This window comes from Pinus tabuliformis, chromosome 6, assembly GCF_031772625.1.
Source record: "Pinus tabuliformis cultivar Carrire ecotype Pingquan chromosome 6, CPIR1, whole genome shotgun sequence".
In the NCBI taxonomy this organism is placed as follows: domain Eukaryota; kingdom Viridiplantae; phylum Streptophyta; class Pinopsida; order Pinales; family Pinaceae; genus Pinus; species Pinus tabuliformis.
In genome coordinates this window covers 723,855,331-723,927,419 of record NC_142292.1, presented here as the reverse complement: position 1 = coordinate 723,927,419, position 72,089 = coordinate 723,855,331, and positions in this window count along the sequence as shown.

The window sequence follows — 72,089 nt, the reverse complement described above, 5'->3', positions numbered from 1 at the left end:
ACTTAACATGGGCTCTTACACAAGCTAGAACCATGCAAAAGAAGAAAGTTACACAAGTATGGAGAAGGAAGGAAATACAATCCGAAAGTCCCTTGAGCTCTCCAGCCAACAACATATGTCATTGGCCTAAATTTTGACAATCTAAGCATCTTATAAGAAGACTCTGCCAAAAAGAGATGATGCATACAGTTAGGGGGAGCCTGTGATTCTTGATCATTATTGCTGAAGCTATTAGTGAAAGGGTCCTGATGAAATCCTTGCTGAACTATATTAACAGTCATTCATTGATAAAGATCATTTCTCAGGGGTACTCCATTGAAGAATATGATCCTGTAACCATTCTTTGGACTGTTGTTAAAGAAATAGGGCAAACAACCATGGTGCTGTTATCATAGAAGTTTATGTCTTAACTCAGGAATTAAATGTGAGAACAGATAAATTCTGGACACTGATAGAGGCAGTCTTCAAACAAACAGATATATCTGGAATGGAGTTTGAAGTAAGAGCAGCTAGCAGCATATAACAAACTGAAGCATTGCAAAAAGATGCAGATCTGCAATTGTATTTAAAAGACAGTCACATATTGGATATCTAAATCTGCTAAGAGGAAATAACTAGCTGAGATATGTACAAAAACACAAGGAAAGGATAGCAGTGAGTTAAGAAGAAGCACAGAGACACAAATAAATTCAGATCTAAAGAAAGACAGGATGAAAGACAATCTCAGGGGCATTTTCTCTTGATTCGGACTATGAAAGGACAGCAATATTACCTGTGGAGACAGCAATATGGATTGAAGCATAAAAATCTTGGACTTGGACACTTGGTGTATGGCCGTTTGCAATCTAAATGAAAGCATTAAAGTAGAGCATCCTTAAACATTGTTGAAGCCATGATAAAGCAGTTCTGAGACATGAAAAGGGAATAATGTGCAAATTGATAATAAAATATCAATCCTTCTATCTTGAGTAAAAAGGAGAAGAGCACTATGACAGGGGGAGTCACAGACCCATGAAGATCTACCATTCATGAAGAACAGAAGCAATTTGATAGGGGGAGTCCCAGAGCACTCCTTTGCCATTGATGTCAAAGGGGGAGAGAAGAAGAATATTGCCATCAATAACAAAGGGGGAGATTGTTGAGCTAGGTTGTCATTGATGTCAATATGGCAATATTCTGGATACTAGAGGATGACATGAAGCCAAGGGGATGTAGAGCAGATTCATGAAGAGACAGGAGCAAGCCCATTAGGATAGCCAAGCCATAAGCAAAGAGGAGTTACCTAAGGAGGCATATTAAAGCATATTATAGGATATTAAAGCAAGAGAGGCATTCATATATGCAAGGAGGTCTTTGAAAGACACTGCCAAGCCAGAGGAGCCACATTGGACTAAGAGGAGCTGCAGGAAGAACCATAAAGCAAGGAGGCATATTAGAGTCATCAGGAGCCATCGGAGGAGCAATGGATGCGTTTAAAACAAAAAGGAGCAGACAGAGTCACCAGAGGAGCAGATGGAGACGAAGAGGAGCTAACAGAGCACGAAGCACCACCATCGGAGCCATAGAGGAAGCAGACAGAGCTAGAGGAGCCCAAGTGGAGCACACAGAGTGTTGTAACACTATCCACGGCATAAACATGCATATGGAAGCAAAGACCTGTATATGCATTTAACGCAAACAGAGCTATCGGAGGCGGACGATTTAGACTCATATGCAAATACACTAACGGAGTGAAAAAGGTAGAGTTTATATTGTATGAGCAGGCTACGTTATCGGGCTTGTAAAACCCATGTATGCATGCTTTAACAGCTATTGAACACTGTTGAAAAAGTTGGAGAAAAGTTGCTAAAACATCAATTTCTCTATTGCTGAAACACCAGTTTCGGTGTTGCTGAAACACCAGTTTCGGCGTTGCTGAAACACCAGTTTCGGCGTTGCTGAAACACCTCCGTGACGAAATTATATTTCGACGTTGCTGAAACACCTCCGTGACGAAATTATATTTCAGCATTGCTGAAACACCTTGGTGACGACATTATATTTTTGTGACAACACATCAATCGAAGGTAATCATGAGGAAGATAAAGCGAATGGAGGAGAGAAGCCGGAAGGTCAAGCGAGTGTAGAGGAAGCCGAAGCTCAAGCGAGCGAAGAGGAAGCCAAAGAGCCATTGAGTAAGCGAAAACGAATGGAAAAAGGTATGAGAATTTATAAAACAGTAAAAACAAAGAGCTGTTGTTGTTGGAGCTATTGTGGTTGTGGCAAAGAACCAGAATGTATGCCAACAGACGCAGTAGAGGTGGTTAAGCATTGTATGAAGTTGTTGGTGAATGCTGCTGCTGCTGTAGCTGCTGTTGGTGTTGCTGTAGCTGCTGTTGGTGTTGTTGTAGCTGCTATTGCTGTTGCTGTAGCTGCTATTGGTGTTGCTGTAGCTACTGTTGCTGTTGCTGTAGCTGCTGTTGGTGTTGCTGTAGCTGCTGTTGCTGTTGCTGTAGCTGCTGTTGGTGTTTCTGTAGTTGTTGTTGCTGTTGTTGTAGCTGCTGTTGCTATTGTTGTAGCTGCTGTTGGTGTTGTTGTAGCTGCTGTTGGTGTTGCTGTAGCTGCTGGTGTTGCTGTAGCTGCTGTTGGTGTTGCTGCAGCTGCTGTTGCTGTTGTTGTAGCTGTTGTTGCTGCTGTTGTTGCTATAGTTGTTGTTGCGATTGCTACTGTTACTGCAGCTGCTGAAAGTTACTGAAATACGCTGTGAAGGCCGTTACAGCTGCTGAAAGCTGTTGAAATACGCTGGAGGAAATAGAGGCCATGTGAGGGTCCAACAGAACAGAAATAGGGTGCAGCAGAACATAAAGAGGGATGAAGGACCAACAGAATAGTAGGCAGTCGAAGGGGAGAAACAGCCAGTAGAAAAACAGTCATGCTGAAGCATTCATTGTGACAATGAGAACATAAGCTTGAATAGAAAATTGTTCTTTATACAAAGTTTAGTGCAGCTAACAGAAGATTGACTAAAGTTGTGTGAAGACATTATCAGAGAGAAAAATGGCTATTGGAGACTATGTGTGGGCAGTGTGCAGAGTTGTAAAGACTCATTCTTAAGAAGACTGGTTGTCATTGATACTGTAGCCTGGAGACTACAGTGAAGCTGTAAATAGACAGAACTCAGCAGAGAAGAGTTCTGAGAGCAAAAGATTACCATCAAACAGTGCCTTGACAAGATAGGATTGGAGTCCTTGGGGCTGGTGCCTCAAGAGCAAGAAGGATTGGAGTCCTTGGGCTGGTGCCTCAGAAGTAAGTAGGATTGGAGTCCTTGGGGTTGAAGCCTCAGAAGTAGGAAGGATTGAAGTCCTTGAGAGTTTGTGCTCCTAAGTCCAAGATTGGTGTCTTGGCAAAATAGAGTTGGTGCTCTGGAGGTTGGAGCCTCACCAAAGTCCAAGTTGGAGCTTGGCAACTGATTGCAACCATCTATATATTGTATCTATTTTACTACACAGTTTATATTAATAAAAGCATTTATTCTTGCTGTTCATCTTGTGTTCTGAATATATATGTTTTAACTGGTAAAACAATAGTGGGAAAAAGAAATACTGATTCACCCCCCCCCTCTCAGTATTTCCAACAAAATGCTTTTTGTTGTTTGCCTCCCCACTTAAACACCTATTTCAATCTTGTTAAAGCATGTAATGGAGCTGAAATCAATGAAAAGTTAGCAATAAACTTTCTCCAGTATTGTGCTGCCCTTAGGAAACTTCTAATCCCTATAGTAGATTTGGGTTTAGGCCAATTCACAATGACTTCAACCTTAGAGGTATCTATTGTCAATTCACCACCCCCTACAATATAACCCAAATAATTTAAAGATGTTCTACCAAATTCACATTTTGATAGTTTTACATAGATATTTTATCTTTTTAAAACATCTAAAGTCTGCTTTACATGCTTTACATGGTCTTCCCATGTCTTCCTAAAAACAAGAATGTCATCTAAATAAACAATTATAAAGCCATCAATAAATGGTCTGAGTATGTTAGGGTCCCACCCTAACCCCGTTATTTATGTCTTGGGATTACGTCATAGTCAAGAGTCAATAAAGCCCATATTAATATTTGTAAGTGGTTAACTCGCAATTAATGACGGGACCACAGTTAGTTGCAAATGGGCGAAAGTATTAGATAGATGGTAAATAGGCGGTAGTATTAGTTAGATGGTATTAATAAAACCCACGATATTGGCTCGTGGTATTGCATGTATGAGTCATATATAAAGGATAGAGACTCCCTGCAAGGAGCATTGTGTCTTGTTTTGTAATCGAGCTCTGCTCTATTGGAGGTTGCCCCCTCGAAGAGGCCTGGAACATTTCTCTCTGAATAATAAAATCATTGCTATTCTGTGTTCTGGGTATATTTTCTTCGCATATTTTGTGTTCTCGGTATCTTTTCTTCGCTTGGGTATTGCTTTGCAGGTTAAGAGCATAACAAGTGGTATCAGAGCACTTTCCAGGGCTCAGTGGGATCTCCAAATTTTAGCAAAATTTTTTTTAGGCTAGAGACATGTTCCAGCGTCTTTAAACCACGGGATCTGTCGTTAAGCGCATAAACCTGCGGATTTGGGGAGGCATGCACGCAGGAAATACAAGAGGTGGTCACGTCTGTTGGACTCCCTTGTAACCCCTGTGGGTACCCCTTCGAGTAGTAGCGCATTAGACAGAACCGTGCACGGACTGTCTTCCACGTACCCTCTGGGTATATAGGAAGCCCCCTAGCTCCCTTGAAACCTCACCATAGATAAACCTTCGGCTGTCTTGTTGCTACAGTACACCGAGAACAGCACTCGGAGAGATTACTCGCCCGTACGATAGGGTAGTTGGGTTGTACGGCTAAGGGTACGGTCGATCCTCCTTAGTTAGAGCCCTGAAACATTGGGCCGAGTACTACTGTCAGACCCTTATGTATATTGCGATCTGTAGCACCTGACACTCCCCAAGACCATAGTTCCCTTTCTATCGGGGGATCACATATCATCTATTCTAGATCAGCAGCAGCAGTTGTTCCACCATTCAGATATCTCAGATCCACTAGATCGGAGTAGTTGTGAAGGGTTCCTGTACCTGGATATGATTTTTGCAGGACTTTTGGCGACATTGACAGTTTGAGGATTTGGCGACTGCAGTATTGATCAGGAAGGAGTAAAACTCCGTTAGGAGTTTTCCAAAAAAAAAAAAACGAGTCTGAGATCTTCCGAAGTGCTTATTTGTGACCTAGCCCATCAGCATCAGGACAACGAGCTGAGCACAGTGGTACCATTCAATTTCTTAGAAAAAAAAATTTTGGCGGTCCCAATTTTTCATCAAGTTGGTGTATGGTAGAAACTAGAGCTCAAGCAATGGCCAATGAAAGACTAGACAAACTTGAAACAGATATGAACGAGCTCAAAAATACGCTTGATGACCTAAAGAGCATGGTAGGGCAAGCACTCCTTAAGGGCAAGGAGCCAGCTCTGGAGGTACCCTATAATGACCATATACACCATGAGGGGGAGTCTAGCCACTCTCCTCACATCTGGCACACCCATCCACCACCTCCTAAGTTGGATTGTCAGCGACCTCCCAAGTTGGATATACAGAAATTTGATGGTTCTAACCCGTCCGCATGGCTAGCACAAATGGAACAGTATTTCAAATTGAATCATCTCCAAGATGATTGGACAAAGATTGGAGTGGGGACCATGTACTTGGACAATGAACGATGGCAATGGGCAGAATGGCATCAACGTCGCAATGCACCTTTTTCGAGTTGGGCCCAATTTGCCAAAGCTCTTCGAGATCGCTTTGAACAGGGAGACTCCTTTTTGGGCCGTCTCACTAAGCTCCGACAGACGGGTACAGTGGATGAATATATCACCGCTTTTGAAGCCTTGGCCTTCCGCACTGACCATCTCTCAGATGAGTTCTACATGGAATGTTTTATCAGTGGTCTTAAAGAAGCCATCAAAGCTCAAGTTCTACTCCACCACCCTCCCACATGGACGAAGGCTTGCCAGGTAGCCCGTAAGGTGGAGCGTGCCATAACAGCCCAATACAGCCGCCCCAATTTCCCCACTAAAGGTCGTCCCCCACAAGCTCATACCACGACTCAGACACTTAAGGTCCAAAAGGTGTCACCTTAGGAAATGACCGAGAGAAGGAAGCAAGGACTATGTTACTACTGTGATGAAAAATATTCCCCTGGGCATAAATGCAAGGAGCCCAAGTTTTTTCAAATAGATGCCACTGACTACAGCTCCACCGAGGAAGATCCACCTCTTGAGGAACCGGAGGCGATCGAAGAAGACAACCAAAAGGAGATTGTATCTGATGACCCAGTTATTTCGCTCAATGCGTTGGCAGGAATCTCTTCCCCTCAAACTCTCAAAATCAGGGGTTTTCTTAAACATCGCCCAGTAATAGTCTTGATTGATAGTGGAAGTACCCATAATTTCATCCATCAAAAAATCGCCGAAGCAACGCATTGTTATGTACGGGCAGTCTCTAACTTCTAGGTCCAAATTGCAGATGGGGGCACAATGAAATGTGAAGGCCGCTGTGAAAATGTCAAACTTCAAATGGGGGATTATCAGTTGAAAACCCACATGTTTGCCATACACATGGGGGGATGCGACATTGTCCTAGGTGCTGAATGGCTCCGCACCCTTGGGCCAATCACAATGGATTTCCAGGAGTTATACATGAGTTTTAAGCAGAAAAACTCCACACATACCCTCCGTGGACTTCAGGCAGGAGCCCCCTCTATCATCAGCTCGCATAGGATGGAAAAATTGTTAAAAAAGGGCCATCATGGAGTGGTAGCTCAATTTAATGCCATCCAGGTAGTAGACACCATGTCTACGCCAGTTCATCCTGAGATACAACAGATTTTAAATAAACATCGGACGGTCTTTGACAAGCCTCATGAGCTTCCACCCTCGCGAGGGGAACATGATCATAGCATCACATTGGTTCCAGGAACCCAACCCCCAAATGTGCGGCCATACAGATATCCGTTCACCCAAAAGAATGAAATAGAAAAAATCATCAAGGAATTGTTGGAAGCAGGTTTCATTCGTCCCAACATTAGTCCTTATTCATCCCCAGTGGTCATGGTCCTCAAGAAAGATGGGGAGTGGCAGATGTGTCCCGACTTCAGGGCCCTCAATAAGTTAACAGTCAAAGATAAATTTCCCATCCCAGTGGTTGACGATTTGCTGGACGAACTCAATGGGGCTCAATTCTTCACTAAGTTGGATCTTTGCTCAGGCTATCACCAAATTCGCATGAAGGAAGTCGACATTCCCAAGACAGCTTTCAGAACTCATGAAGGCCATTATGAGTTCCTCGTCATGCCATTTGGTCTCTGTAATGCCCCCTCTACTTTTCAGAGCCTTATGAATCACCTCCTCAAACCATATCTCAGAAAATTTGTCCTTGTCTTCTTCGATGACATCCTCATCTATAGTGGCACTTGGGCGGCACATCTTCAGCATGTAGATCTACTCTTGCAACTGCTCCGAACACATAAATTATTTGTCAAGATGTCTAAGTGTTCGTTTGGCATGGAAGAAGTTGAGTATTTGGGCCACATTGTGGGGCGCGAAGGTGTCAAGGTGGACCCCAAAAAGATCCAGGCAATGCAAGAATGGCCTCAACCTAAGACCTTGAAAAGCTTGAGAGGATTTTTGGGTCTCACAGGCTATTATCGTAAATTTTTCCGCAACTATGGCCACATAGCGAAGCCCCTAACGCAACTCCTAAAGAAAAATTCCTTCTTCTGGAATGAAGAAGCACAACAGGAATTTACCGCTCTAAAAACCGCCATGTGTTCCACTCATGTCTTAGCACTACCGGACTTCACTAAATCATTTGTCATTGAATGTGATGCTTCGGGAACAAGTATTGGAGTGGTCTTAATGTAGGAAGGGCGACCATTGGCCTTCACCAGCCAACAACTAAGTGGGAAGAATCTAGGCCAATCTACCTATGAGAAGGAAATGATGGCCATCTTACATGCAGTCGAGACCTGAAGACCTTACTTGTTGGGGCGACGTTTCCAAATCCACACAGATCATCACAGTCTTAAATATTTTTTGGAGCAACGCCTATCTTCCCCTCAACAAAATAAATGGTTAGCCAAAATGCTGGGATATGATTATGAGATCATTTACAAGAAAGGGAAAGACAACAGGGTAGCAGATTCATTGTCGCACCAATTTGAGGAGGAAAGTACTCTGCTCGCAATTTCCCTCCCCATTCCAGACTGGATTGAAGAGGCTCGCAGCGAATGGTTTTCACATCCAAGGCTCTCCCAACTCATTTCTCAATTGCAGGTAGATCCTTATTCCAACAAGGGCTACTCGTGGCAGAATGATATTCTTCGCTACAAGGACAGAGTCATAATATCGCCAACATCCACCCTCAAAAGTCGCATTTTGGCAGAATTGCACTCATCTCCCATTGCAGGACATTCGGGCTTTCAGAAGACGTATGCTCGCACCAGAAGATCATTTTTTTGGACAGGCATGAAACAGGACATCCTTACTTTCGTAGCAGAATGTGACGTCTGTCAACGCCACAAAGGGGAAACCGTCAACACACCAGGCACATTACAACCATTGCCCATTCCGGCGTCAATTTGGACAGAGGTTTCCATGGATTTCATTACAGGTCTTCCAAAGTCTGGGAACAAGTCAGTCATCATGGTGGTTGTGGACCGACTATCGAAGTATGCTCATTTCTGTGCCCTACCCCACCCATTTACACCAACCTTGGTTGCTCAAACTTTCATGGATCAGATCTTCAAATTGCATGGCATGCCCACTTCTATTGTATCCGACCGTGACCCAATCTTCACCAGTAATTTTTGGCAGGATCTCTTAAGAATACAAGGCACTCAACTCAAACTCAGTACTTCATATCATCCGCAAACAGATGGTCAAACCGAAGCTGTCAACAAATGTCTAGAAACCTACCTTAGGTGTTTCACTTCAGAAAAGCAACACCTTTGGGTACAGTGGTTACCTCTGGCGGAGTGGTGGTATAACACCAACTATCATGCCACCACCAAAATGACTCCCTATGAAGCAGTCTATGGACAACTTCCGCCTTCCCCTACTTCTTATCTCACTGGGTGCTCCAAAGTACAAGCCGTGGATCAACTCCTACAACACCGCGCAACCATGCTTGCCCATCTGCGCGAGAATCTTCATCAAGCTCAGAACCGTATGAAGCAACAGGCTGACCAACATCGCTCAGAGCGCCAATTTCAAGAAGGGGATCAGGTCTTCTTGAGGCTGCAACCATATAAGCAAACATCACTCAAAGACAAGGGTTGTCAAAAGCTCTCCCCAAAATTCTATGGACCATACTAAGTACTTCAGCGCATTGGAGAAGTGGCTTACAAGTTGGCTTTGCCACCTACAGCAAAAATCCACCCAGTTTTCCATGTATCGTGCCTCAAGAAAGTGATTGGGAACAACTGCCGAGTTCAAACTAGTCTACCCGAATTGGACGAAGAAGGGTCAATCTGGCTTCAACCTGAACAGGTTCTAGACACACGAGACAAGCACCTGCACGGCCGCATGATTAAGGAGGTCCTCATCAAATGGAAAGACACCTCTCCGGAAGATGCAACTTGGGAACCAGCCACTATTCTACAGCAGTTTCCGCAGCTTCAGCCTTGAGGACAAGGCTAGTCTTAAGGGGGAGGGCATGTTAGGCTCCCACCCTAACCCCCTTATTTATGTCTTGGGATCACGTCATAGTCAAGAGTCAATAAAGCCCATATTAATATTTGTAAGTGGTTAACCCGCAATTAATGACGGGACCACAGTTAGTTGCAAATGGGCGGAAGTATTAGATGGATGGTAAATAGGCGGTAGTATTAGTTAGATGGTATTAATAAAACCCACGATATTGGCTCGTGGTATTGCATGTATGAGTCATATATAAAGGATAGAGACTCCCTACGAGGAGCATTGTGTCTTGTTTTGTAATCGAGCTCTGATCTATTGGAGGTTGCCCCCTCGAAGAGGCCTGTGAACATTTCTCTCTGAATAATAAAATCATTGCTATTCTGTGTTCTGGGTATATTTTCTTCGCATATTTTGTGTTCTCGGTATCTTTTCTTCGCTTGGGTATTGCTTTGCAGGTTAAGAGCATAACAGAGTACATCATTCATAACTCTCATATATGTAGCAGGAGCATTAGTTAAGCCAAAAGGCATAACCAACCATTCATACAATCCTTGCTTTGTCTTGAAAGCAGTCTTCCATGCATCTTGTTCTGCAACTCTGACTTGATGATAACCACTTCGCAAGTCTAACTTAGAAAAGTAAACTGCTTATTTTAATTGATCTAATAAGTCATCAATACGAGGAAGAGGATAATGATTCTTGATCGTTATTTTATTTAGTGCTCTATAATCAATGCACATTCTCCATGAACCATCTTTCTTTCTCACCAACATGATTGGAGATCCACATGTTGATGTGCTTAGTCGTATAAACCCTTTATTGAGCAACTCTTGTACCTACTTCTTTATCTCTGCATTCTCTAAATCTAATAACCTATACACTCCAATGTTAGGTAATGGAGCATCTTGTTGCAAACAAATATCATGTACTATTTCTCACTTGGGTGGCAGACCTTTTGGTTCTTGAAATAGAACATGATACTCTGAAACAACTTTAACTAAATCAGCTTTCTGTTTAGAATCACAACCTTCAAATGCATTGGATTTTTCAGGATACTTTGCCTTTACAACCATTAGTAGAAATTGCTTACTTGAATTCACAATTCTTTTCATCTGCCCTTTGTTTATGATAGAATAGTTATCTTTGAGTTTATGAGCTCTTACAATGTATTCTATTCCATTTTTAGTGAGTTGATACTTATTCTCAGCTCTATAGCAAATAGCTTTCCTATCGTACAAGTATGGACTTCCCAAAACAATACCACATATATCCAATGGAACTATATCTAACTCAACTTGATCTACAAATGTTGATCCAATAACAAACCTAAGTTTACATTGTCTCGTTACTTGTAGATTTGTTTTATCACACACCCAACCTACTGGATATGACTTCTCCTGAGGTTTTGTTTCTAATCCCAACTTATTTACAATTGTTTCAGAAATCAAATTTACTTGCGATCCACTATCAAACAAAGTATCAATCTTATTGTGCTTGGAAATTACTGTAATATGAAAAATCTTATTCCTTTCCCTCTCATTCCTTTCATTATCAACAGATTGTGAAGAATTACTTGTGGATTCTTCAGAATATTTATCTTTAATACCTATGGCTGTAACTATTGTTTCATCGCCTGAATCTGATCCCAAGTCCTATTGAATAGAAACAACATTATTTTTCTCCTTTCCACCGAACTTCTTAGGTTTTAGTTCTGGATGCAAAAAGTAGCAATGTGCCTCATCGTGTCCTTCTCTCTTGCAGTGAGTGCATGAAGGTTTATCCTTCTTTATAGTGTTTTCTTTCTTCTCCTTCCATTTCAGTTTCTTCTTTTCCTTGCTCTTGCTTATAGAACATTTAGATGATCCCCCAACCTTTGGGTTTACATTCTTACCTCTAGCTTCTAGATGTGTGGCTTGAATTGATACATCATCTAAGCTCGTGGGATTAAACATGAGAATAGTATTCTTCAAATAGCTATGAAGACCACCTATATACTTCGAAAAAGTCTGAGGTGAGTCTAATGATATGCCTAGAGTTAAAGCTCTCTTTTTGAATTCCTGAGTATAACTTTGTACACTTTGACCCTTCAATTGATGAAGAGTTTGCCAACTCATCATTGCCTGTTGCATGTAAGCTAAAGTATAGAATAGCTTTATGATAGCAGAAAAAAATTCATTCTAGGTAGAAATGATTTTACCATGTTTTTGTAGATCAGCTTGTGTCTTGCCTTCCCACCATACTAGTGCAATTTCTCCAAGTCGAAGGCTAGCCAGCTGAATCTTCTTCCTTTCTGAATCAACGTTCTGTACCCTACAATATACATCAATTTGTCTTATCCAATTATCTAGCTTTTCTACATTGAGTTCTCCATCATAAATTGGCAAATAAAACTTCACATCTAATTTGATTAAGGAAGTTTTCTTCTTTTTCTTAGAAGAGCTAGTGTCATGTGAAGAAGATGATGAGGATGATGAAGGTGATGATGGAGGAGATGGTGGAGGAGGAATTTCCCATTTCCCTTTGACTTCTGGAGGGGCAGCTAGAAAAGGTTCCTCTACTCCTTTGTCTGGTTTGGGTGTTGAAGTGCTTTCACCTCGACCCTTCTTAAACTCTAGATACATATCTTCCACCATGGCTTGGAGTGCCTTAAAACTTTCTATAAATTGAGATTCTGATCCCAATGGAGCTTCTTTGGCCATTCTCCTCTGAGAATAGACTCTTCCAATCTCTGGATTAGCCTCAAAAAGTTCTCCTTCTCCTAGTATGAGCTTTAATCTAGTTAGCATTCAAAATCCAGCACAAGCTTTTCTAACATTAACAAAACCAAAACCAAATGCTCTGATACCACTTGATCTGAAAATGAGATCTTAAGTCAATATTAAGGTATTACATACTCATGTGCAGGAATGCCTATATTATTTAGTGCAATAGATCGAAAATATTATGAATAATATAGACAATGACAGTTATAAAACATAATAAACACACACATCAACACAACAAGATAATCAAGGAGTTCGCCAGACTTCCTGGCTACGTCTCCTGGTCCAGCTTTTAGTGTCGACCTCTATATTATGTCTTTAAGAGCAGAATATTACAAGTGTGAGCTCGAATAGAGTCTCAACACAACAGTGACAAAACAACAGGGATTTACTTGAAATCCTCGAGTCTAAAAGAGTGCACAGACTCTCCCTCTTGCTGCGTGTCTTCTGCTTTCTCTTACTCTCTTCTCTATGTCCTCTTTGTCTACCATAGAGTTGCTTTTAAGCCACGCAGCTCTATCCATTCATATACGTTCTTGGGTTTTTTGGCTCTCGGTTGCTATACTTTCAACTCCCTGTCGAGCATTAAACAATCATTGTAAAATGCTTAAGGTATGGTGGCCACCTGTTTTCAAACGGAAAGACTGGCGCGGTGAAAAATCCCAAAGAATTGCTTCTTTGTTTACATAGATAAATACACAGGAAAAACTCTAAAATAGAGGAATCAAATGGTTTTTATGCCTCATCCATTATCGGTCCTTTGGCATCCCACACCGTAGATCTATTCTCATTCGACAGTTCACATCCATCCCACTCATCCAACCTGCTCGTGCATTCTGTACCATTGATCTGCAACCATCTGATCTGACGGCTGATGTGCATTTATAATGACTTACTTGGGCAGAGATCACCCACCCGAAAAAATGGTTTTCTCTCTCCTTGCTACGTGCTATGTGTCAGTCAGTGTATGGGATCGGGCGAAGCCCATCTAATACCACTTACCGCCTAAAGCCCGCTTGAAATACCATTTACCACAAAACCCAAATAACATAAAGTTGCATTCATAAATCCTTTCGGGTCCATATTTTATCGTTGTAGCACCATATGCCATGTCTCCTTTGTATTTCGATTTTACAATGGAAATACACCAATACACAGAAAAAACCCGAAAAAACACTTTTATATTGGAACTCAAATTTTATGGAGATGCATTTATAAACCCTTTCAGGTCTGCCTTGATCGCTATTGCAAATCACACAAGCTATGGGTCTTCACCCCTTTGTATTTTTGTGATGTGATATATTGAAATCTCATATCTCATGGGCTTTGGGTCTTTGGTAAGTCCTTCCATTGGAAACCTATGATGCGATAGTGTAATCGTAGCCATTGATCTGCGCACTTGATCAACGGTTCATGCTGTGTCACCAATCGCAGTCGCATTTTCCCTCGGGATGTCCCCGCTACACTTTGCCGATGCGATATTGCTGAACCCTCCAACGTGATCCATCGATTTGATCTAGACCATTGATCAGTCCGATCCAACGGCTCTGATTCAATGATACTTCAATCTTCGCTTTACTCTGTTTTCTGCCATTCTTCATGGTTTTCCTTCTGTGATAGTTTTTTCTGATAGCATTGAAGACTTAGACTTAGAGGTTTTAGGATCAATTTTGGATCAATGTTTTTCAAGCAATGACACATGGAAAACATCATGGACTGTCACTTTCAGAGGCATTGCAAGTCAATAGGCTATTGGTCTAATCCTCTCAAGAATCTTGAAAGGTCCATAGAACTAAGGTGCCAAATTGGCACATGATCCAATCTTGAAGGAGCTCTTCTTCGGCTTGATGTGCAAGTACATCTGTTCCCCAATATGAAACTCCTTAAGCAACCTTTTCTAATCTGCATAACTCTTCCATCTATCTTGTGTCGCCTTTAGATTCTTCTTGATTACCTACATTTCCTATTCCATTTTTTCCAACATGTTCGGTCCAATTAATAACCTATTCACTTGATCACTCCAAATAATGGGATCGTTACAACTCTGCCCATAGAATTCCTCAAATAGAGTCGTCCTCAAATATTTTTGATACCCATTGTTGTGAATGAACTCAACCAGTGGTAGGTACTCCTCCCATCTCCTCTGCTGATGCATCACATACATCCTCAACATGTCCTTTAATATCTTGTTGACCCTCTCTGTTTGCCCATCTGCCTGCGAATGATAAGTTGTGCTAAAGGCCAACTTTGTACTCAAAACTACAAATAACTCTTTTCAGAACCTAGAAGTGAACTTGGCATCCCTATCGAATATGATATTCTTTGGTACACTATGCAACCTCACTATATCCCTGATGAATACATGTGCTACATCATTAGCTGAATAAGTAGACTTCGTTGGAATGAAATGTGCTACCTTAGTCAACCTGTCCACAACAAGCATGATAGAATTATGTTGTCTAAATGACCTTGGAAAACCTGTGATGAAGTCCATGGAATTTACCTCCCACTTCCACTCTGGAATCAGAATAGGCTCAAGTAATCCACTTGAATGCTTACACTCTACTTTTACTTACTGGCAATCTAAGCATCTGGCCACAAACTCTGTCACATACTTCTTCAAGTTCGGCCAAAAGTATAACTTCTTCACCGCTATCAATGTCTTCTGATATATTGGGTGACCTAAATATAGCTTAGCATGAAATTCCCTCAAGATAAGCTTCTTGATCTCATTGTTGTCTAGCATATATATCCTGTCCTTAAATATGACCAAGCCATCTGATGTAAGTTGATAGTCCACATCTTGTATGCTAGTACTTGTACTTGTACCTATACCTATACTATGATGTAACATGTGCATAAGCTCCTTGTACTTGTCATCCAGCTGACCTGCTTGCAATATCCAATCTTGTAAATCTGTCCCATAAGAACTCATAGTTGTGATGTGATTTACCTATACCTGCCTGCTAAGAGCATCTGTAACCCTATTCTCTTTACCTTTAATGTACTTGAAATCAAAATCAAACTCATTGATCGTGGCCAACCATATAGCTTGCCTCGCATTAAGATTCAGTTGGCCAAATAGATACCTCAATCCACTATGATCACTCATCAAGATGAATCACCTCCCAAGAAGATAGTGCCTCCACATCTTCAAAGCATGGATGATCGCTGCCAACTCAAGATCATGTGTTGGATAATTCTTCTCATGCTCATTCAGTTTCTATGACTCATAGCATACTACATGTCCTTCCTGCATAAGGACTCCACCAATTCCTCTCTTGCAAGTATTTGTACATACCACAAATTCTTTGTCTGGGTCTACAATATTTTTATTTTATAATAGAGCATTCGCCAACAATTGCTTTAACTACTCAAAAATTGCTACGCATTCCTCTATCCCTTCAAATTTCTTATCTTTCCTTTGCATTGATATAATAGGATAAGCAACGTGATAGAGGTTCCTAATGAACCTCTTGTAATAACCTACTAACCCCATGAATGATATTACCTCATACACATTCCTATGAGTTTCGCATTCCATGATGTCCCTTATCTTCTTTAGATATTGGATACACTGTTATGCCTTCCTTGGAGACCACATGCCCCAAGTAGTGTACTTTTTCCTGAAAAAACTACATTTACTGAGCTTAGCATATAATTAATGCTCTCTCAGCAATATCAATATGGTTGCTAAACGTTCGACATGTTCTTTCTCATTTTTAGAATATATCAATATGTCATCAATGAACATAATAACAAACTTGTCTAGATAATAATGGAACACATTATTCATCAAGAAGATAAAGTAACTGGAGAATTAGTCAAACTAAATGAAACTAAAAAAAACTCATATTTCCTATACATGGTCCTGAAAGCAGCCTTGTATATGTCCTCTTCTTTAATGCGTACCTAATGATATATTGATCTAAGATCAATCTTAGAGAATAATGCTGCTCCCTTTAGCTGATCAAACAAATTATCAATACTTGGCAACAGATACCTGTTCTTGATGGTCACTTTTTTCAACTTCCTATAATCAATGCATAACCTGAGAGTACCATCCTTCTTCTTTACAAACAAAAATGGTGTACCCTAAGGTGATACACTTGGCCTAATGTATCCCTTTTCAAGAATCTCCCTCAATTGCAACTTCAACTCCACCAACTCTACTGTGCTCATCATGTAAGGTGCCTTCGATGCTGGTGCTGCCCCTCGTACCAACTCAATAGAAAAGTATACTTCCCTGTGAAGCCATAACTACGAAAGATTTGTTGGAAACACATTGTGAAACTTTTGTATGACTGGGTGCCTTCTCAAGACATCTGCATCCTCAACTACCTTGCCTTTTTCAATGGAAATATGAACTGCAAATAACACACACCCTTTCCTATGACCACGCTTTGCCTACATAGTTGTAACCTTTCTTACTGATGTTACCTTCTTCTTACCCTATAAGATTCTATGTTCCCCTTTTTCATCCAAGCACTCAATGTATTCGTCATAAGAATCCACTTTAGTTCTATGAAGATACAACCAATCCATACCCACCAACATACTATATGATCCCAATGGAAGTACATTCAAATGTGTTGATGTAGGCATAACATTAAACTAGAATGCAAAAGCTCTTACCTACTAATGAACTCTCTTCTTTGTACCTATATCCAACTTCACTAACCAACATTCTACATGCACTTATTTATTCAAACCACAATTATCCACTAGGTGACAACTAACATAGTTATAATTAGATTCAAGGTCAATCAAAATAGAAACAGCTTGATCACAAATCTTGTTGTCCATCATGATAATAGCCTCTTGGTGATCTACTTTCCTCTTCTCCAATGCTACATAGATCCGTGGAATTCTTTACCCAACATCCACAACTGTTTGCATGTCCTATGCACTGTAAATATGATGCCTACCACCCTGATGCTATGGACAATATTTCTTGCGATGTTCTCCTCCATAAGTCCAACACTGCAAGGGCTTCCAACCATCACCCTTGTTATGTTCCTCAGAATGAAATCCATGTCCTCTGTCAGATCCATTGAACTTCTTATGTGGAGTTTCATTTTCTTTGTTACTTTTTTCCTGAGGTTTAGCTCACTTCTTGTCCCATTTTCCTTTATTCTTATCATTACCTTTCCATTCTTTCTTAGTCTCAGATCTACACTTGATTGTTGAAAACAATTCTTTAGCTTCCTGATGGCCTCCTTCAATGATCTAGGCTCATCAAACTCAATCCTGTCCTTAAATGCTACCAGAAACCCACTAATGAATCTCTGAATCTTGGCCTTCTCCTCGTTGAGGTAAGGCACATACCTAAGTAACTCCAAGAATCTTCTAGTGTACTCCTCATCTGTCATAGATCCCATCTTCAACTCATAGAATTATTTTTCTCTATCGTCATAGTATCTCTATGATAGATATTTTTTTCTGAATAGTATCTTGAACTCACTCCAAGTCAACTCCTCTTCATAAATACCTTTGAAATTCTTTATGTCTTCCCACAAGATATCTACTTTACCTTTAAGACTGAATGTCCCTCTTCTGGCCTTCATGTTTTTTTAGTAATCATGCAACCTAAATGGATTATTCATACCATGAAACCATGCTTCTGCATCATGTGACTTCTTAATTTCCTAATCAAATGTAGGTGGCTTTACTTTCTTGGACTCATCCAGAAAATATCCCCTGTCACTCCTCCTATAAGGATGATAACAATGATGACCATGATACTTGCCAGAACCAGAAATAAAATAGTACCTATGTCCATCACCTCTCCTATCCAGAGTATCCAAGAACCCGTCATCTCTAATCATGTCATCTCTATCTGACCTATGCCCACAATGAGATCTATTGCCATATGGACCATTAGTTCTATCCTCTTGCTCATGGTTGATCTGAAGTGGTCCCTATCTCTTTAGTTTTGACAAACTTTGAAGGATTACTGCATTGACTTCTGCTTGTTTCTCCTATTCCTGAATGATCATGTCATTATCTTCATTGCAGCTTCTTATTTCTGCCTTCAAGCTTCTTAATTCATCTACTAGGTAAGTAGAGTGCCCAAAACCATGTTGCTCATCTAATCCATAGGGAGATTCTTGGGAACTATATTCTACCATCTTCTTAGTCATCTTTGCTGGTTTCTTCTTGCAAGGTATTTCATGTCAGCTAAACCAAATCATAAAAAAACCAACTTACCTCATTGTAGTTCAGCGAAGGATATCTCATTTCAATGACAAACGAGATGAGTGCAATATATATATATATATAATCATAATCATATCAATATTTAATCATCATTTCAATAATTATCTAGTCATGAATGCACGACCATACCAACAAAATACCATGACCTCATGCATGACAACTACAACCATATAGATGTAAGCACAACAATATATAAGCACTAGCATTCATAACCAATGCATAACCGAAATACAGTCATGATGACCACATACAACGACACCCCATGCACTTCTACATGGTGACACCACTGCAACTATGACGAACGCCATGCATATGAAACAAACACATAGACCATAGGCATAAGGAACACATATATGAAACTAATCTGAATGCATGACCAACACACTACCCATCCAGTCCATGGAGTGAACCATGCTCTGATACAACTCTCCAACAGCCTCCTCCCACATTTACCCAAGTTAACGGGTGCATTGGGTTAAACATGTGACAATAGTCTACTAAGGTCTGATTCAAATCCCCATGTATAGTTAGGAAGTAGAAACAACATAACGCAACCAATTTGACCTTCTACACATGTCACAAACCTATAGGAGCTAGCTAACCCTTTCAGGTGATCAACCCCTGAAACAACTTGACACTTACATGCCCTAGAGCCTCAGTCTCTTCCATGACATGGGCATGCATATGATTGGAGCCCTCTAGCCGCTCTCACAACGAGGGTATGTGAGTGACTGGGGTATTTTTCAGTTAGTTCAAAGCCAACAACCTCGGATCCTGTGCCACATTTTCAAGGTCAGGTGTCAAACCACTGCCCAGAACTTCATGGAACTTTCATAAATGAAAAGTAACATCGAAACAATGATACAAATACAAGTACTTGAACAAGGACTTGACTGGACATGTACTAGCCATGATAGGCATTTTTTCATGCATTCTACATGTAATAACAATAGATCTGAGCATATGTGTCTCATACTTATCTGAGAATCACTAAGAAACATTAATTCATTAACACATTAGCTGAATTATCTTCTATTAGGTCATACATTCATTTTCCATTCATTTACAAATCAAAACATGATGAGAGCCATACATCATCATTGTCATAAAACATGCTCATAACCAACATATAACCAGTTTAAATAACAAGGACATAACAACCACAAATACCACACATAAAAAAGTATATTTACCCATCGAATACAAAAGGAACAAAGCTCTTATTAACATATGTAAAATGCAACTAGGTTTGGGACTTCCATGAACCACTCGACCAAGACTAGGCTAAACCAAATCTCTCTTCCATGCAGTCACCCGCCTGTGATATTCGAAGCATGAATGTGGAATCTCATAGAACACATCCAAGAAAACAAAACTAGGGTTTCTAGAGGCAAAACCAACTCAACCATCAACCAACGATTCCACCTCACGATCAGAGATTACTAACCATGACCAGATTGGTCCCTACCCAAGCTTTCTAGGGCTTTAGAGTGTTTGTTCCAAACAGGGCTTCTAGGACTAGTAACTCAACCTACAACTGTCGCCGAGCATCTAAAGAATTTTTCCAACTAGGACTTCCATGACTAGTAACTCAACCCACCAAGGGATTCCAGATGTTTGTCCAACCAAGACTTCCAACACTAGTAACTCAACCCAAGCTATTACAGGGCTTCTAGAGCATTTGTCCAACCAAGTCTTCCAGGAATTATTAACTCAACCCACATCTAGAGGAACATGAGACCAACCAGAAAACAAAAGTAAAGAAACCCACAACACCATGATTATCTAGGAAATGGTAAGGCTAAGAAAATCCACCTTCAATCTAGGCTTTCCTCCATGACAATGAAAAATCATAACCAAGAAACCACATTCATATGTTATTCATGTCAAAACAAGCAAGGAAATCATGTATCCAACTTGGTACTTGCAAGAAAAAATCATTGTAGATGTTGATCCCGATGTCCTCTTGCACTTTCGTGCTCTTACATTTCCTTCTTGCTCCAAAACTCCAAGTATGCCACACTCCTCCAAGAGTGCTCCAAGAAAACTCTAAGTTTCCAAGAGTATGAGAGAGAGATAATAGAGAGATAATTTTGAAATTGAACTGACAAAATTATGAAAACTAATCCTCAAAAGCCTTTTATTTTCTTTATTTTTTCATTATGTTTCCTTCATTTTCCTCCTCACATGAAACTTGTGGCCTTTCACCTTTATTCTCTCCTAATTTCCATTATTTTTGTAAATAAAATTCCAGTTAATGCTGCATGCCTTTCCAAATCCTTGCCATTTCCTTTGCCAATTTTCATAGCCATTAATTAATCACAAGTGATCCACATAACTATATTTTTTCCCAACATTAATCTTGGAATATGTGTCCCAAGGTGATTATTTTTTCTTTATTAACTTTATTACATGGAATTTTTACTAGGGTTGTTACATTTTCACTACAGGGTTTAATAGGGAAGGTTTATAATTGACAATTCATATAAAGGTAAAGGAATTAGAAGAATTGCGAAACAAGTGTGTAAAGAGATGATAACACTTACATAAAATATTGGTGCCTTTATTTGAGATACAAACGGAGTTGCAAGAAAAGGGGAAGATACTAAAACTTGATCACTTGGATATAGATTTCATTCTAGAATAGGGCATTAAATACCGCAATGCACCAATAAAATTGCCTAAGAAGAGAAGGGTAGAAGCTGAGATATGTAGAGTGGAAATGAAAATGCTTTTGCAATCAAATGAATAATTGAGAAACATCATAGTTAATACATTATCAACCTATCTAAATTTTCACACTAGATTAGAGGCCCTAGTCAAAGTACACAAAATACATTCCGTTGGAGTACCTGCAGAAGTGAAGTTGAGAGAACAAATCAAGTGGGAGATATCAGAAGGATTAGATATCATAAAGTGTGTTAATATTCAATAAGACATATAAGTGACAAAGGAATACATTCTTCAATATGTTGTAGAGACCACCAGGTTGCATACCTAATTGACAATGGTTTGGAAAAATTTGCAAGTGGATTCAAAAATAGTATTTCGAAATGCTTTAGAGTGCAGGAGAAGATAAGAACGAGAGTTAGTAAAAAAGGTGAGAGACATAGTTGCTAAGTATTAGGCATGGTATGAGTATGTTACTAAAGAGATCCATATTGAAGTGCCAGAGCTACTCATTACACAAATTTACACATGAATGCATTTTGTTTTTCATAATTTTGGTTATGATTTTGTAAATGATAACTTTTTGTAATTAGAAAAGTGAAAATAAAATTAAAAGATAGTAGAATTTAAAAGGACGCATAGAAGATGAAGAATAACGAGGGAAATCCAAAATTCATAAGGGAGGTGAAGGGTCACCTCACGTTTTATAAATACACCCTCATGGCTAAACAAAAATGTCTTTAGCTTTGATTCTCTTGCAAGCATATTGTAGAGAGTTTGTTATTATTTTGAGAAGAAAATAGTAGCTTTTACACTCCACTATTGGAGTGAGTGAGTGCTCTTGTAATTGTGCATTTCAACACTTCTACTTGATATTCAGAATCTCTTTGAAATAGGTAGTTATTTCACACAAATATCATAAGGCATTGTAAGACTCTACTTGTAATGGTTGATGGTATGTGTTTACATTCATGTGTTGAAGAAAATGAACTACTTTGTTATCTCTAGCATTTATCTTATTTCAAATTGATGGAATTTATGCTTTAATGATCATTGTTGGTTGTAAATTATTTTCCAATCAACTAATGAAACTGTCCTTTTACATGTATCTTTATTAGAGCAATTCTAACTATCTTTTGGTGAAGATTCATGGTATTCATCTTGTTTGTAGTAGTGTTTATGAAAATTATTTGTAATTATTTCACAAATATATCGTTACTTGTATTTATCAAAAGTAATATTGGTTTTCTCACATGTTTTTTATTTGTACCAAAACGTATTATAAAGTAAGCAAGATGGCAGCTAGACCAATATACCATATGGGAATCCTATTCCAAAAATTGTAGGATCTAGTTGGTAATTTACACCGGGGATATCCCTTATCATTGGTGAAACATTTAGTCCCATCAACAGGTCCTTTGATTTCTTCAACAAAGTTGATTGGTTATTTTATTTAGCTTTCTTAGTGTTTCATTCTCCTTCATATCCCAAACTAGACTCGATGAGAGGAGATCTTTGACTATTGAGAATACCATCTAAGATGTTGGTACTCTTATCAAAATTTAGATATTGATTTAGCTAATCATTGACCTTTTATAGATAATTTATCAATGAAATGATCTTGACTTGTAGTTTCTCACAATTTCCTTCTCATTCACTCAAATGGATAGTCAACACTTCATTCTGTATTTTGAATTCTTCTTGCTAAGTCTTCAGGATAATAATTATTTTCCTGAATTCATCAAAATCCTAATCCTTGTCCTCATGTTCCTACTACAATTCCTTCTATCTCTGATTTGTTGTTGTGATCCTCTTAACCTCCTCTAGAGAAGAGATAAGATTTCTTCTAAAATATATCTTCTCATTAATGTCTTCTTCTTTTGTGGAATGCATTTTTTTAGCTTCATCTAATTCAAGATCCTTCTGCCTTTTGTTCTTTCTTATGGATTTCTTCATTGCATCAAGGGAACTATTAAGGTCATATTCATGGTATATTTTCCTTTCTACTTGTTCTATCTTTGAATCCCATGTTTCCTCCATACTCATGAGTAGAATCCATTCTCATCACTACCAAAATTACATTTATTATCTCCTTTATATGGACAATATTTTTCTAAAGAATATATTTTTCTTATTTTTCTCATGAAGTGTTCTCTCAACTTTAAGTTGTACTTTATTATTACCATTTTTTGAACTTTCATTTGAACATTTAAAATAAATATGACCTATTATTCTACAATTACAATAGAATAGTAGCTTACCTATGGATTGTGTTGCATCGTGTTTAGCTCTAGTTTCATCCTCTGAAGAAAAATTATTTTTGATGATCAACAACATGGGAACTCATGACAAGTGAGTCTAATTTATCATTTGATTCATTATTTGAGAAGTGAAGGTATTAAATATTCATTGATTACTTTTTATTTCCGTCTTCATATATGTGTTGCAGCTTATCTAACATTTATTTTTTGCAATCTCATAATGTCTTACTTTATCAAATTCTAAAATTGATAGTGTAACGTAGATAACCTTCATGGATTTTGTATTATATTTATTACCCTTCCTTCCATTCACAAAATATAGCCATATATCCAAATGAAAATCCATTAGATAATACTTCATTCTTTCCTTCCATATTGTATAGTTTGATCCATTCAGTAATGGTGCTTCACTAGGGGAAAATCCATCCTGATTGGCCATGGTACCTTGTGATCTACCTTCTAGTGATTAACATATTCCTAAAGGAACCTGCTATTTTACCAACTATTAGAATTATGATTATACTAAAAGGGAGATTGAATTAGTAAAATGGAAAATTTTAAAAATTATTAACAATATACAAAATTAAAACCATTCAAAAAACAATCAAATAAGCAACAAAGAGGAACACTAGGTGTATGTGGAAACCCATGGAGGAATAAAAATATAAAGCTTATGTCAGAATACCGTTCTAGGCTCCAACCTACTATTAAAACAAATTTACTAGCACTAACCAAAAGGAGACACCAATCTCATGAACTTTATAGGCACCAACTTGAAGGAGACTCATATCCCCCAATGTGTAGGCACCAACTGCTCTGCCTAGTAGATACCTCTTTCATAAATTTTGAAACTCAAATCCGCAATATTTTCAACTCAGAATTACTCAAAGAAAACTTCCCAATCTCTTCTCCAACTTTATATTGCACTACTCACACTCTCTTCAATTCTCATCTTACCTAGATATTCAATTGTAACTCAGATTTGCAATCTTCCTTGTTATATTCTCGTCTTCACTGACACTGATATTTTTGTGCACATTATCAAATCATGCTTCCATCTACTCTCAAGTTAGTTGCAACTCAAATCTACATTCAGGTCTACTCTATACTCTACCTTTGACCAACATTTTCAATCACCACATTCAAGATCTTTCTCTTTGCTATATGATTTGCTTAGGTTTCCTCTAGATCAATTTGTTTAATATTATTTTGTTGTTCTAATAAAGGTTTCTACTATTCTATATGTTATTTATTTCTTTAGATATGCATAGGTTCAATAAATTCATCTTACTTCCTTTTCATATTTACAAAACCCTTATATCTTGAATGTTTGACTCTATATTTATAACTTATAGCCTCCTTTACCATGGGTGTTGATCCATAATGTGTACCCTTGGTATCATGGACCATTTGACCATTTCAACAAGTGATACATTATTCACAAATAGTACTTTTATAGTGCTTTCTATTTTGTCTTTGACTAGATGTTAATTGTTATCCCAAATAGCTCATGTTGCATTTCTAATTACACTCTCATCCTCAAATAATGCATCTTTCATGTATAACAAACTTATCACTACACTCTTTGTTTGATGTATTGTCCACATTGATTACTGTATTCAACACTACGTATATCTCTTTAATTGTGTCTATATTCATCAATGGTGTTAACACCATAAAATCATACACATATTTGTACAATAAAAAAGACACCCAAAGTCATCTAGCAAAATGCACAAGTGAAGATTTTCAAGCTGAAGACATTATAAAGATAAAAAAAAAAAAATTTCTCCTAAGGTCCAAATTATATGGAATTAAAAAAAGTGTGCCTGTGCAAATTTTTCTTTGATAGTAGTGCGAGGCATGTCATTTTCTTAGAAATTTGTTGTGGTTGAATAAATTACCAACTCGACAATTCAGGACCACTTCCCACACTCGGAAGACAATCCCCTGATAGGATTTCAATCAAGGACAACCGAATTTGAGTTTCCCTGAAGATATGCAACCCTTAATGGAATCATCTTGTCCTACTCATAGGTCGTTATCATTAATAATTATTTATGTTTTTATCTCTTTGTTTCAGTTTATGTTTGTGTATGTATTGTTTCCACCATTTTCAATTGTTTGTTTCTTCATTCATGTCCACTAACAACAACCAAACTACTTTTTTTTTCTTTGCAAAGAACAATCTACTGCTAAGAAGGTGTCGTTAAGTACACCATTGATGAAAAAACATTAAAATAGGATTGGTGACTCCACTAGTTTCTTTTCATTAATCTAAGTGGTTGTGTTTTCAGGACCTTCTCTCTGCATAATCAACTTACAAGGCTTTCAACATCTCTCTCGAATTTTTGCAATACCTTTTGGACCTGTTGTTGGCTCAGAAGCTTGCTAATTGACAGTTTTTTGTTGGTCGCGCAATTTTTTCTCCGATAAATGTGTGCCCATGTGTTGTGGGGAAAAGTATCCGATGCGGATGACCCTATCCCTACTCTAAAGGTGACAGTCTTTAGCAACAACTGAAAGTAAAGTTTTGATGATTTCCTTTATGAAAGTACAGAGAGAATGAAGAAAGATTAACCAACCTGGTGTCTTTCGCTTAGTCGATCCTTATCCTCTCTCTTTGTCTCTTGTTCCCAGCTCCTTGCTCTCTTTGCCGGTCCAGCTACACACAGATCCTGCACAGAACAAGAGAGGAAACTACAATATACATGTACTCATAACTGATGCATGGATTAGAGTGAATCAAATATACAAGTAAATACAATACATCAATGCAATACAAGTATATAGGAGAACATGCAAAACTTTATTGATAGAAGTAACAGGGTTCTGAGAAGGTTACAACCAATGATGGCTCCAATCCAGCAGCACCTCCCCAGCAGCAAGAACTCTCCTCTTCACCTCTAGTAAAAAAATCACCCAATAGCTCTAACTGTAAACCAACAGCACCTCCTTGCTTTACACAAAATTCCAGCCTCCTTAGACCTCATAGAAGAGCTCTATATATAGGAGAGAAGAAGAAAGGATGAGTCAGCTTGAGACTGACATAAAGCTGCCTTATGTCCTCTCCCTCTTCAGTTAAACTTCAGTTCTTGAGTCCACTTGGAGATCCTTGCTTACACATGGAGATCAAGTACCTCTTACTCATCACAGGGCGAATCCCATGAACCAAGTGTCAGTTTGGAAGCTTCCTGGGCAATTGACACCTTGCAGAATGACTGTGCCACTTGGCCAATCTCGCCCAGCGTAGGTAGCCTTCATTAGATTTGACTTTCAGCGCAGGTACAAGGAGGAGCAGTTGCATTCCAGCGCAGATGCTCAGTGGAGCAGCTGACATGATCCAAAAATAGCCTGTTTTTGAGTGTTTTCAGGTGGAGAACTGATGGGAAGTGCTGTGGTTTGCTAACCTTGCTCTTTTAGGGGTAAGAACAACATGTTTAGGGACTGAGGATCCCTGTAATTATTGACATTTCATGCTCCATGCTGCGAGGCACAAAAATGTCTATAACAGTTGCCCCCTAAAGTATGAGGCCGTTTATTGGGTGAAATGCTTTATCTAGAGGGTCCGAAGTTCATTCCAGTGCTGAGGAGGCGCCCTGTAATACAATACAATACAATACATTATTTTTCATTTTGTTTTCATGATCTAGCTGAGGCGGGCATTCCCATGCTCAGCTTTATAAATACATTTTGGTACATAGAACAGACGATCGTCTGATGGTAGACTGATAATTTTCTGCTGAAATTATCATCCTTTGAGTAGGATGATCATCTGCTGCAATGATGTACATGACAAATGCTTTTATATTTCCTGAATATGTATCGCAGCCCGGATGGATGAAACTAGATCCGGGGTCTTCAAACTCGTTCGATCTTCACTTTAAGTACAAGTCGATCCATGTGAGAATTTCGCTGAAGTCGAACATGGAAAGACATCGCTTGATTACCGGTCAATGATGAAAACCGTTAACAAGCGCGAGAGGAATCACCGATAATGATAATGAACCTCAAGGTAATGCAGTACAATTCACGTGGCGTGAATAAAGGACTTGGCGTCGAACGCCACGCAAAATCTTCTGGTCGAAGGTCATTGATGTATACCTGTCGCCGGAAGTGAGAAACTTGCCATTGAGGCATGCAAGCTTCAAAGTACTGATGGGGTTGTTCCTAGATCAACTTCTTGGATAATGAGCTGAAGTTGACAAGAAGTGATCCGTCAAAGGAGGGCCTTAATGAATCCCACATCAATGACACGGAACGGAGCTAATGATTTTAGTGGAGGTGAAAACAAACTGTGATATATGATTCAGGGTGGCGATCATGAATGGATGAAGGATAATGTATGGCAGTGGATGGGACACGGTTGACACTTTCAGAATGACCCCTCTTGAACATATAACGACACTGATGCGATGGATCGGTAGCATTACCCCAAAATGTGGATGGTTTGGCGAAGACCATGGTGATGAGACCAGTGAATGAAACAACCCAACCCGATGTGGTACGGAAGAAAAGTGTCATGTTCAAGAGCGACTTGCTACCATTAAGCTTTGATGTTCTCCCAATTTTTCCCCAGTCATTTCTGACCAGTACCTCTTTATTTTTGTCAAGCTTGAGGAGGATAACATATGCTTGTTCTATAACCTACCCTTCGGGCAAGCCCATCGCTATGATTTAACGAGCTTAGTGATAGGGAAACTCGTTCTCGTCTAAAGACAAGTTTGTCGCTATTTAATCATTTTAACGAGTCTAACGACAAGGAAAACTCGGTCCTTTTCATTTTTAGAGAGTCTGAAAAGGTACAGAAAGTTAACTCCATAATTCCTTTTTCGTCATCTAATCCCTTAAGTCCGAAAAAGTATAAAACAATACAGAAGGGATGGGTGTTCGGTACTTTTAACGAGCCGAACAAGACAAGCGCTCGATCTTTTTGTGTAATAATCCCTCAGGTCCAAAAAGATTAAAGTCTAAAAGAGGGATAGCTCTTCCGGTCCTTTTAACGAGCTGGAAGGCCAGAACTCGGCAAACTTTTCATATTTTACGAGTCAGAAAAGAGCTCAAAGATGACTCGTCTTTTGAGGAACGAGTGATAAACAGGGATAGCAACTGATTCCAGGTACAAATTGGAATTTTCCAATCACGGCAGTGTCACAAGGATGGCTAGGTGAAATCACTCTTCGCAGTTGTTCCTCAAAATGGGTAAACACACAAATGGAAGTGAATGATCGGCCAAATGACGGTGGAGGTGACGATGCACAAACACGACCAAGGCTTTTATGGCTGATGAATTTACGATCTCAGAAGGTTATTTACCGGGATAGGTTCTTTTTTTAGATAAAAATGAGCTTAAACTCTGGAGGGAACATTGCTCACTGCTTTTATTTATTTTTTAACGAGCATGAAGACCGCGTTAAAACTGCTCGGATCTTGCGTTTATTTTTTAACGAGCATGAACCATGTGCTAAAACTGCTCGATGATAAGTTTGCATGCCCCCAGCATAATAATGAAAATCGAGGTGCATGCCCCCCAAGCTTCATTGCATTCAACTTGGTGGTTGGAATGAAGGTTTACCTTTGAGATTTGGAAAGGGGATTTGTTTCATTTTTTAACGAGGTTGACATGAGATAGGAACTATCCTCGAAGCCCACTGTATTTACAGTATTTCTATTAGGGCGATGATCCATGCTGACAAAATGTTTAGGAATCTTCCAAATCCATTAGATATAGAAGATTTCATATTGTAGGTTTCCACTGTGGCCACCTCCGCCAGATTACTTGCAGGCGGTAGGGAAAAAGTACCCATTAAGGCAGGGTCTTTTAGGAGACCTACTCCAATATTTTGAAGCGAATGATCGTTTCCATGTGTCATTGGAATGCTTCCCGTAACTTGTGAACTGTCGGGGAGGAAAGTTTGTTGGTCGACGACTGTAATCCCTCCTTGAAAGGGAAATGCAATCTTCCTGAAGTAGGTTGACACGACTGCGGCCATGGCATATATCCAGGGCCTTCCTAGTAGGATGTTGTAATCGAGGTTTCCATCAATTACTTCAACATCGACTTCTACTGTTTTGCCCCCCAGTTCAACTTGCAAGTTACCTAAAATCCCGTAGGGAGTGTATGATCGTCCATCAAATGCTTTTAAGGTCGTTGACGATTTCGACAAGGGTGGTGAGCCTAAATTTTTCCAGCAACTCATCGACATAAGACATGTAGATGCCCCCTCATCAATAATTGTTCGATGAACAGTTTTGTTGAGGGCTTTCACTTGAATAAGGAAAGCTAGTTGAGCTGGTAACTTAGGGTCATATCCTTTATGATCAAAGGCCACAAGATTGGAATCCATTGGGCCAATCCCACCTATTGCTGATAATAAAGTTTGCTCTTGGGAGGGGCAATTTTGCGGTACCTCAAGTGTCGACATAGCGGACGGCGATTGGGCCAGGTCCTCTATTATATTATAATTCTGTGCTATTTTGGCACGAGGATTAAATGTCGATTTGTGTACTACTCCCTTTGGCAACTTTACCATTGGTTCAGGAATGATGGGTGGCACAACTTTGGTCAAAGCTGTCGTCGAACTACTAGGTTGTTCATTAGCCTTGTTATTTGACAGCCATGGATTCCCGTAATCTTTATTCCTTGTCAAAGCATTATTCTGCTGCTTTGAGGTAGACAACATAAGCACTTGGGATCGGGAAGCATTTTGATTAGCAACCAGATTTTGACCAGGATTAGGAAACGGATCAGTCAACACAGCTGAGGTTTTCGGACTCTTAAAGAATCTTTTAAGCTCAGCTTTGCATGGACAATCTGCTGTCCAATGATCCTCATCGCATATATGACACCCCGAAGGGGGTTTCCCTTTTCTCCCTTTCTTTTTCTTCTTGTCTCCTGGTTGCTTCAGTTGTTTGCCCTTGTCGTCCGACACGGCACTCACTTCCGAGGCAGGAAGTTCTTCATTTGCATTTTGATTCGAAGTCTTACGGGTTTTCTTAGACGAATCCCGTGTTGACTTTGCGTTTGCAGTGCCAATCACACCATCGCCGGCATGATAGTCACTATTTGATCCAGGAGGGGGAGGAATTGAAAATTCCGGTCTAGGGGCGTCAGGTATCTTGTCATAGAGCATGCCAGACTGAGTATATACTAAGTCTAAATACTGGGCACGAGCGATAACTTGCTCCTCTGTTACGACGCCTCCCTTGGCCACATCTTCTGTTATCGCAGGAAGAAGCGACTTTATAAACCACTCAGCTAATAGCTGATCTGGAACATAGGTCTTCACCATTCTGCGACGACGACGCCACTCATGTATATGATCTGATATATGTGTGGCTGTTGTCTGCTTGAAATTGGTCAAGATCTCTGTTCCAGTTTCGTACCTTATAGGTAACTGAAAGTGTGTTAAGAAAGTCGTGGCTAGGGAACTAAAATTGTCGAAAGAGGCTCTAGGTAATTCAATATACCATTTAGCCGCCGGACCAGTCAATGTCCTCTGGAAAAGGCGAAGTCTTATCGAATCATCATTCAAGGTATTCGACGAACACCACAGATGGAATGTCATCACATGATTCGACGGGTCTTCGCCAGGATTTCCATTGAATTTAGGAATGTCCGAAGGAAGTTTGTGAGGAATCGCTGGCCACCAATGGGCATAGGCGATTGGATCGTTCGTCAATCGATGTAAATCTGGTAATTCTAGAGTTGCCACGAATGGCAACTGCTGATTTAGGTTTGGCGAGGCATACCCCGGATACGATGGAATCGCCTTAGCAGTAGGTCTTTGCACACCAGCATAATGCAACTGATGTTGATATGACTGATATGGCTGGTGGACTTGGCCACTATAAAGTGGTTGATTTAACCCGTTCTGAATATAGGGTTGCCCACTATTCGCAAAGATCTGTTGCTCAGATCCCTGATATACCTGTTGAAACTGAGGTTGTTGGTATTGCACCATCCATGGTTGTGAAGCCATGTTTTGCTGTGCGACACTAACCGACGGACCAAGATGTGGGGTTATGGTTCCCGTTTGTATCTGTGTCGTCCCGACAGTTGGCGATCGTGGTTGTGTTGCAGGGTCAATGGGCTGTTGCATTACAACTTGGGGTTGACATACAACAGGCATCGATTGAACTTGCGACACGGTTACAATTGCTGGCGTCGTCGGGATACTAGACATAGGTACACACTGTTGCATGGAATATACAACTCTTGGTTGTTGGGGTAACATAGGTACCCAACCACTCGTCGTTACTTCAGTCAAACCTGAATGCGGTTGAAAACTGCCGTATGGGTATCCTCCCGGAGGGGGAAGTGAAAGGGCATATTGCCCCCCATACGGTAACAATCCGGAGCTCAAGGGTATAGATTGCCTTTGAGGACTGGATGGTCCAAATTGATTTCCAAAGGGATCAATTTGTCTAGTTTCAACATAAGAATTACCGGGTATTATACCGGAAGAACAAACTGGAACAGACCAAGTTGTCATAATAGTCCCTGGGTGGACTCCTTCTAGGTATTGAGAGCTAGTCGGGACAGCTGGTATGCCGGCAAACATCGTCGGAGTGACAGCAGGAGCTTCTGTTGTCGCTGTGTCATTTGGCACAGTCCTAGATGTCGACGGTTGCTCAGACATTTTAAGTCTATCCAATAAACTGCCTAACGATTCTACAGGAACTTCCACTGGCGATGGACAAACTTCTGATGCAGAGGGAAAAAGAGTGATGCCTACTCCAAAATGAGTTGGAGTATTTGATTGCTGGTCCTCTACGATTTCCTCTATTGCAATCAGACCAAGAGGAAGAGGAAGACCGTCAGGTCCGTAAAAGATTTCTGGTGCCGAAGAAGGGGTTGCTTCGACAGCGACAGTTGTTTGAGCAACAAGACTCTGTGGACCGGTTTCAGAAGGAACTGGTTCAGTTATGCAAGTACTTGTTCTCAGACTAGGATCAGTACAACTGTCCCTCTGTCGCTGTTGAACTTCTTCAATAGAGGCAGGGATTCCAGAAATATTAGGAGTGACCAGAATCTCAGATGTAGTTGGAACTGTTGTTCTAACTTTAATGGGAGATTTTGACCCGGTCAAGCGAGTTTGCTTCGTCCGTACTACTCTCGATTCCGGAGACAAAGACGGTTGACTCGCGAGTCTCCTCGAACGACGGAGTTCTAATTGACTTTCCTCCACGGTTGCGGATTACTCGATCAACTAAAATACAAAAAGGGGAATTATGTTTCCGTATTGAATGAATTTTATTAGACGCTTTTAGACACAACTTTGCTTTTTCATGTTTTAAGAGTCGAGAAAAAGCTAAAGATGACTCTAGTCGCCTTCGATGTATTAACGAGCCCGAAGTGACAAATGCTCGGTTGGACTTTTTCAGTTATAGAGTTTGAAAAAGGCCAAAAGAAACTGCTCTGGAGATCTAGGCAGAGGGTGTGCCAAACCTTTCGCGAAACCACAGAATACGTTTTACGGTACGGGTGGTCGATCTTCGTGAATGCTGTGTTCACTGCATCGCAATCAGTAGGGCGGCCGACACGGCTTCCTAAGGATAAAGGATAAATGCCTATAGGGGTCTCCCAATATACGCGATGGTACGCGGGAGCACAAGTCCGTATTAGTGCTATCGTCCCTCAGGAGGAATCACCCACCTTCGTAGAGATCGACAGTCACTACGTTTAACGACGCCGGAACACGTCTCTACCTAGACCTCTATTGTGAGCGTTATGTTACAAAGCGTTTTTAGATTCATTCAATATATTTTAAGTTGATCTTGTTTAGCAGTTTGTCTTTCAGGATCACCACGAGATGTATTGGTACAAATTCCTAAATGCAGCTAAAATGATAAGCAAGCTTTACAATCTTTTTAGCTTTGAAAATCCTAACTACTGAGGGGAGAGAAAAACATTATCTTTCCACACAGAGCACAAAGCACAAACTAATGCACTTTCCCCTAGATCAATCACGCAAACTTATCAAAAAATGCAAATGCAAGATGCATGTATTTCTTTTCTTTTCCCTTAATGTTGATGTAGACAAAAAGGAAACTGTCGTATAATTTTCGAATTCAATTTGAAGCGTAAACAAACAAGTTTTGTCTAAAATCAAAAGACGCCTTACAGGTACTTGTTTCGACACTAAAAATGTATGAATTCAAACCATAAAATGAAAAACAAACAAACTCAAACAGCCATGAACAGTAATAAAACTAGCTCTTAAGATCACAAAGACACTTTTACAGTTCAGGATCTAAGAGGCCACAGCTATACTGGTTTGATTTTCACAATGGGAGACTGTAACTGAAACAAGAAATACTGAAAGAACAATCACAGTTTCATCACACAACTGAGGCGGAATAATGTCAAGGAAAAGTGGTCTACAGCAAGTACAATGACCAGCAAGCAATCAGCTAAAACTCAGTGAAAACAGGGCCAAGACACAAAGGGAAAGCTGAGCAAGACTATGGCTAACTGGACCAGCACAGGTTCTAGTCTACCAGTTTGACTCTCAGCGCAGTTCCCGAAGGGAGCACCTGCGCTGTAATGCAGACTGCCTGTGGACAGCCTGCACTGACACACGAGAGTTGCGTCTGCAAAGAATTCCGGGTCATAAAAAGCTCAAAAATGCACTGTTTTTGCTGAAATAAAAAGCTATAGGTCAAGTACAGGCTAAGGGATGATCAAGAGGATGAAGATCTATCACAAAGAGTAAAGAGTCTTTTGTAGATTATCTCTTTAAATCTTGAATTTGCTCAGCAAATGAGCAAGAGTAGCAGTCCCTCTACTTCGCTTTTGATATAGTCAAAAGCTTTTCGATTTGGTACTCTTTTCTTCAAGAAATGAATAGCAAAATACTACAAACACCAACAAGATACTAGGTTCCCCAGTGGAGTCGCCAGTTTGTTGTGGGGAAAAGTGTCCGATGCGGATGACCCTATCCCTACTCTAAAGGTGACAGTCTTTAGCAACAACTGAAAGTAAAGTTTTGATGATTTCCTTTATGAAAGTACAGAGAGAATGAAGAAAGATTAACCAACCTGGTGTCTTTCGCTTAGTCGATCCTTATCCTCTCTCTTTGTCTCTTGTTCCCAGCTCCTTGCTCTCTTTGCCGGTCCAGCTACACACAGATCCTGCACAGAACAAGAGAGGAAACTACAAGATACATGTACTCATAACTAATGCATGGATTAGAGTGAATCAAATATACAAGTAAATACAATACATCAATGCAATACAAGTATATAGGAGAACATGCAAAACTTTATTGATAGAAGTAACAGGGTTCTGAGAAGGTTACAACCAATGATGGCTCCAATCTAGCAGCACCTCCCCAGCAGCAAGAACTCTCCTCTTCACCTCTAGTAAAACAATCACCCAATAGCTCTAACTGTAAACCAACAGCACCTCCTTGCTTTACACAAAATTCCAGCCTCCTTAGACCTCATAGAAGAGCTCTATATATAGGAGAGAAGAAGAAAGGATGAGTCAGCTTGAGACTGACATAAAGTTGCCTTGTGTCCTCTCCCTCTTCAGTTAAACTTCAGTTCTTGAGTCCACTTGGAGATCCTTGCTTACACATGGAGATCAAGTACCTCTTACTCATCACAGGGCGAATCCCATGAACCAAGTGTCAGTTTGGAAGCTTCCTGGGCAATTGACACCTTGCAGAATGACTGTGCCACTTGGCCAATCTCGCCCAGCGCAGGTAGCCTTCATTAGATTTGACTTTCAGTGCAGGTACAAGGAGGAGCAGTTGCATTCCAGCGCAGATGCTCAGTGGAGCAGCTGACATGATCCAAAAATAGCCTGTTTTTGAGTGTTTTCAGGTGGAGAACTGATGGGAAGTGCTGTGGTTTGCTGACCTTGCTCTTTTAGGGGTAAGAACAACATGTTTAGGGACTGAGGATCCCTGTAATTATTGACATTTCATGCTCCATGCTGCGAGGCACAAAAATGTCTATAACACCGTGTCTGTACATAAATAATCCCATGTTGTTTCCAGAAAGCTAAAAATTCCTTGTAATTTCACTTTTTTCAGGTCATTGGCAGCCTTTAGTGAATTGCCTTCACCTCTGCAATTTTTTTCCAGTCAATTTATATTACTTAATTACTGTACTAATCATAATTAGTAGGGTAATTAGATTATCGTAATTGTTATTTTTATGTGAAAATTATCACATAGCTTAATTAGGGGGGAAAGTAAGTGGGAAATTTCCACACATATTTTTCAATCTATTTTGCTAGTTTTTGCAAATCACATAGCTTAATTAGTAAAGGAGTAAGTGGCCTATCATCCACAAATCTTGTTACTAACCAAATAATTTTTTCATTTCATTAATTTTGGGACTAGGAAAAAGTGTCATTACATAAAGAAAGTAATCTCTTCTTCCCTTGCGTCTTTTATGTGGACTTGGGATATCATATGAAAGCCTTCTTAACTTACTTCTGTTTTCCATCTCCCTTTACTCACACATAGTGTAGTAGGAGAAAGAGTAAACGATCCATAATCAACACATCATTTATTTTTCATGCAAGGAACAATTAAAAATTAGTTTAATTAGGATGATATCGTAACAGATCACCGAAAATCGACATATTATCACACTTTGAATGCTCACTTGATCACTTGCACACAATTTCACATGATCCAAAATGGATTTTGGATAGACTCCTAAATCTAAGTGGTCCTCACACAGGAAAAATGAAAGTCCAAGGAAATTCCTTGAAATAGCCGCATTGCAAAGATCAATTCCATCTGAATCTACTACAACTTGAATGGGCTAAAATGGACTTAGGGTGCAGAAGTTATCGCAAAGAGAAGATGCCTTGTTTCTTTGGAAAGAGAGGCAAAAACCCCTAAAAATGGCCAAAAAAACCCTTAAAAAGGGAAATCGCATTGGAAAAAGGCAAAGGCCAGATTTAAGCGGAGGCAGGAGAAACCTCGATTTCTCGATCTGATGAATTGGATCGGAGGCATACATACATGCAATATCCGGACCATCGACTTGGCGATTGCGATCATGCGATACGTTGATTACCGATGACCAGATCGGCGAATCGACATCGGCAACGCACAGAACCCCTGGGCCGTGTGTGATGCGATATGTGATAGTGATCGCAATGGGCAATCTCAGCCATCGGATTGGAGAGGAATGGATGAACAGGATTGAATCGGCGATTAGCGATTTCCAGACCCAAGGGATTTCATAAGCGTAATTTATAAAATTTGATAAATGGAAATTTTTGTGTATTAACATTTTTCAGTGTCAAAATTGAAATACAAAGGAATGATGCTCGAAGTGATAAAATGGACCCGAAGTAGAATTGTAATCTGGATTGCATAGATTTTGAGTTCCGTAGAGGCGGATTTTGGGCGAGGCTCAAGTGGTAAATGGTTTTGGGCTAGCTCCGCTCGATCCCACTGACTGGTCGACACATGGCTGATGGAGGAGAGAGGAAAACTGCCTTTTCGGGCAGGCAACCTCTATACCCTTAAGCCACCCGAAAATGGATTATGATCATTGGATCAGAGATCACACAGATCGACGGTGGAGATTGTGTCAGCAACCAAAGGTGGACCTGATGTGATTATAGGGCGGATTCAATAGAATTTGAAGTCCAATAAAAAGGATTTTGTCGGGTTTTGAAGGTTTTCCCGTTTATTTCGGATTTTACCTAAAACACTTTTGCGATGCAATATACCGCCAGATGGTGGACTCAATAGGGATGTTAGGGGTGGTTGAAGGGAGTTTCATGTCCGAAATACACGTTTGATAGTGTATTTTCCAGATCAGGCCTTTGTAATGAAATTTTCTTAATTTTTGGCTTGTCATCTATAAAATGGCCTTGATTCCTTCTATAACCGCTCCTGATCATCATGCCACACTACAGCAGGCGTTTCTATAGGTAATGATGCATTGCGAAGCGACATAGCTGCAGAGGGACAATGAATCATAGAGAAATGGCCACGGAAGCCAAAAATCCGAGAAGATGTCTCAAAAGAGCCAGAGAGCATGATTGAGAGCACAAAGGAAGAAGGTAGCAGAAGGCAGCTGCAAGAGAGTAGAGAGAGTCAAAAAGCTACCGTACAGAGTAGCTGAGGGAGCCTTTGGGTTCACTTGAAGTTCAAGTGAAAAGCCAGAGAGCTGAAGGTTGCAGAAAGCCAAAGAAGCTAGAGCCAAAGATCCAGAGCCAAGAGCCAGAGCCAGAGCCGAGAGCCAGAGCCAAAGCCGAGAGCCAGCAGCCAAGAGCTTCAAGAGTTAGGGATAAAATGGTATCTAAACCCATTATTTCTATGTAAAACAGTGGAGTTGAGCCAAGAGCTTGTAAAAAGGACTTTGCCATAATCCTAGAGAGCCTAGTTAAGTTGGCTAGAGCTCGAGGAGATGTAGCCCAAGAGTTTTGGGTGAACTCCATGTTAAGATGTTGTCTTATGTGTTTGTTGTTGGCTGCATTGTTTTTCTGTTATATGTCTTATACCAGTTTAAGCAAATCAATTTACGGTACATAAACAGTTCAAAAACAAACACAAGCATACACCATATTTCAAACACTATTAATTTCGCATTGGTTAATCATAGTTGTCTTGGTAATATTTAAGCTTTGGTTGTGGGAGAGGTTCTTGTAAGTTAGACAAGAAGCCTAAGAGCCCCATTTTCATATCAGGTGGTATTGGAGCTGGAGATTGATTAACCCCACCTTCAAAGAAGGTTACATCAGAATGCTTGATTGACAGAGAAAAGGTTGCTTGTCTGAAAGGTGTTTAAAAGTCATAGGTTGATTGTATGCTTGTTTTGGAGACTTACTATTGGTTGAGTTTGCAGTCCAGGAAGGAAAAGAAGGACCTCAAGGCAATCCTTGAAGCACGAGAGGTTTGTTGCAAAAGGTTGTTGAATAAGCTCTTTAGTAATCTTGTTTGAAGTTCTTTTGTTCATTAGCATAATGAAAACTTCTACAAGTGAGTCCTCAAATTCTTCTTTCTTCATCACAAGACTCTTTGATGAAGACATGAAGTAAGACTTGTCCACCATGATGGATATGGTGAGAGAAATGTATGAGGATGGAACGAAGAGTAGAATACTTTGAGAGTAGTTGAATTCCATGAAGGAAGAGAAGCAGTTGCTTTCTGACAAATTGCAAGAAATGGAGAGGCAACTTCATATTGCAAATATGAACCTCAAAAGGATGCATGAGCTAGACACACAACTCTTTGTTTCCCAAGAAGCCTTAATCAAGTACCGTCTTGAAGAAGAGGTAAACCATTCCATTTTGTCTTCAAATTCCTCTAAGAATGTTTACATTGGTTCTTTTGAAAAGCATACCAAAGGCATAGGTTCCAAGCTAATGTCCAAGATGGGCTATGAAGGAAAGGGCTTGGGAAAGCATGTACAAGGTATTTTTGAACCAATAATGGTTGAGGAAAGGCCTAAGTATTTGGGGCTTGGCTATGGGTAGTCTTATGGAAAGTGTTCCAAAGCTACCATGAAGGCCATTGAGATAGCCCCAAGAAAGTGTTGCATTGCACGGTGTGAATATTGTATTTAGGAGGAATGCAATAGCTTGAAACATCATTTGTAGGATGCAAGTGTTCAGAGCTGCGCACTTGAACCAAAGAGTTGGGGAGACTCTGAGAGCCTTGAAGAGATTGGTGGTGTTCCAAAGGGAGCCACTTCTTCATTCAATTCACCTCCTCATGAAGGCAATAAAGGTGAAAGAGGTAGGTGTAAATCTGGTTCTAATCATTTTCCTTTTGATTGTGTAAAGCATGATAAATTTCCACATAGAGATGGGAAAAGAATTGCTTGTTCCTTTTGTGGTTTGGATAACCATAATGTTTATAGATTTTGGAAGAGAATGGCCACATACAGGAAGCATTTGAAGGAAAAGAAGTAAGAAGCCAAAGGTCCATTGGACAAGGCAAATCATGTTGTCAAGAGGATGCACATCGAGTGCACTTACTACCATAAACAAGGACATCTTGCTGCAAAATGTTGGACTCTGAATCCAGCAATGCTTCCATAAAAGCTGAAGAGTGGAAAGAGAAGATGGCAAGCATGGAAAGGAAGATTCCATAGATGATGTGTCTCAGGATGATTCACATGATGATGTTGATGTGCAGACAAAGGTAGTACCTTTGAAAGGGAATGGTAAGAAATGGTTAAAGTTCTTATTCGATTAAGATTGCATGTCTATTGATGCATCTACATTACATTTCATTTCAGCTTTGAAGCTACAGTGTGCTTAAGTGAAAGTTGAAGGACGAAATGCATGCATGAGCATGAGATGCATGAACACGGGGAGGTTGATGATTTCCTTGTATTTGAACATGTATGTGTAATTAGCTTGTAGGGTTGATTGCTTTGACTTGCATGTGATGCCATGTTGACTTGGAAGAAGTTAACTTGGTCTCCAAATGGAGATAATGATGAAGTGTTACATCTTTTGAAAAAGAGTCCTAATGGTCTTTTTCTACATGCTTGACTTGAAGGGTCATTTGTTTAAAGGCATGTTTTGTGGGCTTGTTATCTAGTCCATAATTTTTGTGCAAATGTAAGACATGGAGGTGTTCACAAGCTGTGAAATCTATTTCTTTTGTTGAAGCAAGAGTTTAGGCCATCTATTTGTGTCTGTGTTTTTGTTGTTGTTAACAGTTGTTGTTGACAGCTTTTCAAACAAGTACAAATGAAAGTTTAGTGGAGCAGATGACTTCACATTGGTTTGAGCCACCTTGGATCAATGATCAAGGCATAAGAGTTTAAACTACCTTCTATGGCCATTTCAGTAGAAGTTCTGCATGAAGGCAAGAAGGGAGATAGTTCTTCCTAGGAGAACTAGCACATCCAGAAAGGAAAGTGGTCAGAGACTTTGGTTCATAGGCACTATGCAAGGCAAGTGTATGGAGGCTAAAAGAAGAGGGCATTGTTAGTCTCATTTTCTGTTCAGATCAGTATGTTAGTCTTTTGGAGACCAAAAGTTCTTCTAGTGGGAAGGCGTGATCCAAAATGGATTTTGGATAGACTCCTAAGTCTAAGTGGTCCTCAGATAGGAAAAACAAAAGTTCAAAGAAGTTCCTGGAAATAGCCCCATTGTAGAGATATATTCCTTCTGAATCTACTACAACTTGAATGGGCTAAAATGGACTTACGGTGCAAAATTTATCGCAGAGAGAAGATGCCCTGTTTCTTTGGAAAAAGAGACAAAAACCCCTAAAAACGGAAAAAAAACCCTTAAAAAGGGAAATTGCATCAGAAAAAGGTAAAGGCCGGATTTAAGCAGAGGCGGGAGAAACCCTAATCTGCCGATCTGATGAATTGGATCAGAGGCATACATACATGCAGTATCGGGACCATGGACTTGGTCATTGAGATCATGCGATATGTTGATCACTGATGATCAAATCGGCGATGCACAAAACCCCTAGGTCATGTGCGACCCGATATGTGATAGCGATCGTGACGCGCAATCTCAGCCATTGGATCACAAGAGGAATGGACGGCCAAGATTGAATCAGCAATTTCCAGGCCCGATGGATTTCATAAGCATAATTTATAAAATTTGAAATTTGATAAACAGGAATTTCTGTGTATTAGCATTTTTTGGTGTAAAAACTAAAATACAAAGGAACAATGCTCGAAGCAATAAAACGGACCCAAAGGGGAATTCTAAGCCCGATTGCATAGATTTTGAGTTTCGTAAAGGCGGATTTCAAGTGGGCCTCAAGCGGTAAACACTTTTGGGCTAGCTCTGCCGGATCCCACTAACTGGTTGACATGTGGCTGATGGAGGAGAGAGGAAAACCGCATTTTCGGGTAGGTAACGTGTGTACCCTTAAGCCACCCAAAAATGCATTATGACCGTTGGATCGGAGATCACACAGATCGACGGTGGAGATTGTGTAAGTAGCCAAAGGTGGACCCGATGTGATTATAGGGCAGATTTGATAGAATTTGAAGTCCGATAAAAAGGATTTTGTTGGGTTTTTAAGGTTTCCTGTGTATTTGGGATTTTACCCAAAACACTTCTGCATTGTGATATATCGCCAAATGGCAGACCCGATAGGGATGTTAGGGGCGATTGAAGGGATTTTCATGTCCAAAATACATGTCCGATAGTGTATTTTCCGGAACATGCCTGTGTAATGAAATTTTCTCAATTTTTGGCTTATCGCCTATGAAACAGCCCCGATTCCTTTTGTAACCAATCCTGATCATCATGCCATGCTACAACAACATTTCTACAGGAAATGATGCATTTGGAGGTGATAGAGCCATAGAGGGACAATGTATCACATAGAAACGGCCAGGGAAGCGAAAATGCTGGGAAGATGCCCCAAAAGAGCTAGAGAGCACGAAGGAAGAAGGTAGCAGAAGGTAGTTGCAAGAGAGTAGAGAGAGCCGAAAAGCTATTGCATAGAGAAGCTGAGGGAGCCTTTGGGGTCACTTGAAGTTCAAGTGAAAATCCAGAGAGCTGAAGGCTACAGAAAGCCAAAGAGCTAGAGCCAAGAGCCAGAGCCAAGAGCAAGAGCCAAAGCCAAGAGCCGAAGCCATAGCCAAGACTCAGAGCAAGAGACAAGAGCCAGCAGCTGAGCACTTCAAGAGCTAGGGATAAAATGGTATCTAAACCCATTGTTTCTGTGTAAAACAGTGGAGTTGAGCCAAGAGCTTGTAAAAAGGAATTTGCCATAATCCCAGAGAGCCTAGTTAAGTTGAATAGAGCTCAAGGAGATGTAGCCCAAGAGTTTTGGGTGAACTCCATGTTAAGTTGCTATCTTATGTGTTTGTTGATGGCTACATTGTTTCACTATTATATGTCTTATACCAATTTAAGCAAATCAATTTACAACACATAAAAAGTTTAAAACCAAACACAAGCATACACCATATTTCAAGCACTATTAATTCCGCATTGGTTAATCACAGTTTTCTTGGGAATATTTAAGTTTTGGGAGTGGGAGAGGTTCTTGTAAGTTAGAAAAGAAGCCTAAGAGCCCCATTTTTATATCAACACATCACACACTAAGCTTCTATAAACTCCATATTAGAAGGCATCTAGTTTCTGGAGTTTTTTATACTTAGTTTAATTTTTCTTACGTCTCACACCCTAAAGAAAAGTAATACCCTTAAAATAAACCATAACTTGAAGCAACTAAATTCCCCAAAGGGCCACCAAATAATTTATAGTTCAGGTTAGGACCATTGTGGGTAGGAATCCCATAAGCTTCCATGGTCATGTTACATCGTTGAGACATAGAATTTGATATTTTAGGGAGATTAAAATCCTTCAATCATCCCACGGAAAAGAATACCCATGCATGGGAAAGACCTGATTTAGAGGGGGTTCATCTTAGGTCCAGTGTGTGCCATACTACTTGGGGCTACTCAACCCGTCTAGTGCTCAGTACTAGTAACTTACTACCATGAAGCTAAAGACTCGAATTCTGATGTGGGATGAAGGTAATTTAGTGGAAAAAATCTAGGGAATCCATCACTATAGGTGGAGGTGTGGGCATCCCCAAAGCCTCATCCATTACCTTGTCCTATTCTTCGACTACTGGAAGGCATCACCAGTTATTTCGAGGTGTTGCCTCGGTACCCATCAAAAGATACGTTCGCAAGGGCTAGTTACTTTGGGATTGGCAAGGATGAATAATTCTTCATAGCATATTTTATCATACACAAAAAACAAACAAAAATCATTTTTTTTATTGATCACATAGTCTAAAGTTAAAGGGAAAGTAATAGTTTTATTTTTTCATTCCTTTATGTATGTGATATATTTGATTTGAGAATCATCTCCTTCCTTCAATCACACAAATTAGCACACACTCTACATGACACCATAGGGGACCCTATGGCTCCCCGTCGGTCTAGATGTTTTCTAAATCATGCTCCACTAGTAGGACTTGTGCCAGGTATCTTGCCATTTAGGCACAAAAGACACCATACAACTCTTGTTATAGGATCTTACTTTATCAGTGTAACTTCTCTTGGAACTCCTCCTCGTCAAGGTACCCGATTCACTACCCCCTAAGGGAGCTCCCATAACGCCCCTCCCGGGAGTCCACGTGGCACTCATGAGGGTAACGATCCTCATCAAGGAACCCCCATTCACATAGTTCTCCAAATCATTTCGCAATGGTGGAAAACTGTCAAGTCACATTTTTTAGCTTCTTTAAGCCTTCCTAATTTAAGCAAGCTAATTGACGATGCGATTGCGCATGACCAAAATTGGTTAGCCATTCTGACCAAGCTTCCTTCAGACATTCAAAAATTCGAAGGGAAGTAGGGAGAAGACCCAAGAAACCATGTCATGACTTTTCACCTATGGTGATCATCCAATAGTATCATAGATGATACTATTTGATTACGATTGTTTCAATGTGCCTTTACTAGGCCAGTAGCCACATGGTACATTGACCAACCGCATGCGCCACATGGAAGCTTTAGTTCCCTAACTACAACATTCCTCACATTCTTCGACCTCCATGTCTATCAAGACTTGGGCCTGGAAATCCTCACCCACTTCAAAAAAACACCTGCTACACACATATCGGATCATATCCATGAGTGATGAAAATGTCGTCACTTGTGTAAAGCACACTTTCAAGACAATTTCTTCCTCGAACTATTTTTGAGATCTCTCACATCAAAAATCTCAAAAGACGTGGTGAATTCATCCACATGGAATGAAGAATAGTCCATTAATAAATCTCAACAATTAGATGTTATATACACCCCGTATGGATATCTGTACCATGTCCTTCTAGATGCCCCATGCCTGCAAACTTATAAAGAGACACCAAGCAAATCCAATGCAGCTGATGGATTGATTGGGACCATACCCCAAAATCACCCTGACAACACTTTTTAGTACCGTAGATACAATTGCAATGGCCAACCATTTGGTGCCATAGCACCACCACACCACACATCATATTACCCTGGACAACCTATGCCTATGCAGAATCCTGATATGTAGGTTAACCAATACCAACCCGCACAGGGTGGCCAATACCCTCCCACGTAAGGTGGTCCATACCAACCTAGGAATGTGGCACAAATTCCTCTTTCCCAAAGTGTATATGCCAATCAAGGATAAGGGAACCAATATTTCTCTTTCCCCACACCCAGCAGAATAACCCGCCTACACAATCTAATGCAAGGGCTAATCTAGTGCAATCTTCTCTCACTCAATAGAAACAATCAAAGGAACAACTAAAGACAGCTAACCCACCCAATAATGCTAAGAAAAAAACCGAAGAGTAAGCCAAAATGAGAGCCTGACCAAGGGAAAAATCAACAACAAACTCTGCGAGAGCCGATTAGGGGCAACCCCAACCAGAATCAAAACCAGGGACTAACAAATAATAGTCCACAAGGGAAAAACAAGAATAAGATTCTACATACTAAGCACACTTCTTCCATTTGTGGTTAGTATGGTCATTACACCTATCATTGTCCTCAACTTCCTGAGTTGAAAAGGATGAAAGGCAGTGGGGGGAAAGGGGGCAAAAACCAAAAAACTGCAATGATGCAACATACCTTCCCCCACCAGGGAGTGGTAAATATCCAGAAGGAACACTCCCAAAACCCTTTTAGAGGAAGTTCCCAAAGTTCCTTAGACCTCGACATTTATATGGAAGGGTAAGATGTTCTCTTGTAGACACGCAACTCAGAGTATGGAACTCCACCAGAAACCAATCCTTCTACATCAACTACAACAACACCTACATCACCATTAACAATCCCTCGATACACCATGGAATCCATTCAAAATATGGTTAAATGTCATTTACGGTGAACGAGACAAAACTCAAAGGTTTTTCACACCTATAACGTAGTTGATGACTTAGCCCAAATTCCTTTAGCTATGTCATTGTTGGAAGTTTTGAAATCATTCTCAACCCAACACAAATCCTTACTTTCCACATTACGATAAATCGATCTTGTCGATTCTTGTCTAATGGTATTTGACTTGGATAAAGGTACCCCACATTTACTGTAGTCGTCACTTTTTAAATCCTAGTCCCAATCCAGAATATCACCATCCATCGTTGCATAGTCGATGAAGGGGAATCCACAGGTAAAACATAGCCAATTTGAAAAAAAACTCAGATTCCCTAAACTCAAACCTTTTGACATCACTCTCAGAGCATACGACGGGTGCCCTTCATTTCCCGTAGGCCTATATCAAGGTGTTCTAGTAAAACTGGCCAATAACACAGGTGATAAACATTGATGTATTGGACACACAGTTGGGTTATAATATCCTGTTGGGCCGATGTTATATGTACGAAATATGTCAGCAGTAACATCATTCGTATTCAATGTTATGATGTTCCCACATGATGGGAAAATTATTACAAGCGACTAACTCACATATTATGAGAATAAGACATTAACTACATCTAATGGTGTGCTACCTTTCATCAGATCTTCTCTTTAATTGGTCTTCACCTATACTAAATTTATCCCCAGGCAATTTAAGCCATCAACACTCCTCGAGACATTCCTAGGAGACCCACCTATGATAGAGGATATTCCTCAAGCCACAAGAGCCTCGGTGTGCATGGTAAGTTCATGAAAAACCCCTCAAGATCAAGAACTAGTTTCAGACACCAAGAAAAATGTTGTTCTTGATCCTTCTTTCTTACCATATGCTATCACTCAAACACCCTTCTTATTCCCCCCACCTAGGTTTGTCTCGCACCAAGTCATTGCAATTCTCTAGTTGCCTAATATGGCTCTATCGATATCAGTCTACCATCTAGCCCCTCAGGCCATGTTGGCAAGCTCAGGTATCACCTTGAGTTGTCATTCCTATACCTCCTCAGAAAAACACACCACAATAAGCAATGCCTACATTGAAACTAGTCGGTACCAGAAAAATGGATAACAAAAGGGGAAAGAAAGTTAAATCTTCAAAAACTCCCTCTTCTAGGGTACCTCCACCCTGCACTTTGTGTGAAGTATTTGGGCACCCCACCAACACATGCCCTAAGTTAGATGAGCTCAAAGATCTTTTGCATGCCTCGAAAGCGACAGTGAAACCTCCTCCCCTTTCTGGAGAAAATAGTGCACCCACACATCATAAGGTATTGCGCACCAACCACGCATGTGCCATATGCGTGGAATTTGGGCATTACACTCATCATTTCCCTCAAATCCCTCGATATCGAGATGAGTTAGGTGCACTCACCCAAGGAAATTCCCCATCACTACTAGTAGATGATGGGTCTAAAACCATTTCTTATGTCATGAGGGAAGAAGCTTCTTTCTCATATCCCTCTGCTGGTCCCTCAACCTCCCACCATACTCAGAAGCAATCAAAATTAGCAACACCCCAACATACGTTCACGTTCACTTTATGTGATGAACCAAACCATTTGATAAACCAATATCTCAAATTATGGACATTCAATTGTTTATATCTGGTTACCTGTGTTGCCCAAAGCAACAAACCTAGGCACAAACGTCATGCTTGCTAGATTTTTGCAGGAAACCATCATGTGTGATTTTGCCCCCATCTTCCCTGATTATGCTCTATGCTAGGATTCATGCAGCGATTCATTACAAGAATTCTGATTTAGTTGGATCAAATGTTGAATCAGTGGATCACACCACACCACAAGGGAATGAAGCATCTAGGTCCATCTTATGTGTGTTTGAGGAAGAATGACTGGTGACAGTTCTAGTAGGCCCCCATCAACAAGTCTCCTCTCACCATTACCATTCTAGATTAGGAAAAAAAACTAAATGAGCTCAAGCTTGCATGGAAAAAAAATATCACCCCTGACATGTGCCATATGTGATTGACGCAACCACCTAGTAAATCTATGTCGGGAATTGGGAAATATAAGAGATGTCTTTCTCTTGTTAGTGCACATCCCTCAGCTCCATCTCTCAAAATAAGAGAGGCTCACACATTGTGATTGTTTCATCTTCTCTCAAGCACATCACACAAGGAATTGTCAATACCTGCCATGTTTTAGATCAGCAAGAGCAGCCTTGAGACAAACCCACACTAAGGAGTCACCTCATGTTGATACTAAGATCTAGAGGTTATTGACACCCAGGATTTCTCCCCCTCATGACACCAATGAAGCTTCATAATCTCACACTATGGATGTTATTTATGCTCACATCATTTTTATTGTTAGTACTAGTCTTGCATACAATAATTTCTCCAGTACCTTTCATAGTGTGGAGACATGTCATATGTTAAAAAAATTTCAACAACTTAGGATTCAATGTCAAACTCATCCTGAGGAAGACAATTTTTCCCCTCAAACACCACCCAGGTTGTAAGAACTTCCTCCCACTCATTATCAACATGGTATTACAAAAATTCTACCACCACCAAATGCTGATGACACATAATGTCACACACAATTCATTTCCTCGTCTATAGGAACCATGATTCATGTTGTCTACTCATAATTTTTTAATGTCGAGGTTGCTAGACCCACCACAACGGTGATACCTTCATCAACCATGAAACCCCATCCTATCTTCACAGTGTCAACTCTGCTAGGTCCTACGACAGAAACCACTGAATCCTATTCTTGCTTTTCAACCAGCACAACTAGGCCTAAACTCCAACCTCGAGGCCTTACACAACCCAATTCAATGCTAGATAATATTTTTCATTCAGAGAAAAATATTCTTGAAGCCATGATGAAACCTGAATTCCCATGGGATGCCATAGAACATCACTCATAATTTCTACCTAAAAAAGCATTTGTACCTACTAACACACCTAGATTTGGTATTTTCACCCATAGAATCAAAACATTTCTTGCCTCCAGGACAGGTAGATTAGTTTAAGAATCCCATCCCGACACCAGACACATTTGAGGAAGGGAAGATGGAAAATATTTCAGCTACCATTAAGGTCAATATTTCAAACAAACCTAACGTAGTTGAAGATATCTCACTTGGGGCATCTTGCTCCCAAAACATGGTGGCCTCATACACTACCCTGTTCCAAGAATATAGGGATATCTTTGCATGGGTTTACACTGGAATTCCAGGTATCAATCCCACCATTGTGGAACATCATATTGACACTTGTCTTGACACCTACCTTGTTAGGCAGAAGTAATCAAGCATGAAATAAAGAAACTCTAGAAAGTTGGTTCCATCAATCCTATCGCTTACATATATTGGGTTTCTAGCCTTGTACCCATCATGAAAAAATAGGGCACCATATGAGTTTGTACTGATTTTTGAGGTCTCAACAAAGCTTGTCCCAAGGACAATTACCCTACACCTTTCATCAACCAAGTTATCGACATGTTTGTAGGACATGAGGCCCTATCCTTCATGTACAAGTTCTCTAGGTATAATTAGATTCAGATTCACCACATTGATCATTATAAAATGGCCTTTACAGGCCCATTGGGCACATTTGAATATCGAGTGATGTCTACTAGCCTTAAAAATGTGGGGGTCACTTTCCAGTGATCGATGAATTATATCTTCCATGATCTGGCTCATCTCATTCTCACCTATTTAGATGACCTTACTATACAATCCAAAAAGCGTGATGACCATTTGGATGACCCGTGCCTGGTATTTCAATGATGTCGAAAATATAACCTACGCTTGAACCCCCTCAAGCATGTCTTCTGTGTTAACACAAGATGACTATTAGGATTCACTGTTTCTCAACGAGGTATTAAAGTGGACCCTCTCAAAGTCCAAGGTATCAAGGAAATTTCACCTCAAAAAACTTTAAAGCAACACAAAAGCTTGCAGGGTAAGGCCAACTTCTTACGCTTCTTTGTTCTTGTCTACGCCACCTGTCCACATAGATTCTTGTGCATGCTTTGTGAGGATATCCCTTTCTGCTAATACCAGGAGGCATAAAACTCATTTGAAGCCCTAAAATATGCATTGTCTTAGGAACCTTTGATTAGCCCTCCTAACCATAACAAGGACTGTGCCCTTTATCTCTCAGCATCTAGAGTAGCCATCGCTTGTGTGCTAGTCCGACAAGGACCTGATAATATAGATCATGTAATATAATACGTCAGCAAGAACCTCTCTAGGCCTACATTAAAGTATGAGCATCCGAAAAAAAATCCTTAGCCCTCATCCACCTGGTACAGAAGCTTTGGTATCACATAATCTTACGGAGCACCACCATAATACAAAATATCAACCCTATGCGATACTTTCTCAGTTGACGTATGATGAACCAAAAGTATGCTTGATGGGTCATTATTATGCAAGAATTTGATCTTCATTTTTCCTCCCCCAAGAGAAAGAAGGCTCTTATCCTCACCATGTTCATCATTGATCTCCCAACATAGACACAACGATCCCCCGTTAATGACACATTCTTCGATGAACACATGTTCTTAGTATCAACAAATGACCCCTCGTACAGTGACATCCCCCTCTTTTTATGAACTCATAACTTCAAGCCCCCATCTTACTCATGATGACCAAAGGCGTATACGCCATGAGGCCACCCCCTCCTAGGGGATGTCCCCTATCGACGAGGCATTGATACCATACTTCGTCGATGCCTTAATCACAAAAGAGTTGAGCAGGTCTTAAATGATTGTCACAGTGGGGCTTGTGGTTCCCATCTCTCAGGAATGGAAATTGCTCAGAAAGTCCTCCATGCTGGTTATTTATGGCCCACCCTTTCCCATGAGTGTATTCAAGTAGTCAAGAGATGTGAGCAGTGCCAATGATACACTCATAAGGTGCAAGCCCCACCAGCTCCCCTACGCTGGTCATCGTCACTAGTCCCTTTTGCAAATGGGTCATAGAATGTATGACCAGCAACCCCCCATCATCAATAAATCATAATTACATTTTGGTTGTCATCGACTATTTCACCAAATGGGAAAAGGCCATGCCCACATACAGTAACACTGCAGGAACTGCTATGAATATTTTCTCTAACCATGTCATAATGAGACTCAGTGTGTCCAAGGAGTTGTTATTTTCTCATGGCAAACATTTTGAAAAATGAAATATTTCAAGAGTTATCCCAAAACCTTGGTTTCTCTCACGAGTTTGCTTCCCCCTAATATCGTTAATCCAATGATTAGGTAGAAGATGTCAATAAAGTCCTCAAAATGATGTTGTAGCATATGGTGAATAAGCACAAAACAAACTAGAACCATATGGGGTTTTCAGCCTTATGGGCGTACTGCAAGGTGGCCAAAGAATCTATAGGTTTCGTGCCTTTCCAATTATTCTATGGGGTCGAAGAAGTCCTCCCCATTAAGTGTGTGATCCCTACCTTGCACTCAGCCATAAAAATTCTCACCAAACTTCACCTTTAGGAAAAAGGTTGGTCCAACTGGAACATGATGATAAATGTCTATGAGAATCTCTCCAGCATAATGAAGCACATAAAAAGAGGACTAAGGCCACTTTTGACTGCAATGCCACCATTCGATACTTTATTGTTGGGGAATTAGTCCTTCATTATGATGTTTCCAAAGAAGTGTTAGGACCAGAGAAATTTGAGACATTATGGAAGGACCCTTACATTCTCAAACATTGCCTCCTCAGAGGGGCATACATCTTAGCAGAGCCCAATGGGACTTTCCTCAAAGATTTTGTCAATGCGCTTTATCTTAAAAAATTTCATTTGTAACTTTGCAAGCAGACCTAGAATGAAAATTTATGTATAATGACTTATTTTTATGATGACCAGTTCATCATGGATGAACTCTTAAACCTTTCTTTCATCATGTGTCATAGATGTATCATTTTCCAACCTATCACCACGGGTCCGTTGATTGTACTTCTCGATGGTCATAAAACCTCATTGTAGCATCCTTGGCCATATAGTCTCCCGACCATACACCATGTCTCACCAATGGAATATGTATAGGCTTGAAAACTGACAATGAAGCGGAGTACGAAGTTTTCATAGGCCTCTTGGATGATACCTCCCGTCTAGGTATCATTCACCTACATGTATTTCTTTATTCCAACCTTGTTCTATCACAATTGAATAACACCTTCAAGGTTCACGATCCATGCCTCTTTCAAAAATATCTGCATGCACAAAGGTTAGCTCGAAGTTTTGATCTTATCAGATTTACACATATCCGAAGAAATCAAAATCATATAACTGACTGCATACTTAATCAAATCCTAGCCTGGCATGTGTCACATATATATCACCATAAAGAAACATGAAGCATCAATAAAATATACCTCACATAAATGAAGAAATACATCAGATGTATAGAATCTATCATCAAGACACATTACCATAGCCGCAAAAAATCACATCTTGTATATATATATATATATATATATATATATATATATATATATATATGGATACGAGTACAAAATATATATACATATATACATCTGTTGGCTCAAGACCAGGAAAAATAGGCCATCAAAATAGGGGAGCATCCTCATAATTGGTGCTTTCCTATGTACATGCATAAAATTCTATCTATGGCTATGACCCTACACCTCCTGCCTGAGGACCCACTACATCATATGGAGCTATAATGGGATCTATTGTATCCACTTCCATCACGAGGCACTAAAGATTAAGTTGTTGTGCCCTGTCATGCACAATCACCATATCCACCACAACCTCTCCTAGTCCAGCCCACCCCTCCTTAGACATCCCCCACATGAGGGTCTCTACTTGATCTGAAGCATCCGCATAATCCCTCAGTTGCACCTCTAAAGTCATTGATCATGCCTCAACCACCTCGACACGCTCTCATAGCCTCTTCATCTCCTCAAAAGTGGAGGAGATGGCCCCCTCTCAAGAGGGACCACCAATCTCGAGCCTGCGATGCTACATTGGCTCTCTCAGGCCCTTCCTGGTCCCTAGTGTCCCTTCGTCACTGCAGTATAGTAGGCACACTGACCACACCCATGTGTCGCAGATCATTACATACTAGGTAAGCCAATGATCGTCCACGGGGCTCCACATCTATAAGAAAAGATGCATGGTATTAGCATCCTACAAAAATGTGCATCATTAATATACATGTAAAAAATCACAAAAGATTCAGTAATCAGAAATCACATACTTGCTAGCCCCCACGCATTGCTAGACGGAAGCTTTATTTTTGAATCACACATAAAGTCCACACCATGATACGAGTACTTAATAATCATCTTAGGTTTGGAACTAAACCAAACCTCCACCTGGTCATTCCAATAATGCCCTGTTATTCTGTCATCATCCCATGGCATCACTAGTTCCCACCATCTCATCTGTGGGTTTGTAGTAGGACCTAGTGGATCTGTTATAAAAGGATGGAGCATCACAAGCTACTCATACATAATATTGCATAAAATACTGGATAGAAAAAGCTCCATAACCCACCTTTTCGTACCTTTGTTAGTTGGGATACCATCCCCCGATATACAAAATTGACCTAGCTAAAAAAGTGGCCTGCTTATAGCCTCTGTAGCACCGCAATATATGGCCCCGACACCCAGTGGGGATACGCTGACCCTACAAGTCGCACAATCATCGCTTGCACTGCTTGCTCAACAAGATCTCTAATTCAGGCAGCACAGAAACAGGTCCCCTCATCATAAGGATTGGGCCAATAGTGGCCCTCTGCCTCTTCCCATCTGTGAATATCCACATGGCCATCCAGTAGGGGATGCAATAAGACCTCCCCATGATCCACCAATCCAGTCACAAAATAGATATCTACCGCAACAGTAATCAGTAGATTAGTTTATCTGATGATGAAGATCTGGTGATCCGCATCCTAACATCGAATAAGGAATCATAGGAATACATCTTGTGACCTCCAAATAGGGTTCTGAAGGAACTTCAACAACCCCCAAAGTGATAATGTCCTACTCATAGTGGCATTCACTATGATAGCTACACGTAGCGGCTCCCAATCGTACTCTCACCATAACATACCCATCATTCCATCAAGGATGTCAAAATTCAAAAAATCAATGTCCTAGGTGCCAAAGTCAATTGTTAATCAACTGCACATTTTTCCCATAACAAGCATGCAAGGTGCATGTCTATTTTTTGAACAAATACGTGGTGCACATGTCTGCGAGACCACAAACCACAGTGACATCGAATCTGGGGCTGCATGTTTTCTCACTGAGGAGACGCACTATCAGGTGCTTGTACTTGATATAAGCGCGTATACGTCAAGACATTGAGAGGTCAACCGACGGTGTATCCAGATCAACTATGTCATAGATTTTGGCCTTTCTTCCACATGACTAGTGTAAATGATAGATTATTATCCACAGGGTTATCGCATGTATCCATGAAATACATGTGGCTACCGCATGACTAAAACTCAGTCTCCCATGTTGTCGAGTTTTTCCACCTTAAAATCTAACAAAATGACAAAGCAAGGGTTATGAGTTCTAACCTATCTCTCCCTACACACTTCCCAGGTGTAAAGGCTAACCGTGAGACAACAAACAACTCTCGGAATAGCTTTGGCCTCTCAAGATAGAAAGTAAAAATGAGATGGCATAGGGCCCACTTTCCCTTATATATCACCCTTTTTGACATTTTTCTGAGCCCAACAACACAGTGCAAGAGATCATGACATCTGTTTCCTGAACTGTGAGAGACACAAGGATTAGGACCACATCATCTTCATCATGGTACCCTCCATTCCATTTCAAACCCAAACTCACTTTTTGGGCCCACCAGATGCTTAGAAAATTACTTTAGGTGTGCCTTCCCTTTTTTTTATTCATCTTGTTTAGATCATTTTTAGCTTACATACGTTTTTATCAATATGTTTTCACTTGGGGCATTGATCGGTTAATTCGCAGGTACATCAACAACTTCTCACCAGAATTAGCGCCCTGGTGGTCGTTAATAGGGTAGGTATCATTCATCACTCAACATGATAGGATTCCTACCAAGATTTGCATATCCTGACATCATTTCCTTGAAATGCACCATGGGGTCCATCATCTCGACCACATTTACCACTGCCTCCCCTTGCACATGGTAAATTTTCGTACTAGTCAATAGAGCTGCCCCACTCATGAACTACCTCATGGTATAGACCCCCACATCTTATTTGAAATCCATGAACATGTACTCTTGCGTGGGATCCATATCACTTATGTCTTAAAGATCAACCTCATACACCTCTTCTTCATGTACTACTAACCAACCATACTCCCAAGCTATCTTGCTCGTTTGCGACATTTAAAGGTGAACGCTCTTTTACATTCTACATTGAGCCTATCATTCCTTCATCCAACATAAGCTCTTTTGCATCACTTCACCCATCTTATCAAACCAACACTGAGACCAGAAAATGGTGACGCTACCCTCTGTAAATAAATTTTACCTCCATCATCATGTTGGCCACTATTTCCATGGGGCACCCATCTTCGTGTGTCTACATCCCTAACCACCTTTACATTCTTTTGGAAAGTGTACCATTTTCTTTTAAGAAAATGGTTCCCACCCAGATTTTCATACCTTATACCTGGCATTAGTCCCTAGTCGTGCTTGGTCAGAGCTCCAACATGATCCAAATTCATTCAACGTCTTCACGTTAGTCAGAACATACTCACACATATCATGAAGAGTAGTATGTTCTGACTAGCGTGAACATACTCACACATAATCTTCACATCCAGTCCTTCCTTTTATATTATCTATAAAACTGAAGAGATACAACCTACAACAAATCCGTTGTAGTTCCCTCTTTGCTCTCACACAATCTCCTCTCTCTTTCTCACTCAAAATACAGATATACATAGACACAATACAATTCCCTCATATAAGCGAGGGGTTACATTCTAGGGAAAAAAAACCCTAAATTAAACACAACTTCTAGTGTCAGATCTCCACCAAATGAACAACCCAAATTGACTACGAAATTACAACATTTTACAAGGCAATTTTACATCTATTTTTTAGCTTGGGTGCCACTACCCCTGACCCCCCTGCCGAGGGGGGGGCTCCCAAATGTCGCAGCCCCCTCTGCAGTGAATATTTTACAGGAAACATTGCCACCCCATTACGAAATGGGGTCCAATGCAGCGATATCTTTGAATACATAAGGTAATCAAGCTCCACACCTAACAATCTCCCACTTGGAGACTGATTATAACAACTCCACCATTGTTTCATTTGCTCGATAATGACTCCACTTTGGACCTGGCTATTTCTCATCTTCTTCATCATACTTGAAGACCAATTGAAACTGAGCATATTCTTAGTTTCTCCCTGGTTACAACTTTTGTTAACATATCTGTAGGATTCTGGCTAGTGTGTACCTTTTCTAGCTTCAACTGTCCATATTCCAATGATAACCGTATGAAATGGTGCTTGAGCTATATATTTTTAGTCTTGGAATGAAATGCAGAGTTCTTTGCAAGATGTATGCCACTTTGGTTGTCACTGCATAACCTGCCCATCTCCTACTTCTTACCCAATTCATCTAGAAACCTTTGTAACCAAATCATTTCTTTACTATCCTCTGTAGCAGCAACATACTCTATGTCTCTTGTGGAGAGTGCAACAACACTTTGCCGTTTTGTGACCCAACTGAAAGTTGTTCCACCCACAGTAAACACATACTCTGTTGTGCTCCTCATGTTATATCTATCATCCGCCATATCTGCATCAACATATCCCTGTAGAGAAATGTTTGGACCACCAAAGCATAATGCTTGATTTGTGGTACCTCTCAAATACCTGGGAATCCACTTCACCACCATCCAATGTTCTTTTCCTAGATTTTTCATGTACCTTCTTACAACTCCCAGTGCATGTGCAATCTCAAGCCTTGTGTAGACCATTACATACATTAATCTTCCAATTGCTAATGCATATGGAACTTTAGACATATGATCCATCTCTTCCTCAGTCGTGGGACACTCCTCCTTACTTAATTTGAAATGGCTAGCCAAAGGTATACTAACTGGTTTTTCATTCTGCATATTAGACCTTTTCAACACCTTTTTATGTACTCACTTTGAGACAATGTTAATTTGTAATTCTTCCTGTCTCTGGTTATTCTCATACCAAGTATTTGTTTTGTAGCACCCAAATCCTTCATTGAAAATGAGTTCGCCAATTTTCTTTTGAGCACATTTATTTCCTACATGTTAAAACCTGTAACAAGCATGTCATCTACATACAATAACAATATAATATAACTGCCATCATTTTTCCTTTTGAGATAAACATAATGGTCAGAGTGACATCTAGTATAACCTTGTTCAAACATAAACCTGTCAAATTTTAGATACCAATACCTTGGAGCCTATTTTAAGCTATACAAACTCTTCTTCAACTTGCACACTAGTTTCTCCTTCCCTTTTACCTCGTATCCTTGTGGCTATGGCATATGTATCTCTTCCTCCAAATCCCCATGGAGAAAGGTTGTATTTACATCTAACTACTCAAGATGCAAATCTTTAGCTGGTACTAGACTTAAAATAGTTCTGATTGAAGTCATTCTAACAACAGGAGAAAATATCTCATCAAAGTCTATGTCGTTTTTCTGTGCAAACCCCTTCACCAAAAGTCTAGCTTTATACCTTTTTCTACCTCTGTCTTCTTCCTTCAACTTGTAAACCCATTTATTCTGCAATGGTATTTTACTTGCAGGAAACCTGACTAAGTCCCAAGTCTAGTTATGTGCTAGGGAGTCCATCTCTTCTTTCATGGCTTTCTCCCACTTCTTCCTGGATTAAACCTGCACTACTTCTTCATAACATTCTGGTTCACCAGAATCATTCAACAGTACATACTATAATGAAGGAGAGTATCATTCAGGGGGTCTACTTATCCGGGTAGATCTTCTAACACAACTTTCAGGTGTTTCAGGTGCTTATTGCTGTTGTGATTGTTGTTCTGGCTATCGATCATTATGATTTTCAGGCACCATCACTTTTTCTGTGATCTCTTCAAGCAATGTGTATTCTCTGATTTCTTGTTTCTTGTTTCTTTTCCTACAACTGATGCTTATACAAAACATTTACATTGAATATGACATCTCTACTCCTAATGATTTTTTGTTTTTCATAATCATAAAACCAATAACCAAAATCATTAACACCATATCCAATAAAAGTACATTCATTTGATTTTTCCTCAAGGTTTATTCTATTTTCTTTATTAATGTGGACAAAGGCTTCACAACCAAAAGTTTTTAAAAATTAGTAGTTTACCTTTTTACCTGTCCATGCCTCCTCTGGAATACCACCATCCAAGGAACTTGAAGGCCCTCTATTTATTAGATAAACAAAAGTATCTACAACATCTTCCCAAAATTGTAAAGGAAATCCTGCATGCAATCTCATGCACCTTGCATGCTCCATGATTGTCCTGTTCATCCTTTCTGACACACCATTTTCTTGTGATGTTCCTGGAACTCTCTTCTCTGTGTGAATTCCATTATGTGAAAAATGCCTATCAAACTCTTTGTTGCAATATTCACCTCCATTGTCTGATCTGAGACACTTCAACCTTTTTCCTGTCTCATTTTCAACCAAATATTTTTATTTCTTGAAAGTATCAAATACATCAGATTTATTTCGAATACAATAAATCCAGGTTTTTTTGGTTGCATCATCAATAAAAGTAACATAATAACGAGAGCCACCAAGTGATGATACCTGAGCAAGTCCCCATACATCTGTATGCACAAGCTCTAATTTTTCTCTCTTCTTTTCTCTCCGAACATTGAGGAATCTAAATCTCTTCTGTTTTCCATAAACATAGTTTTCACAGAATTTTAAATTAACATGCTTCAAACCTGGCAACAAATTTCTTGAGTGAAGAATCTTCATCCCCTTCTCACTCATGTGCCCGAGCCTATGATGCCACAATGTCGTATCTTCTCCTATAGAGGTTAAATCATTAACCTAATTAGAAATACCATTGCATAAATACAATGTACCAACTTTTCTCCCTTTGTTATTACCAGGGATCCTTTGGTGCCCTTCCAAGTTTTATCTATAAAAGTAGTCACACAGCCTTCACCTCCCAACTGCCCTATTGAAATAAGGTTTTTCTTCAGATTTGGAACATGCCTTACCTCCTTCAATAGCCATTTATTTCCATTCCACTGCTTTACGAAAACTGTATCCATTCCAATGATTTTATAGGGTTTATCATCACCCAATTGAGCCTGTCCAAAATCTCCTTGAACATAATCATGAAAATGTTTCCTATCAAGTGTGGCATGGAATGAGGCCCTTGAATCTACCACCCATGCATCAATGATATTTTCTAAAGAAATAACAAAGCATCTTGCAACACATCACCTGTCACATTCGATTCATGATTGTTTTCTTGCTCCGTGTCTCCTTCTTTTCCCTTCTGAGACTTGCAATATTTCTTCAAGTATCCTTTCTTCCCACATTTCCAGCACACTATCCTTGATATAGACTTGGATCCTCCTTTTCTTTACCTGCTGCGATATCTAGGGCTCTTTCCTCTTTCCATTTTTCTTCCCTTAGTCTTTGCAGTCAAAGCATTACCTCATGTCTCAGTGGAGCTTTTCTGTCGCATTTCCTCACTAAGGATTGCACCGACAACATCATCAAACTTTAAAGTACTAGATCCAGAGACGAAGTTACTAATGGCCATAAATAAACCATTCGAACTTTCTGGCAATGAGCATAGAAATAACACAGCCCTAACTTCATCCTCAAAAGTTACCCCTATAGAACTTAACTGACTTGTAACTGTATTAAATTCATTTAAATGATCAACGACAGATCCACCTTATGACATTTTCATACTAAATAAACACTTCATAATAAATACCTTATTTGAGGTTGAGGGTTTTTCATATAGTTTGGCCAATGTCAACATTAATCCCTCTGTTGTAATTTCCTGTGAAATATTAAACGCTACTGATGCTGCTAGGCACATCCGTACTATTCCAAGTGCCTTTTTGTCGAGAATATCCCATTCTATGTCTATCATATCCCATGCCAATCTCATATTTTTATTCATGAACCACAGAAGCCAATTTCCTGATCTTTGTTGTAGCTGTGACATCTTTCAGAATGTTTAACTCTAGGACTGAATTTCACAACTGTGTTATTTGCTGGAAATACTGAGAGGAGGGTGAATTGGTATTCCTTAGAAATTAGCAATTTTAAATATTTTCAGTGAATTAGTTAATCTTCAATTATTATTAATGTTTATGCATTAATAACAGTAAATAAAAGAACAAAATAGGCACAAGAATTTTAGGTGCAAAACCCCCTCCGGGATAAAAACCACCAAATGCTTTTCTAATAAATTCTTTAATCTTTAGGCCCAACTAAAATGAAAGCAACAACTTCCTAGAATTTTAGAAATCATTCTTCTCCAATTCCCACTAGAAGGATGCCCCAACATTGTGGTTTCTTCAATAATCAACTAAATGGATGCCCTAACACCCTAGCGAGCCACAACTCGCCCTAGCACCACCCTACCACCTTGAAGTGTTTACAGGCCCCAACCTGTAGGAGACTTCATACACCTACCTAAAACCTCCCTTCCAACCTATAATGACTGAACTAAGACAAGATTGTGGATTCCCAAACCAGGGACAACAATCCACAATACAATAAGATGTATAATGATTTTTGTGTACTTGACCAAATACCAAATCACTCTATGACCTGCAACCAACCATGACATAATCCCAAAAGTGACTCCTATACCTCCCAACATTGCCTCTTCGACTTTAGGTAGAATGACTCTTTTACAATACTTACAATGATGACTCTTTTACAACTTCGCAATGATGACTCTTGCCCTTGACACTTCTCCACAAAATACGAAAGGTTGTCATGTGTTTAAAGGATTCCCTACTGTAACACTTCCTTTGATTTGATACTTATTCTCTTGAATTCTTACTTGAAGTTGTACTTGAATCTTCTTCTACTTGCATGCAAAATTTTCCCAGCGAAACCAATCCCAAAACAAAACAAAATATGCTTCAACTTACCTCTACCTGCAAAACACACGTAAGTGCATAGTAACGAATAACTACAAATTAAAATTACAATGCATACCTGAAGTGTGCTTGTTACTTTTGTTATTGACTTGTTGCAGCAGTAGACAAAGACTCCCACTCTTGATATAGCCCTAGAATGTATCCAAGGCTATATGCAAAACTGACCTAAAGATATATACAATAAAAACTGATTCCAGACCCTACACTTGTGATGGACCAAGTTCTAAGAACAACAACGGAGATTATTCTATCAACTATGACAAGACAACTAACATGGACTCACAACATCATATAGATTTATCAAACTTGTTATAACATCACGAATATGTAGCATAAAATGTGTAGTATCAACAATAGGACATCTGAAAAACTAATTGTGACATATAGAGACATAGAGATATAGTTGAGACACTGTATATACTTACGTGGTCCTGCAAAAACATATATCAAAGATGATACTCAAAAGTTCAAATGTAAAGAATAACCATGCATACCTTGTAGGAGACTTACCCTTGACTGTTGATGTGTGGTCCTTACTGCAGTGATCCTTGAATGCATACTTTTTCTTGCCTTCTAGGAGCTTGATATTGAATATGTTGTATCTATGTAAGTTTAGCTCTTTAGGCTATGAAATTACATCCTGTGATAGCCCTATGAGTCCTATTTCCAACCCCACAGGTCTGATCAAGATTGGATTCTTCAAGAAAGAGTTATGCCCAATCTCCCATGATGACCTAATTATAACCTAGTTCAGTAGAGCGAACTTGTACGAAATTCCATCTGTCACTGTTGCAACCTTTAGCCTTGAAACTGATACCAACACACTACAATATGTCCTCTTTCTGTCACTATTTACGAAATTGGAATCCAACGTCACCTATTTTACATGAAATTCAGGAGCCTGCAAACACCCTAACTTCTTCACATCATATCTTCAGAAATATAGCGAGCCAAGATCTAAAATTTGGTCACAAGGTTCATCAAAATTTCGACTCAAATACGTTTTAATTTTAGGTTCTGAAGCTTCACACAAAAAAAAGAAAAAAATTATAGCGAAAATTCTGCGATGACCTATTTGAAGCCACAAAATCCCTACAAGAGGAGGATATGAGGATCACTATTTATATGAATGTCTTGAGTTCAGAGGGTCCTCAACAAGAGAATGTTGGATGGATTTTAGGAAAAAAGAAAAATTATTAATTATTTACTATGCAATGACCACAACCAATTATGAGTGCCATGCCACAACCCCATAGGGTTTTAGCCCACTAATTAGGGTTACTAACTTCAAAAACGAATATCTCCCAAACCATGAAAAATTATGTGGCATGCCATATATCAACGAAAACATATCGACGAGTAGAATCCATATGGAAGATCCTTGACACAGAATAGAGTAAGTTGTCAAGTGAAAATTCCCATGCAAGATCTGGGTAGCCCCTTGTGTTGCTTGGGTTGACACCAATGACAACCATTTATCAACAATATCCCCCTTTGGCATTTATGTAAACACACGTACTCCCACTGCAATCATGACACTTCTTCTCACTACCTTCTCTCCCCCTTTGTCATCAATGGCAAAGGGTAACTCCTCCTTACAAACAACCATCCTGCAAACCTATACACACCTCCACTCTCCTTTTCTACTCAAGTAGATAAGAGAAGAGTCTAATGAAAACATGGGATAATCCCAAGCTTTTGGCGAAGATACTCAAATTCTTCATGAGGTAATGGTTTGGTAAATATGTCAGAAATATGTTCCTTTGTACCAACATATTCAAGCTTGATATTATTTTCGGGGACCTACTCTCTAAGAAAATGATATATAATCAGAATGTTCTTCATTTTGGAATGCATCATAGGATTCTTGGAGATACTGATGGCACTGGTGTTATTGCAAAATATGGGAATAGTCTCATCAAACTTGACTTGAAGATATTGCAAAGTTTGCTTCATCCAGAGAACTTGGGTGCAACAAGATGCTTCCGCGATATATTTTGCTTTTGCTATGGATAATGAGATTGAATACTTCTTTTTAATTAACCATGAAACAAGACAACCACCTAGATAGAATGTGGCCCCAATGGTACTCTTACGGTTATCAACACTTCCTGCCCAATTTGCATCTTTATAAGCTGGGAGAACCAAATCATTTCCTTTGGGATACCATAGACCATATTCTTCTATTCGCTTAAGATATCGAAGGATTTTTTTGACGGCAATGGTATGAGATTCTTTCGATGTTGCTTGTAATCATGCTACTTGTCCAACTTCCTACACCACATTTGGCTAGGAGGTTGTCATGTATAGGAGACTACCAATCATGGATCTATACAACCTTTGCTCCACATCCTTTGATGATTCTTCTAATCTTAACTTGCAACCTGTTACAATGGGGGTAAGGGTTGGCTTGCAATCTTTCATCTGGAATTTCTTGAGGATTTCTTTGATGTACTTGGTTTGATATATGAATATTCCTTTACCTTGTTGCAAAATCTAAAGCCCTAAAAATTATGTCAGTTTTCCAAGCATAGACATTTCAAACTCACTTTGCAATTATGTGGCAAAGTCTTTACTTAATCTGTCATCACTTATTCCAAAGATTATATCATCCACATATACTTTGATAATTTTTAGGTTATCTCGATCCACTTTCACATAAATATTTTTGTCAAAACTTCCTTTCTTGAATCCCTATTGATGTAGGTATGTATCAAGACGAGCATACCAAGCCCTAGGAGATTGCTTGAGACCATATAGAGACTCCTTTAATATGTAGACGTAGTCTTCTTTGTCAGAGAATAGAAAACCTTCTGATTTTTTAATGTAAACTTCTTCGTCCAATTCACCATTTAGAAAGGATGACTTAACATCCATTTGGTAGACCTTTATTTTTCTTGAGCAATCATAAACAAGAAACATCCTAGTAGCTTCCATTATGGAAACAAGAGAAATTTTTTCTTCAAAATCAATTCTTTCAACCTATCCTATCCTTTGCAGAATAATCTTTCCTTGTTCCTGGTAACCTGTAATCCTTCAATTGTTTTGCTCCCCTTAACCTATAATGACACTACCATATTGTTCAAATTACCTTCCTGTCAATCATAGACTTGTGCCATATATTGCTGCATAGACTCCTCCCCTACAAACATTAAGGTGTCAACAAGCCAGATTGTTCAAAATAGTGAGTCGCCTAATGGGTCAACTTGACTTCAGTCATTATCTGAAGCATGTTAATTCCTGGTGACCTTTTGCTTTTATAAATCCTAAAAGAATAAGTGCAGAAACCTTGTTATCTGCTTGGTCTTCCTGTACCTATTTCCTTTTCCCGGCCTTCTTATTCCTGCAATATTGAGCCATGTGCCAATAGTCATGAAAGTTGAGGCATTCAATGTTTTCCATAGGTGATTCCTTCTGATATTTACAACCACAAGAGCTATGACCATTGTTATGGCATTTGAAACATCCAATATTTGGCCCATCTCGCACATATTCTCCTCTGACAAAATCATCGTGGAACCAGTCTCATGATCCTGCAAACTTTCTTCTAGTGTTTTGTAGATAATTATTTTTCTTTTAAGAACTTCACAATCCCTATCCATATGTCCATAGTTAGCACATAAAAATCAATAACCATTAAATAAATGTGTGTACCTGAATGGTTCATTCGGATGCAATGGTCCTTAATAGTTTTACATGTCAATAACTTTAGAATCCTTGTCCATATTTTCATAGTTAGCACACGAAAAAACAATAACCATTAAGTAAACAAACATACCTGGAAGATTTTTCATTCTTCTTTGGAGGTAGTGTTGTAGATTGTTGTTGTCCTTTGTTCTTGATTTCTTTGGTCTTGTTCTTTGGAGTTGTAGCATTCTTCTTTGGATTTTCAGTTTGATCAACTTCCTTCTTAGAACCATGCTACGAAGTTGTGGAGCTTGTACCTTCATCAACTGGAGCTTTACCATCTTTAATTTCCTTATTTTTTGCTTCATCATCTGTCTTATCTTGTAAGTGTTCTTTTTGTGATCCCTTATGTTTGGTGATCTCATCACAGGTTGCATCAAGTTCTTCTTTCTTTTGAGAAAGATCTTCTTGAAACCATATTTTCAAGGTCTTCTTTATTTTTTCTGCCTCCTCAACCTATAGCTTGAGAAGAGTGATCTTCTCTACTTCTCTATTGAGAACCTTTATCTGCTCCTTCTGCTTCTCATTTTCAATCCTGAGCCTACTTATTTCTAATGAAAATTTTTCTAATTCCTTTTGCTTTTTGTCAACAACGGATATGTATCTTTCATCAGATTCCTTCCTTTCAATTTCTATTTCTTGCATTTATTGTGTGAACCTGCTAATATCTGCAAATGTTGTGTCGAGTTCTTATTTCTGTGATTGGACTTCTATCTTGAGGTCTCATGTCACTGTATTCTTGATTTCTTCCAATTGAGTTCTCAGACTACTAATCATATTCTCAAACTTTTCATTTTCTTTGATGAGTTCTTTTGTTGTCTTCAATTTTGCTTCTAAAAGTCTTGTCTTTTCCTTTTGACTTTTGAGTTCCTCTATCACCTTGATCACTTGATTTCGAAAATTTGTTTTGCTCATTTCTCCCATTTCTTCATCATAATCAAAAGGATCTGGTTTTCAATAACATCTTCACCTGATTTCTTTTTTGAATAGATATTATGAAGCTTTTCCCAAAGAGCTTTAGTTGTTGTGCATTGACCAACTTTTGTTTTCACAAGATTTGGAAAAACATTCAAATTACATTCATGGATGTTGAATTATACCTTTTAGCTTTTTCGGTAGATGTGTCTCCAGAAACAATTGATTCCCATGCTCCATGTGCCTAAAAATGTACTTCCATCCTCAATTCCCATATCCAATAATTACCTGCATCAAAATCAGGGGTCGGTACACAATACTCACTTTCTTCAGATTTTGTTGTACTTGTACCTTCCTTTGAAATCATTATAACCTCTTCTTTGACTTTCCCATCTCTATGCTATGAAAACTGACTTCAAGCGGTTAAGTTGTTCCTGAAGGAACCAAGCTCTATTGAAAATACTGAGAGGAGGGGTGAATCAACATTCCTTATCAATTAGCACTTTTAAATATTTTCAGAGCATTAGTTAATCTTCAATTATTATTAATGTTTATGCAGTAATAATAGTAAATAAAAAAACACAGTATGCACAATAATTTTAGGTGGAAAATGCCCTCTGGGTCAAAGACCACTGAACTCTTTTCTAATAAATTCTTTAACATTCAACCCCAACTGAAATGAAAGAAACAACTTCATAGAATTCTAGAAAACCATTCTTCTCAATCTCGCACTAGAAGGATTCCCCAATGCCCTGGTTTCTTTAGTAATCAACTGAGTGGATTCCCCAACATGCTAGCGAGCTACAACTCACCCTAGCACCCTATAATGGTTGAAATAAGACAAGACTATGGATTCCCAAACCAGGGACAACAATCCACGAAACAATAAGATGTACAATGATTTTTGTGTACTTGATCAAATACCCAATCACTCTATGACCTGCAACCCAACCATGACATCATCCCAACAGTGACCCCTATACCTCCCAACACTGCCTCTTTAACTCTAGGAAGAATGAATCTTTCAGAGATGACACTTTTACAATCTTTACAATGATGACTCTTTTACAAATGACTCTTTTACAACTTTACAATGATGAGTCTTGGCCTTGACACTTATTCAAAATATATGGATGGATGTCATTTCTTCAAAGGATGTCTCGATGCAATGCTTCCTTTGATTTAATACTTCTGCTCTTTAATTCTTGCTTGATGTTGTACTTGAATCTTCTTCTACCTGCATGCAAAATTTTCCCGGTGAAACCAATCCCAAAACAAAACAAAATACCCTTCAACTTACCTCTGCCTACAAAACACATGTAAGTGCATAATAATGAAAAATACAAATTAAGCTTACAATGCATACATTAAGCATGCTTCTCACTTTTGTTGTTGACTTGTTGCGATAGTAGAAAATGACTCCCACTCTTGATATAGGCTTGGACTCTATGCAAGACCATATGCAAAACTGACCTAAAGATATACAAAATAAAAACTGATGACAAACCCTAGACTTGTGATGGACCAAGCTCTAAGTAAAACAACAAAGACCATTCTATCAACTATGAAAAGACAAGTAACATGAACTTACAACATCATATATATTTAGCAAGCTTTGTGTAGCATCAAGATTATGTAGGATAAAATGTGTAGTATCAAGAATAGGATAGCCGAAAAACTAATTGTGACATATAGAGACATAGAGATATAACTGAGACATTGTATATAATTACGTTGTCCTGCAAAAACATATGTCAGATATGATACTCAAAATTCAAATGTAAACACTATCCATACATACCTTGTGTAGAGCTATAAAAAGGGTCTCTTTCACCTCTAGTTACCTCACATTAGAATGTCAATCCGGGAACGTCTTGCTATTTCAAAAGAGTGTCTCAGTTTGAGGCTTAGCACTTGTCAGAGTAATGCTCGTAGTACAGCTACTTAAAGGCTACAAAAGTAAATGGTTGTATGTCTACAACTTAACTACTTCAAAAGGCTAAATCACACCAAGCATTGCATCAGTCGAAGGTTCGGTAGCAATAACCCATCCTTTTCATAAATGATGAGAACAAATGTGAGGTCTGGGAGCTAGGTAGCAGATGTTGGGGCTCACTACAGCCTGAGATCGTCCTTGATGAATATAAATGAAACGGCAAGTAAAGGAAATAACGATGAAATAGAATAGCACATCAGCCAAGGGTTTGGTGGCAATAACCTATCCCTTTCATAACTGATGGGAGCAAATCAGAGGTCTAGGAGCCAAATAGTAGAAGCTGACACTCACTACAGCCTGAGTCTGTCCTTAAGAAATGGAAAGTAAATGAAACAACAAATCAGCAATCTTGAAATAGACCAGCAATTGAAATGGAATAGCAATTCAGAATTGGAACAACAACTAAATGGAACAGCAATTTGGAAATGGAACAACAACTAAATGGAATAGCAATTCAGAAATGGAACAGTAACTAAATGGAACAGCAATTCGGAAAAAGGAATAACCAAGTTCATCAAGCTGCGATTCTATCTAACCACTCCAATCAAAACATCAATCCTGCAGTCTTAAAGGAATTACAACCCTAGAAACACAACGTGCTCAATCTGCTTCCGTTATTGATCTAAATAAACGTATGCGATTGCATCTCAAGATATAAACAGTAACATTCAATAATCATCTGAAATCAGACTTCTCAAGATAACTGTCATAATGCTAAAACACAATCACCATGAACTCTGTACTGGAGTGATAATATCCTGTAGAGATTAATCAACACTTTAATGAATTGGTAACATAATGCAGTGTCAATATAAGACTTCAATTTGCAGGAACATTAAACAAGTTAAACATCACAGAGCGTGCAATATAATGTTCACAACAGATTACCAGATTACGCCTATGAACAAACCACACAGACACCACGCATAATGGTACAAGAGCAAGTGTCCTCCAGGGCCAGGCCCTTAGCCTCCAGGGGTACACCGCTTAAAGTTGATCCAGGATGAAAGATAAAAGAGTAACCAAGTCTGTATTAATGCATGGTAAAAAGGAATTACAACAGAACCTCCCCTATAGCCAACAATGCTATCTCTTATATAAGGATGATGACGGAGATATATAGATACAAAAAATAGATAAAATAGCGATCCCTCAGGATCTAATATCCTGAGGGATTCGCAGAATCATTAACCCTGAGTCACTTCTTTCCTTTTCTGCTCTGAACTGGTATCTCGGCTTCCTTTTCTGGGTTGGTCCATTTTGATCTGGTCTGTTTTCGGTTCCCCGTCAAAGGGACAGCAGTTAGCTCCTCTTTGTCTTTCCCTTTGAGATGGCTAATTTCTGCTTTTCCTCCTTCCTGCACGTAAGAACGACAATTATCAATTTTGCCTATTAACCTCACGTGTTTCGTTATTATCTAAGTTTAAAATGTAGAAAGGCTTATATATCCTGATGAAAAAAATACTGAAATAACCATCAAAACATACCTTCTTTGAGACTCTACACACCCCCCAGCTTACCCTTTTTCATGACCTCATGAAAACATTGTAGTTGATATGCAATGCAGTGAGTGAGTAAGCTGGAGATGGAATCTCATGTGAGGGTCTACAGCCGTGATGCGAAACTAAATAATCAAAGAAGTGGCCTGTCTGACCCTCAGGCATCTCATATAGGGCTTGGTATCCGGGTGCTGGATGCCAAATGATTGGACTCCGGAACCTATATCCTAACCAGGATGGCCCTGCCCTCAAAACAATTTCACCATAGAGGGGAAAACGGCTAGCAGCAAGTCTAAAGTTCTCGTATTTAAATGGTTCTTTGAACTGAATATTCGGATTAGATACTTGATATCGAAATTTAGCTGCATTAATGGCAGGGTCCTTAATAGAGGAAAAGTATTCAAGTCCCTACCGAATGATTGCCTCATGCATGGGTCCTAGCACTTCAATCACTCCTGGAGCCCTCATAAGGTTTCTATGACTTTTCCATAACTACGCTGGATCCCTAGGCTCGGCTCTTACCCAAAGATCTAATCCGTTCTCTTGTTTTTGAAAAGCGTTATAAGCTTTGAGCCATTTAATTTGATTAACTGCAAATGAGATAAATGCTTGCAATTGAATGTCTCCAACAAAAGGGGCTGGGTTCAATTCAGTCTCTTGTTCTAGTATAAGGTTATGCAAGTAAAATTCACATAATAATCTCTGCACTTTCACCCCGTAATGTTTACAGCAGTTTATGAAATCATCCATAGTGTTAATCTGTATAGGAGCGCCTGCTTTGACAGCCTTTATTTTCAATTGTAAATACCTCTCCATTAAAAATAGGGCATAATTTTTGGCAGGGGCTCTACATGCTAGAACGTCATTATATAAAGAACACAAGGTATCCATTTGTTTGATAACTACATCTAATCTACGGGTTACCTTGGCAACTTTCTCCTGTTCCCTTTGCCATCCTTCGAAAGCTTGGCTTTCAGATAAGTTGACGTTCCTTAGCTGCTGCTGTAATTCTTCATATTTTTCTCGGGGGACCATTTGCTCCCTGAGCTTTTCTGCTTCTTGCTGGGCCTGCTTCAAATGTTGGTGGAGGGTTCTTGTTTTCGGGTCTTTCTTCCATGCATCCGTGGAGGCCGGGAGCTTTACTTGAACTTTCTTATTACGCTGTTTCGAGTTCAGAGCCCTTATTACTCCCAATGGTGGTGCCTCCGTCTGAACCATCTTATCATCCTTTTCAATTTTAACACGAACTCCAGCCCACTGTTGTTCCTTTTCAAATGGAACAGCAGTTTGTTTTTCAGCTTCATTTGGAACAGCAGTTTGGCTTCTGTCAGGGTTTTGAGCAGTGGGACGGCTTCTGGTCCTCCGCCTCCTGCCCTTAAGGGGCCTTACTGGTGTGGTCAGACCTTTTCTTCTTGAAGTCCCCTTCACCCTTTGCCTTGCTTTTAGAATCCTAATCTGCTGGTGAAGCTGGGCTATTATGTTCAACAATGTCCGCTTTTCCCTTCGTAATTCCCTTATTTCCATCATCTCTTCCGAAGGAACAGCAGGCTGTTCGCTGCGGTTTGGATTGTGGCTAGCTTCCTGATTTTCTTCCTGAGGTAACTGTTCCGGGGTAAGAACCTTACTTGGCTCCGTTATTTCTTGGGCTGATTCCTCTTCTGCCCTTATTTCCTCCGGACTTTCCTCTGGTGGCTTCTGACTAGGAACGGGTTGTTCCTGCTCAGCATTTTCTAATATCTTCTCATTGTGAACGGGCAAGTTTTCTATTTCTGCCTCTTCTTCATGCAATTCCTCGGGTGCATCTTTCTCCTGGGTTTTCTCTTCGGCATGGAGGTTTGATGGACTCAGGGGTTGGCCATATTCGCCCATATTGGCCAAAATGTCGGCCAATTCATCTTCTCTTAACGGGTCTTGTAATGGGCTCCCTTCCTGCTGTTCCATTTCTTCCTCCTGCTCGAACTGCTCAACTTCTTCCTTTTCGTCTCCTTTTTCTTCAGTCTGCTCATCTTGTTCTTCTTCTCTCCCTGCAGATTGCTCTGGATCCTCCTTTCCTTCTTCTGTTTCTGCCTCTGCAGACTGCTCTTCTCCCTCGACGTCTTCTTCTTCCGTTTCTGTTTCTGCAGACTGTTCTTCTTCCTCGGCATCCTCTCCTTCCGTTTCTGTCTCTGCAGACTGTTCTTCTTCCTCGGCATCCTCTCCTTCCGTTTCTGTCTCTGCAGACTGCTCTGTTTCCTCGCTGCCTTCTTCCTCTGTTTCTGTTTCTGCGGACTGCTCTGTTTCCTTACTGCTTTCTTCTTCTGCTTCTATTTCTACGGACTGCTCTGTTTCCTTACTGCTTTCTTCTTCTGCTTCTGTTTCTGCAGACTGCTCATCTTCGATTTCTATTGCTTGGCTTGTGCTTGCCTGGGGCTTCTCCAGCCCTCCTTGTAACCCTGTGAGCCTTGCTGACTTTCTACACTTTTCTGGTTGTTCGGGTGTAATAGCGTCATGTTTCCACTTTTCGGGTCGTTTTTCAGATTGTTTTTCAGGTTGCACTTCTGTGCAAGTGTCCTGTTTTCGTTTCTCTGGGCGTTGGGGTGTGTTATCAACTCGTTTTCGTTTTTTCGGACGTCCAGATGTGGCCGTCCCTTTATTGATAACAGCAATTAGTTCTTCCCAGCTGCTCTGCTGCTGGGTGAGACTGTAATTTACTATCAAGCGGATTAATCCATGGTGGCTAATAACTGATTCTACATGTTGTGCCTTCTTCATACTTCGTGCGACATCATGCAATAGTGAATTCAACAATGCAGGCAAATTCACAGAACATTTTTGTTTTAAGACAGCTAGGAGTTTAAGATGTTGTGGTCTTACCACGTCTTTTCTGCCTTCGCAAGTGATGTAGCTTTGGATGATTTTTTCCAATTCCGCCCATGGCTCTCCTAGCGTTGCTGGTAGCACCCCCTTTCCTCAGATTGTCAACTTCTAACCCTCGTCCTGAAAGATTTCCAAAATCTTCTGCAGCCTTTCCTTCTTTATTGTCCATACTGGTCCCGTGGCTGGTAGTCCCGTGACTCTTGCTATTATGTTGTTGGTGACTTCAATTCGCCTTCCTCTTACTGTGGAGTATTCTTCCTGTAAGTTCTGTAAAAATTCTCTTGCTACTGTTTCATTAGAATCCTTCAGGTGGTTGAAATAGGTCAACCATCCTGCTCTTTTCAGGATTCTTCGGGCTGCAGCCGAAACAGTTAATGTTTGCAGTTCTCGGCGGACTGACCTTCCTCCCATAGTTTCACTGCCAATTTTCAAAGGAACAACAGCTGTTTGTTGAAGCGCAGAGAAGCTGGTAGCGTATTCCTCGTTCAAATTTAAATGCAACAGCGTATGCCATGGAAATAACTTCGAACGTCAGCTCATGCAGAAGAAAAACAAAA